Below are 60,948 nucleotides of genomic sequence, written 5' to 3' on the forward strand. Positions count from 1 at the left end.
TAGGAGTCTTGGTACTTTACATGGGTTACAGTGTACTGACTTAGCTTTAGCATCCATCTCCCAGTGCTATTCACCTAGTAGGCATTCAAGTCCAAGAAACAGATCAGTGAGCCACTCCTTATCACATCAGATGCCTTTTTCCCCAGGTCACTATAGAGTCTTTCTTCTACATTTGCTAGGACAGCCATTTCCTCATGCACGGTTTGGGGATTCTGCATCCTTTTTACTACTTATAGGTCAAACATGCATAGTCTATGGAGGCCCCTTGTGTCAGCAAGAGTGACCACAGCTGATGGTGGCACAGTAGGCATAACGTAATGAAGTGAAGCAATCTGGCCCAATTCTTTGAATTCACAAATAACTTGGGAAGCTCTGGGAACAGTGCTAGGGCCAGGGTGTGCACCCCTTTGTGAGTCAATAAAGGGCTTGAGAGCACAGTGGTGGTGGTGCGGGGGGGGGGGGGGTTGTCCATCTTGGAGACACAGCTGAAGAACATGAAACACCGCTTTCGAATAGAGTGGGTGACTGAAGGACGGGCCGATTTTGTACAAAGTCAAACCACTTTCCACTCAAGATTTGGCGAGAGCACTGTATATGGAATGCCTCTAGCTGCGTCAAGGCTGCCTGGAAGAGGGTCCAGGTTTCTGAACTGTAGAGCAATACAAGTAGCATTCAGGATCTATCAGACCTATGCTTTGTCTCAGTGCAGAGATGTTTCTGTCCATAAGCGAGATGTGGACTTCATGCAGGAGGTGGCAAGACCTATTTGTCAGAGAACATCCAGTTTGCTGCAGCCACTTGAACTCTGCAGCCTAGGTAGATGAATTCATCAACACTCTTCATGGTCCTTCCACCCCACCTGCACCAGGTCCCTACTACTAGGAATAATGTCTGTTTTAGCTTATGTACAGTTCACTGTGCATGGGATCCAAGAGCTTCATATAAAAGCTATAATGAATTCTCATCTCTAGATATTTACTGAATGAGGAGGTTACACAGTCCATCTAGCACAGGATTTCCTCATAATGGTGCTTGTCAGTGCCCTTGTTCAGAATGATCTACCACTACTTTCCTGTGGTTTATTCTGTTCCTCTATGTACAATATGCAACATTAACTCAGCCATTTGCATCTTATTTTGTCAAGCACTATGAACAGCAACACTGATTTCTCTTATTTTATACAGACTTCCAATGCAGGACAGTTTGCCATTCCTAGCATAACAGTGGCATAGGAGAGTTTGCTTTTGTACGTAGTGCTCGCTTTCTTGTTCTTCTCTCCCTGCCATTCTAAGCCTTGGCAACAGGAGTAATTTAGCATTAGCACCAGTGCAGCTCTGCTAGTGGCACTGCTAATGCAGACCAGTCACTAGCCCTCCCACCAGTTAAAGTTTAGCTCACGCCAAGAAGCTGAGACACTGAACTAGTATGAAGAAAAGGAGGACTTGTGGCACCTTAGAGACTAACCCATTTATTTGAGCATAAGTTTTCGTGAGCTACAGCTCACTTCATCGGATGCATGCCGTGGAAAATACAGAAGATGTTTTTATACACACAAACCATGAAAAAATGGGTGTTTATCACTACAAAAGGTTTTCTCTCCTGAACTAGTATGGCTACTGTTACCAGTGGAACTTACACTAGCATTTTTATTCATCTCCTACCTGTTAAACAGCTATATTCTACTTTGAATCTGACTGGCCAGCATTTACTTTTTCCTGCAGCTACTCTGCCTTTTCCCATGTTTCAAGGAAGGGGAAGGGTCTGTTTTGGACACTCCGACAGCTCAGGTTGGCACATACATCTCCAGAGCTCAGCCCTAGAGAATAGAGTGTCAGTTTATCAGTTGAATTTGCAGTGGCATAATTCTTGCTTTTTGACATCCCAGTATATGGGCTTTAAACATCCTTGGGTTATTGTAGTAGAGATAGTAGGTAGCTGGACAGGTTTCGTAAGTGGTCTGTGTGATAGCCCATTTCAGCAGTGCTAAATACAGAAGCAGTATTTCCTCATCTAACAAAGGAATTCTTACCTCAGCGCCTCTTCCACTTTAGTTGGATCTTCATTATTTCATGAAAAAGGTTCGCAGCCAGATCTCACTTGGAGAGAGATTAAAGATTGAAGTGGGACTGCAGTGTTCACACTGCAATAAAACACCTAGGGCTGGCCAGTGTTAGCTGACTTGGGCTTGTGGGTCTTGGGCTGCAGGGCTAAGAAACTGCTGTGTAAACATCTGGGCTGGGGCTGGAGCTAGGGCTCTGGGATCCCATGAGAGGGGAGGGTCCCAGATTCCAGGATCCAGTCTGAGCCCAAATCTCTACATGGCAATTTTATAGCCCTGTAGCCTGAGCCCTGTGAGTTTGAATCATCGGACATAGGCCAGATACAGGTGTTTAAGGGTAGGTCTACACTGAAATAAGAGTCCGGGCTCTTTGCCTTCTCTAAATCTTCAATAGTATCTTAAACACACTGAGGTGTACTCAGTTCCTCTGGCACCTTGTTTCAGCATAAGGGTTAAGTAAACAACTTTAAGCACACTGAGCTTTGCTGGCAGCTGCATTATCCCATTTGGTGGTACACCCCACATTGAGCTTAATGCACTTTTCATCTTACTAGCTACAATCACAAGCTCCTTTCATATGTAGTATTGTAGAGCTGTGGCTTGTTGGTAGTACCATGGAGGTCCAGGTTCAGAGACAGGGGAGCAAATATAAGAAGCCAAGCATAAGACTATCTAACCAATAGACTTTTTAGATATGGCATATTAAAGCCCACATTACAACTGTACTCCCATTTCTAAGCAAAAAGGCTTAGATGCTGTTTCTCCACTGGTATTTTTTCCTTTATACTGGTATTTCTAAGACTTTAATAATAGGCCTGATCCTACTGAAGTCATGTATTCTAAATAATGAAAGCTATTCATAGCTGAGACCCAGAAATGAAACTGAATTCAAAAAATTAGTTCTTCATTGACAGAAGATTGTTTATTTGTTTCAACAGATTCACCAAATCAATTAGGTCCTCTCTATATGATTAGCACAAGCGACTCTGCCATGCAGCCATGGACTAGAAGTTGCTGAAGTACTATAAGAAAAATCCATCCATAAAAATTTTAAAACTTTTCTTCAGGGCTTTTTCTAGCAGGATCCAGACGTTCTGTTCTGGTGTCCCTTCAGAAAAGAACACTGCCTGCCCCTCTCCCCGAGAAAGATTCCTTTCTCATCAGGGTTCAGCTAACCCCTTCAGGTCCTCCCTTGCTGTAAAGGAGATGAATAACCTGTCCTACCAGCACACGCTGCCTGATATATTTCTATTTCATAGTGAGAGAGAAAGCTCACCTAGTCTGGTTAAGAAGGAGAGAAACAAGTCACATCTGAAGGTCCTTTCTATATTAGTTCCAGGCCTGGCAGAAAGGACCTCCAGATTCTTCTGCAAACCTTCAGATTTAGAGTTTTGGTTCAGGCCCCTGTCAAGACTAAATCTGAACATATTTGAAGGTTGGGTCTGAATCAGACTTTTCCCCCCAATCTTTGTGGCTCATCCTCTCTCTCTAACTGACCCAGAGTGTTAAAAGTTTGACTCTTGACCTAAACTTTGTGGTTTGAACCACTGTAAAGGTATTTTTGTAGTATGAATAACTTTTCCACTAGGATAGCATTGGACCAAGACTCTGAACTCATTTCACAAACATTCATTTCACTCCCATTAGCAACTGGAAGTAAAGAAAGTTAAACAAAATAAGAGTTCTTACTGACCAAAGACATTTTGAAGTCCAAGATGTAGCAGCAAATGATCACTAAGATTCTCAGCCTTCTCTTGTCAGATACTTCTCAGGGAATCCATGCTAAAAAAGTGTTCTAAACAAATGCCTTGTTGATTCTGAAGCCCTGATCCTGCAGTGAGCACCACGTGGGCGGACACCTCTATCAACATGCAGTCTCACTGGAATCAACAGGGCTCTGCCCAGTCAGTGTGCTGTAGCATCAGAACCTTTGTTCTTTCCATGGTTACCAGCATACTAGATATTAATTAATTGATCTTGCTAAAGCTTTTCCTTACTGATGTATTTCCTAAATAGTTTTGGATTAAGGTTATGTAGAGTTTCTTATGGTGATGTGAAATTCTTCCAGCTAATTTACTTAATTGTAAAACTTCTAGTATTCCATCTTCTTGCTTTGACCTCCCATTATGGGCACTGTGACTAATTAAAGGCAAACTGTATTTTAATATTTAGAATTCTAGTTTGATGGGGGAGTGCATCATGCATATCAATCAGATAATATTCTATCTTCTGACCACATCAGAAATCAGTGAAAAAGTTATTAGTTTCCATTCCTTGAGACTACTAGGAATATTAGAAGTTTGGAAAGGTCTACAGTCTTCTCTGAAAGGACAGAGTTCTGCCCTGAAAAACAAGATCTTGGGCTACTTAGAATTGTTAACATCTTGAGACAGCCTCATCAGTGTTGGCTCAGTGAATCTTAATGATGCTTGGAAGCAAAACAGCAGCTGCAAGATGTCTGCAGAAGCTTGTGAAGTTGCAGAACATTTTAATAGCAAGATAGCTCCCTTGAACAGGCTGATGCAGAAGCTGGTAGACATTCTTTGGGCAGTGTAAGAGTCACAGGTCCATGCCTCAGTTTATCCTCTTCCTGCTGGCATTCTGCTTCCAATAGATGGGTGATTAGATCCAGCCCCTCCAAAAAACCTCAGCCCTGAAAGGAGAAGGATTTTAATTGGAGTTTCCCCAAAAGGAAGCTGGTTAAAAGACCTACACCTAGAGACTGAAGCGGCTTTTGTTACTCAACTATACTGAACCCAGCCTCACTAGGTGAAACAGTTCTTTACCTTTATGATGCAGATTTGAAGGAGTGGGGAAGCTACCTGCTTCCCTTCTTCACTGGAAGCTCCACTACCAGGCCTCCAATCCACTAGTGCCATACCACCCCAGGCCACTTTATTCTCATCCCCCCAGCCCAAGTACTTCTACGTCTAAACCTCCTTGCAGGCCTTTTCACACACCTCCTTCCTTGCACTGCATATTTATTTTCTCCAGGCTGACCTCCTGCTTCTTGAGCACACTCTCTCAGGACTTACTGCTTGTAGCTATGTACAGATCCAGAGCCTCCTCCACTGCCATTTCTACTAAGCCAAAAAATACTTGTTTATCTAGTCCTGACAATCACATGGTTCCTACTACACTTGCCATCAGTCCCTGTTGGGAAAGTACATCTCCCAGCATTCCCTTCCCTTCCCTTAAAGGGCCAAGGGCAAGTAAAAGGCAGCCTGGCAGTACCTGCTCTTGAAGGGGCTGGCATGCTCTGTTACAGGCAGCATGAGAGTCCTTCATGTCCCTTTCAGAGCCTTGAGGCTCTTCTTCAGCTATTTGCCCTCCTGGACTAACTCTGTTGCTCCCATCCTCCTTTCATATGCTAGTGCATTCAAAGCAGAACTCTTCACCTCCCAGCATATGTCCCTGACCACAGGCACTCCGGCCTGTCAGAACTGGCCCTGTTGCTCCATTCATCTTCTTTCCCCCTTCATGCCTTCTTTTCAGAGGACTCTTCCATTAATCCTCCTCTTAAAAAAAAATTCCCTTGTTGACTCCAAGGTTTGGTCCCTTTGCCATGATCTCTGTGAAGGCAGACACTGCACCTGCCCTACTGAAGGGTAGATATGATCTGAACAATCTTTCACTTTTCCCATTTAGCACTGTTTTCACCTCTAAACCTTCCTTCAAACCCATTTTATCCCCCCATGAATCCTTCTCCTACGCTTATCTGCTTATTAGTGATCACTCTATACCCTTCCTTACCAAAGCGTTTCATGTTTGTCTTGCCTCCTTACCTGGCACTGTAAGGCACACTAAGTGTTCTGCAATAACAAAGTGAAAATTGATCAAAGGAGTATTGCCCTATACTTATATGCTATATTTTAAAATTATATATATACATATATATCTCGGATCTGTTCTCACAGCCACTTCTGGCAGGTGAGTTGCATACTGGATTTTATTTGTCAGTGAAAGGAATAGCGGATTCTCAATGCAGAAATGAAATTGAGGTACCAAATAATTCATAATGAGAAAAATCACTAAAGATGTGAAAGGTAACAGAACCATGAGTAACAAGCAACCAATCAAACCAAAATTTGTTTCTTTTAAGTCCCCCCCCCCAAAAGCAATCACAATGAGTGAGTAGGGGAATGCATTAGATATGCAAATATAATATATTTGGAGTGTAGGAAAGCATTTGATGCACTAATGAAATCTTCACTAATAAATTAATGAAAGTTGGCCTCTGTAGGAATATTCATGTGGCTAAAACACCAAAAATAAATGAAATGGCAATATACTAGACTGGAGAGAATTGTCTAATAGAATAGTGCAGGGACAGGTGTTAGGACTCATTTTATTCAATATCTTCATTAATGATCTGGCACAGGAAGTAAACAGGGTAATGAAATCTGAGATTTGGGAAGAGTTGCAACACCACTAAACTGAAAAATACAAAGGACTCTAGAGAGATTAGAAATATGGCCAAATAAATACACACAGTGAGAGAAAGGAAGAAGCAGTAGCACTGAGAGAAACCTATGGGTGATAACGTACAGCAAATTACACAATGGTTGCAACAAAGCCCAAAGCAATTTGGGGCTGCATCATAAGGCAGAGAGGTAAGTCTCTCCCTACACGAGTTTTATGCTATTCATCCTGGGATATTGTGTTCAGTTCTGGGCAATTCACTGCCAGAAATATAGTACCAGATTGGAAAGAGTTCAGAAAGCAGTTATAAAAGTGATTGTGAGTGGTCAGGATGGATTGATCCTTGAAAAAAGATTAAATGCACTAAATAGCTTGACAATTTCAGCTTGGAGAAGCAACAATTAAAGGGAAAGGGAAAAGAGGAGCATGGTAGTTTGCATTTAAGGATTCATGAAAACAATGTTGCCAACTCTTGCAATCATAGGTCATGTAATATTTGGTTTTTCATAAAGCCTCTGCTCCTGGAGTCACGTTAGTACCTCAGAATCTCATCTTTCATTTTAACAGTAGCTTACTAGCCCTCATGGTTTCAGAGAAACGCTTGCAAGACATGAAACCTAAAGGTTTAAAATCCAGAAGACAGATTTAAAATATCAAATTGATTTTAAAAATCTAAATTTTTAATCCAATATCTTTTTTTAGAAGTGTCTGCGGGGGGGGGGGGGCGGGGAGAGGTCGGACTCATGATTTTTGAAAGGTTTGGCATTGGCAGCATTGCCAGAAAGAAAGAAAGAAAAGGAGACTATAGGTTGAACACTAGGAAGAACTGATCATGAAATCTGTTGTGCGGAAGAAAGTTTTCCAGGGGAAGTGGTAGAAGCTCAGTTACCTGAGACTTTTGAAATTAAACTGGACAGAACACTAGAAAATTTGCAGATGGGCAGACGGCTGCCTTTAATGAAAGGAAATAGATTGACTATTCTAATAGGTCTTTACTATTTCTGACACATAATGGAGCTCAAAATGCATAAGCCATAATCTACCTGGCTAAGTAAGGAAAATGCAATATAGTTTTCTCTGAATTACTCTAATTGAAATATCATTGGGACGTGATAAATCATGAGCCTTAAATTATAGATAGAGATAAGAGGACAATGACCATGCAATAAGATACAATAGTTCATGTCTAAGTAATTATGGGTTGCATGATAAAGGCCGACGGTCAAGTAACTTTAATCATCTGAGAAGTGCAATAACCGCCCTCAGATGCCCTGCCAGGAATGTCTTATTTTTATTAATGAATCCCATTTAATAGTAGCAGTTAAGGCAAACAAATCAAGCCAGTTACTGACTGAGCATCATTGACACTGATTCAGCATAGCTGCCAGACAGCGTTGAATCACCATTTGTGGCCAGAGCACCAAAGCCCATCTGCAAGTTCCTAATTCTAGCTAGTATTGACAAGACTCCTTTTCTGGCACGCTCTCCACATTCTAAAGAACCTGGCCTGTTGCTGTGTGACGTCCATTTCTGGGAAGTGTTTAATGAGCAGATTTTCAAATCATACTGCGCAATACTCACTAGCTGGACTGGCAACAGCAGGGGGTTGCTTTGAAAAGATTATATGGAATCTTGAAGAGAGACTACACATCTATCGTGTTAGATAAAATTGCTATTACATGGATATGGTTCCTGGGCTTCCCCACCTCTGCATATTATAGTAAAGACAAGACTGCTGTAGTAACATCATATTCTTCAAAGCAGTGTAACATGACACATCAGTTTTCACAGGTACAGTGATAGTGTAGACAAGCAATGGGGTTACTTACATAGTAATTTGTTATATGCAGCATAAGGAAGGGGACTAGAACTGGGGCCCAAGGCTTTGTAGTGAACAGGTCAAATCCTGGTTTCATTTAAGTCAATGGCAAAACTCCCATGGACTTCAAAAGGAGCAGGATTTGGGTCTATCAGCTTTACAAAATCTCCTCCCCTGGTGCAGAACATTAGATTTTTCTGGGTGAGTTCAGTGGTTTCCTCCTGATATCAGAGCTCCATATAGGAGTGGCCTACGTTGGTACACCTCATGGACCAGATTCTGTTTTTACTTTCCCTCAGGCTGACGTAGCTGAGATAGATTTGTAGAGTACTGGGCTTGATGCTGCTGAATTAGTGCTCCTGAACTCTGAAAAGGCTCCACGAGTTGTAGAATCCTGCAAAGCTCTCTTTTCAGACCCATATGGAGGGAAAATGTCTGATAATCTTTGTCAAGGCTGATTCCCCATTCTGGCACTTTGAGTGCAGAAGGTGGGGGCCTGCAAGGATTCTAAAAATTAATACGGGCCACTCCAGGCTTGTATTAACTCCCAAGGTTACAGTTTCTCTCTGACCTTGGATGGCTAGATGCTGCCACCACCTAAATGCAAAAAAACCCCTTTGAAACCAGAAAGGTGCACTTGGGAATTCCTTTCTGTGGGGTACCCTCAAGCCCTTTCACCCCCTGCCCCTTTGGGGAAGAGCTGAGAAAGAAAAACAAAGGAAATCAGCGGTTGCCACCGGCTAATTTAACAACATATGCACAAACCTCTTAGGACACCAACAATCCAATCCTGTTCTTTAAAAAGGTAAATTATTAAAAACAAAAAAGAAAATACATCTGGAACTTAGGCTTTTGCTAGATTTAAAAAACCCTCTTACAAAATTTAAACCTCAAGAATAACCTTCTTGAGGTCCAGGTTAAAGGTTACAAGCAAAACAGAAAGCCATTTGGGGTTAGCCCAGAAGAGTTCACAAGCTAATAAGAAATAAACAGAAATAAACCGAATGGTGTCTTTCTAGACATTCCCTAGTTTACTTACGTATTTGGGGTTTCAGATAAGCAATCTCTAGGTATGATTTGATGGTTTTTCATATGGTGTGAGAAGCTTAAGCCAGATAAACTGCTCTCTATTCCCCTCTTCCCTGGAGGACCACAACACACAGGCAAAGGGAAGTTTTTTCCACAATTTTAAGAAATTCTAGCCCTCCCATTGGCTCTTTTGGTCAGGTGCCCATTCTTTTCCTTTTACCTGTGGGCTTGTTAACCCTTTACAGGTAAAGCAAGTAGAGAACCACCACCAAGAGGGATTCCATAGCCAACTGGCTGGGTGGGTGTCCACAAAAGGGAGCTATCCCCCCTCTCATTTATCACACTCTTCTTTTCTCATGTTCTCAGCCATCTCTCTGAATCGGGGCTAAACTTGGCCCTTTGTGTCTGAGCCTGGCTGAGACTGAAAATGCTGGGCTGAGTACCTGGAAAAAAGCTGAACAACAGTCCGAAAGAGTGACTAGAGCGCTCCCTAGAAACTGGTACCAGGGGCTGCTTGTGAGAATTCCTTGTTTTCCTTTCTGCACTAAGCAAAGGAAAACCATTTCGTTCAGAAAATTCAAGGCAGTAATTATGATTCTTTGGCAAAATAGCAAATCCTTCACATGCAGAGGAAATGCTGCTACAGGGGGATCAGGACGGTACCAAATGGGATGCTGTAATCACCAGCATGGACTTCACTCAGAAACAAAGCACTGCTGCTGGGAAATGGAATAGATTGGGTATGAACTGTGCACACAGCTAATCTATGCTAAGGCATCCTATTATTTTGTCACCTCTGCCCTTCTCCTTACCTCCCTGTCCCTTTACTTCTGTTTATTAGGTCTTGTGTTTTACATTGTGTGCTATTTGGGACAGGGACCGTAACACTCTGTGTTTATACAATACCTAGCACAATGTGGCCTCAACCTTGCTGAGGCCGCTAGTTAGAATAAATTGTTAAATGCCACTGCAGATCCACATATGCACTTAGGCTGCTGGGTATCTTCTAAACCTAAATTAGAGATACAATTGGGGGCTGGGGGGGAGAAATCCATTCAATCTACTTCATGATAGACATATCCCATACCTATTAAGAAGAATCCAGACTTGGATAGGAGTCTTAAAGTATTATACAGCAGATGGTGCACAAAGCAACAGAACAAGACTCAGCTCCCACAGTTAAAGAATGTGGAAAATTATATAACGGCTGTCGTGCTTGAAGCAATGTTAGGTGTATACAGAAGCACTGTCTTCCTTTTCTTTGGGTCACCATCAGCTGCCAAGGAGTAGCACTTACAGAAGAAACCCTTTGCACATGAGTCAGCTGTTGAATGATACCAGTCAATTTATTTCTGCAGCTGGCTCCCCACGTACAAGACTGCTGGGCTTGAGTGGGACACAGAGTGTTGGTTCAGCTCCATTCACACATCAAGTGCAATACAGGGGAACTGGGAAATCTGACCCAGAGATTCTAGACAGGTGGCAAAATTTTACAGTGCTTGAGTCCCACAGTTCTCCAGATCCGCTTATGCGGGAATATATTATTTTCCTGATTTAAAAAAAAATGAAGTTAATTTGATTAGTTTGGGTTTCCCCCCACTCCCAAATGACAGAGAGAAACTAAGGTCAAGCCTACACTAGGAGCTTTTGCTGGTATAGTAATGTTGGTTAGGGGTGTGACTTTTGTAAATGACATTTAAATACCAGCAAAAGCGGTAGTATAGACGGGTATACTAGCAAGAGAACATTTTATTTTGTTCAGAGAACGGTTATAAGCTATACTAGCAAAAGCTCTTTTGTTAGTGTGAGCAGCATCTACATTAGCTATCCTGGGAAATCCATTACAGTGCAAGGCCTAAACTGGTGTGTCTTTAGGGGGCAGCGTAGGGAAGTCAACTGACAGGAAAGGAGTTTTCAGTTCCCCTTTTTGCAGGTACATGCAGGTGAATGAGGGGCATTCTGCAACTGTGGGGCCTATTTCCAGTTCCTCATCTGATTATGTCTCTGGGCAGAGTTCCTCTGGGCAGCATCCACTTACTCCTTAGATATCTTTGAGGACTGGTAGGTGCTGTCCAGGTTTCTCTGTTCAGTGCCCCCTCATTTTTAACATTTGAGCTCACTCCTATTCCTGTTCTCTCCTTAGTTGTCCCACATACTCAGTTGTGGTCTGGGCTTAGTAGTTCCTTCCCCTTAGTGAGGGGATGGGCCTTTAGTTTTGGGCAGACCTAATCCTGCCTTTCTCAGTCCTACAAATAGTACATGCAAGTGGAGAATTGGGGACTGAATGGTATTCTAGCTGTCAGGTAGTATAATTTGTGAACGCTGTGATTTTGTCTACACTAGGTCTTCAAACTGCTAGATGATTCTAGCTTTCACTGTATTTGGAAACTGAATAATGTTGCTCAATTTCCCCATGTGTTTCTATAATGCAGATGAACTCTAAAAAACCCACCTTCCTTTATTCATTTTCTGTGGATTCAGTAGTCAGAAGATTTCTTAACGAAGCAAACAGGTCGCTCTTAAAATGTAAGTGGCTAAATATGCTGCTAACTTTTTCTTGATTCAGTTCTTTTGAATGGGTTGAAAGACCATAGTGCTAATATATAAAAAAGTAATTATGGCTGGTGGATCAACTCCATTGGTGATGTAGAAGAGAGTATGCTGACCACCATCAAGCGACAACAGAATCCAGCTAGCAACCTCTTTTGCATGCAAGGTACAATGCAGCAAATTAAATATTTTCTTCTACAACTGATCGTCACTCCCATCCACACAAAGAAGCTCATTGTATGACTGGACAATGAAGCAGAAGCAGGCAGATAGGATACATTGGCCACTTGAGTTTCAGCTCTTGAATTAATTAGAATGCTTGTACCCATGTTAGCTTTTAAAGAAAAGGTGAATAATCCCTTTGTCATGCACTGCAACCTGTAGCAGGCATATTTGGTTCCAGAAGCCTATGTAATGGGCTGGCATTTTTAAAGGAGCCTGGAAGTTAGATGCCCATATGCTATTGTAAGCCAAATGGGAGCTGGGCACCAAGCATCTTCAGGCTTCTTGAAAATCCCAGACTGTGCTAAATAGTAGTTAGTAATTATACTGTAGAAGCTTTAGATGAGTTTTGAACTCTGTCTCTGATGCCCCACTGCTGAGTTCACACAACTGCCATTGACTTCACTGGGAGTCCAGAGTGCTCAACTTCTCTGAAAATCAGGACACTTTAATTCATATGCCTAAATATGGACATAGGTGCCAGATCCTCACTTGGTGTTAAGTGGCATCATTGAAGTCAATGGAAGTGATTTGTCCTGGTCACAGTTGCAAGACCTCAGCCATATGTAGCATAACCCAACAGGGGTTTATGTAGCTATTACCCTGTCAGACAAGGCATCACCTGCCAGTCTTACCTCACAGGCAGAAGCAAGGCACTGGTAGCAAATAGTGGTCTCACATCAGGGCTACCTTCCCTCAGGGAGGCTCTGGCAAGCAACAGCCTCTGATGCAAGTTTCTGGTAGCAAGTCACACCAGTAGTCTCACAGCAGGCCTACCTTTCCTCAGGGAGACTTGGGCAGGCAGCAGCCTTTCAAGGACATCAAGGGGAGGCCCACATTCCCGCAGGGAGGATCTAACAGGCAGCAGAATCTCAAGCTCTCACCTGAGCATTGCTCTCCCCTTTTAAGCCCCCCCGCCTCCAAGCCTGACACCTACTGCAGGTGCAGCAGGGTGGGCAGACTGAGACCATAGCACCTCATTAACCCATTCCTGGCCAGTGTGAGGTTTGTATACCCCATCACAGGATGTATGCTGAGTTGCACCAACTGAGGATCTGGCCTAAGGTGCTGAACTTGGACACCCCAGTTGGAAAACGCTGGCCTTTGTCTTTGAGGTTTTAGGGGTAAGGATGTTGGCAGGAATCGGAGACACCAGAGAACAAGCAAGCACATGATTTTAAAACAAAAATTACAACTGATCACAAAATTTTTTCGCTGCTCATCGCTGATGGTACTGTCCTGAATATCCCTGAGATTATAAGGGAAACTTGAAAACAAGACAATGTAACAATAGCAAGTTATTGGTAAAGGAAAAGAAAGAAAAAGGCAGAAAACATTCTCTCTGGTCTATGCCTTCTTCTCTGCAGTTTGCCATCTTACTCTTTTGCAATTCTCTCTGCCTGTAATATGATGTCTGAGTGTTAGATTCACCACTCAGTTACACATGTGGAATAAGTTCACCGAAGACAGTGGAGTTACTCTGTGCTTACTTACCGCAATGCAAATTCTGAATTTGTCCCTGAAACTGTATGCTCTTTAGGGCAAGGGTCTTAGGTATTTGTAAAGCACTGTACAGTAAGATTACATGAATTATAATAATGCCTCAAGATCTGCTGCTGAAGGCTGTACTCTATGGCCAACTTAAGAACCACCTGCAATGCAGAGGAAGGCCAAAGTTCTGGTACACCAACATGGTCAAGCAAGACCTCAAGAAATTCAGCATTCCCACTGACAACCAGGAAAATCCTGTCTACAATCGCTCAGTTTGGAGAAGCCAGGTTAAGGCTGGTGCAGTCACTGCAGAGAGCCTTCAGAGAGCCCAGGCTGAGGCTCACAGGCGAGCCAGGAAGCAGAGTGTGCTTCAACCTCCATCTGGCAAGTGGACCTGTAGCCACAGCGGGAAGGTTTGCCACTCGCTCATCAGGCTCTTTTTCCATACCATGGCTAAGCACCACTGGTGGATCAACTTTGTTGCATCTTGTTTCATCTCTCAAGATGCTGGACAGGCAATAATAATATTTTAGATGATACTGTTTTATCATCTTATGCCAAAAGGATAAAATTCTCTTACCATCAGAAGGTTTGTCACAGATATACCAAGAGACTCTAAGACAGTCAGATGGCTGGTAAAATAAAAATTAAGTTGTGTAGACAGTAGGATGTCTGGAGTTGCTGTTAGAGAATTATTATTAAACTAACTGCTAAAGAAAAAGAAGGAATGAGATTCACTCATTTGAAATCCAATACATTGGAATGTAAGCATTCTATGAAATTCAGTGGCCCAGTGTATGAAATCTAAGCATGACTCTTGATATAGAATTGCAGATGGACATTCAGGATAACTAAAACAAACATTTAAATTCACTTGCCCTTATTCTGTGCAGAAGGGCCATAATTCAACAGTCCATTCCGACTCAGCAAAGCACATTCCTAATCTCAGGCACATATTTAAGTGGGACTTAAGCCGGAGTTTAGAGACATGCTAAGGTGTTTTGCTTCAGAAGGTTGGACTGAAACATGTACTTAAATGGTTGGCTGAGTGGGGCCCATTGTAGGCAACAAGAATTTCACCTGAAGATAGTGTGTGTATGGTCCTCTGTTAGCGAATGTTCCGCATACCACTAGGATGACACCTCCTCCTGGTCATTCTGCAGAATATCTCACACAGTCAACACTCCTTCACAGGATTCCACACCATCTCTTTGCCTCTGTCAGTCTGCAACCCCCACCCCTTGCTCCACAAGCTGCTGCCTCTTCATGACTCAGCCCTCCAGCCAGGTCACTGTACATATTTTCCCCTTCCAGGGTATTAAAGGTTTCCTTCTGCAATCCTAAACAGTCTTCCCATTCACTGACACATAGTGCTTCTCCTTCAGTGGCTGACAGGGGAACCCAGCCTCACCCTCCACTCTGGGTTGTGGCTCAGGGACCCTCTAGCCAGCAGAAGGTCTGTTCCCCCTCTACCTTACTGCTTTTCCCCAAGCCTTTTCCTTACTATCTAGCACTCCCTGCCCCCACCCCAGGTTCACCAGCTTCATGACTCCCTCCTCCCAGGAGGGAACTGCAATCTACTGATCTCTGCAGCCTCTAAAATCTTCTTCCTTTTCCTAGGGAGTGACTGCAGTCTATTTCCTAACTACCCCAACTCTGCTACCAGTTTCCTGTCCTTATAGTCCCAGCCCAGTTCGTTCCCCCTCAGCTGGGCTCCCTCAGTCAGTCAGGGGATTACTTAGCCACCTAATTCCCCTCAACTGTGGCTTGTTGGGTTTATTAAACCATTTCTCACTCTGCATTAACCCCTTCTAGGCAACTGGGGTGTAAACACCCCATCACACCCTCTGAGAGTGCAGCCTTTGACCCAGTTACTATACGTAGGCCAAATTTTTTAAGAATTAGCCACTGATTTGGAGTGTCTCCATTCTGGGGTGCATGCTCAACCGGATACAGCTTGAGCCTGATTTTCAGAGATGCTAAACACCAATAGTTCCCATTGACTTCAGCTGGAGTTATGGATGCTCAGCCTCACTGCAAATCAGACCCCAGGTGTCTGAAATTGGGCTCCCAAAACTTGAACAATCCAAAATCAGTGGATACTTTGGAAAAATTTTCACTGTAGTGTCTTCATGAAAGATCCAAGATCAAGCATTTACTGTACCTAACGAAATACATAGCTCTTGTCACTCAAATATTTCTTTTAAAAACAATTTAACTCTCTCCGTCCTAAAGGCTCCCAAACAGTTGACTACTAATTTTGAAATATCAATAGTTTGTTATGAATAAGGGTCAATTTTCTACCAGGGCAGATATATAGCAGTATGTAAATCAGCTATTTATCACATTAACAGTTCAAAAAAACCCAAAAAGCCCAAGTGTCCACAGATTGTTACTATTAAGGCCTGACACAAGATCAAGAAAAGCAAGGAAACAAAATGCAGCTTAGAAATCAGCCTTTATCACACTGTTGCTCCTTCTGTATGATCCTCTGCCATTCCTGTTCTTTCTAAATAATGCCATGCTCTGCCATCAGTGTGAATGATCTTTAAGATCATATAATTATGTATTTAAGCTTGCTTCTAATGGCATCTTCTTTATGACTGATCAACTGCAATTGCCTGAGAGGAGCTGATGGAAGTTAATGGTTAAATATTGTCACAGGGTGACTGGCCCCTTTAATAGGAGTCAGGGCCCACTCTGCCCATGACAAACACATTTTTAACTGAGAGTCTTTTTTTTACATCTTTAAGTATTTTTGAAAAACATCTTTCAGGCATGCCGTATCAGTCTAAAAGCCAAATAACTAAAATACTATTAAATAATAGAGATAAATTAATAGCTACAGCTTTTTAAAAATCTGTTTTTAATGTTTTTGTTTATAACTATGAGCCACAGGATATTTGACTGAGCTATTGATTGGCCATGCCCTTTGCTTCCTGGATGTTTGCAGTGCCATGCACTGTGGCCTACTTGGTCTTAAAATGTAGGACTACTGCACTAATTCACTACATTTAATGGAGTTGACATATGGCTTGATTTTTAGTCTAACCTTTATTGTTTTATTTCACAGGGGCACTTTGCAAATCACCATAAGCAAAACTGCAGGCCTTTAGTTCTAAGTGCATCTCCTTATCAGAACACATGGCACGGCATTATATTGCATACTAATGAGTTGGAGCACTGACTGATAACATACATGCATAGTTAAATAAAATGTTACAACATGAAATAACAGCAAATCCATTTATTCTTGGTAAAGAATGTCACAACAGGAAAAAGATTTACTCTCTGCTACATGCGGTCATAGAGATCTAAATAGCTGGAATAGTATAACCATTAAGAGCTATTTTCCTGATAACTATCTATTCCTTTATACACCATCTTTCTATTTTCCTCTGTTATATTAATGAAACTTGACAGTGCTTGGCTTACATTTTTACATTTGGTATTCGTTGAGTTTGAAGCAAAACTTCCATCCTTTATTGTTTCACATTTTCTCATAAATTGTGACAATACAACAAAATGATATTTTTAATAAGTGCCTGTCATTAGGCTCGCAAAGTGTTTGCTTAAATAATTTATATTTATGCCTAATGGGATGGAAGCTTGAGTCTTTTCAATCTGTGAACTGAACCATTAATGGTTGAGTTGATTCAAGGGAAAATATACATTCTCCATGGTTGGAGCTCTCCAGAATGCCATTTATTTGAATGAGTAGCTGGTGAGTTCTCATTTCATGAGGCTGGATATATCCACAGGTCTCAGGATAAAATGGGCATTATAAAAGGACACATCTGATTGTCTAGCAAGGTTTTAACTATGCAAGTATGTTGTAGGTAAGGTAAGGTATGGTAAGGTAAGGACTTAGTTGATTTAGACTCCCCCAATCATAATAATGCTTCTGAAATGATTGGAAAAGGTTTTCCTAAAATGTTTTCATTTAAATTTATTTTCAAAGCTGAACACTGCAGACTTTAGGAGCCTACTGGTTAGGAGCCTATTGCTTCCTAAAGTCTGTAATGTTAGAAAAATGGCACTGGGAGATTTTAGTTTGCTGTTCCAACAGAAATCTATGAGTTGTAATGATTCACCAGCTGCCTCCTTCTATTCCTAGTCACACAGAAACGAACACTCGAATATCATTTCTGTAAGCCTACCAGCTGTATATAAGGCAACACATAGTAGAACTTTAAGCCTTTCCACCTAGCTTAAATTTAGAACGCTAACATTTAAAGGCTCAATTTTCCCCTGTGCACGAGAACTACTGGTGCAGTAGTGAGTGGATGGGGGACACTTTATGGAGCCAGTTACATCTTCCTGACCCTGAGCTGGTTTGGTGCTAACATAAGAACAGCCTACGGTGTGCTCTAAATTGAATAACTAGTCAATGGTTCCTAATGAGCTGTATGTCAGTGGAGGATTGATATAGCAGAATTGCCCTCCACCGTGTCCCTGTCCAGCCCCTGGTTCCCCTGCCCTGCCCTTCCTTGCCATGACCCTAAATCTCCATCAGACTTACACCAGCCAAGAGTTCCCCTTTTCAAAGAAAATTATCCATGGACAATTTACTGTGAGACTGTATAAGGGCCTGATGCTCCCTTGCCTGGTACCTGGGGTTGTTCTTTACCACCTTTGCAAAACAGATGTTAAATGTTGCTATTCTGATGCAAGGGAGTGGAAAAATCAAGATCTCTATGCTCGTGTGTCACTTCATTATAAAGCTGGTACATGTGACACACAAGCTTCTGTTAGTGATCACAGGCAGACAGAATGCTTTTATATTTCAGACCCACAGGGACTGATCTGCTGTCACTGAAGTCAATGGCAAAACTCTCTTTCCCTTGAATGGTGAAAGATCAGGCCCACAATATCATCTTGTGCATTGCCAGAGAAATCCTTTGTAAACTCTCTGTATATAACAAAATATATATTATCTTCTCTCTCCTGCTGCCCCTCTCTCAGGGATGAGGCCACTCATCCTTTGTAACTCTAATTACATTTCATATTTCCCAACCAAACGAATCCATAACCTGCCTTTGTCTTTTCTTCAAAAATGTTAAGACCACACACTCTGGGCTCTGCTAACATACTGTATTATGCTATTATTAGACAAATGTAATTTTAACATCACATCACATACATGTTGCAGCTGTAATTGGAACATGCCTTTTAAAAATACTTTATTGGATGAAATTGTCTCTTTCTCAAGAAAAATCTGGTGCTTTAATATATTTTATTATGCCTTTTAAAATTCTGTCTGTTTGATAAAAGCTTTGATATATTATAAATACCTGTAAAGAAAATATAATTTAAAATTCTGAGAGAAAACATTTTAGTCTTTTTTTTTTCCTTTTACATTTTCACAAAACCTACACAGGCACCAAGAAAAGACTAACAAAAATAATTTACGTCTGTACAATATACTCTGGGTTGGAAAGATTCAAGAGACAGATTTTCAGCAGGTTAGTTTTAAAGCTGGTCTCTGATGAAACTTTGGCTACAGCATGAGGACTGGACTTAAACAAAGGAAGAGTCATGTCTATTCCACATGGTTAACACGAGCACTGCATTCACGGACTGGCCATTGTTGCTGCTGCTGCTACCAAAGGTAAGCAGTAATCATTTTCACTGACAGCGAGGACTAGTGGTTACTGATGTTCATTGAAGAAAGCAGCCTCTAAAAATCTTGACACAATAATAGAACTGGACTGATACAACAAGAGCTAGGTGAAATTTTGCACCTGAAATTTTGTCTGGCAAAAAATGCAGATTTGGTGACACCAAAACATTTAGCAAATTTGTGTCCATTTTATCTTAACTGTTCATATATAAAAAAAGAAAATGTCTGAAAATGTCATTTGGACATTTTTTAAATGAAACATTTTGATTTTCGATTTGAAGCGCCTTTTTGATTTGAAATTTCCTTCACTTTTTTTTAAAAAACAAAACTACTTGAAATTGAAATGAAACATTTCCTTTTGAGTCAAACAAAATGTCTGACCCAAAACCATTTTTTCACTTTTGGATTTAATGAATTTTTGAAAGATTTTGGTTTGAGGCCAACCGGAAAATAAAATTAAAACATTTTTGGAATTGCCAGTGCATCAGAAAATCAGTTATTCATTCAGCTGTACACACATCCTAACAGTGTTGTGTTCTTGACAGGGTAGCTCCCAGTTCTGAAAATTAAAATGTGAGTGGAAATTGTCCTGCACTTCCTCCTGCCCAGTGCTACCTCTCAAATTAGTCAAGGCCAGTCGTCTCTGAACTGCCTGTCTCTCTAAATGCTAGTAGAATTAAGGAACATCATGAGAATGCTTTTTGGTTTGGACCATTTCAATATTTTGACTGCTTTCCATGCTAAAGAAAATGTTACAAATTAGCACAGAGAGAAGAGGAGATTTAGTAACAAGAGACAAATCAAACAGGAAGTCACAACCTTGAGAAGTGGGTAGAATATGATTCTCCTTTCACTCATGCTGGTGTAAATCAGGAGAAATTCCTTACATCAATTGAGTTGCATTAGTGTAAAGCTGGCTTCATGCAGAATTAGGCCCTAGAAATGTATACTACTACTGGAATGAATGAGAAATCAGAGATTTTCAAAGTTGTTATAAAAGAAATCCTGCTATTTTTTATTGGTTAATTTAACAGTCGTTACTATGAGAGTAACCAGGTTTTGTTTTAAATAACAGAATTTCACAACAGCTTTGAAAGTCTGTGTCCAATTTGATGAAGTATTAGCAAAATGTTAAGCTCCTAGTTTGAGAGATACCAGCATCATTTATGAAATGGAGATACTGAAACAGTGACAAGTATTTCTAAAAGCTGTTTGGAAACTATAGATAGATAGATAGATAGATGATGTAAAATCTAGTCAATATCTATTCAGGTATCTTTGGCATTGTAGAGAAACACTGCATTTTCCATTTCATTTAGAGACTTTGTATTCCCCTGCCCAGGGTTCCCTCAATTTTTTAGCAGGATATTCAGCTGTGTGCTATTTTTTGACCCTATGAGTAACAAATCATATACCCATCCGGGACACTGGAACAATTTGTATAGTGGGGGTGCTGAAAGCCACTGAACAAAACTGTAAACTCTGTATATGATGGAAGCCACTCCATACCCCTAGCTCCAGCACCCCTGTACCCATTTTGATTTCAATTAAAATAAATGTATAAAACATTGCTACTCTGACATCCACCATCCCTCAGCCATTTTGTCCCAGATTATGTCTTCCTACATTAGATAAGGTGATCTGACCACTCCACTCAGCCAGTCCTCCCAGTTTGAATCAGATCTTCTGGACGCAGCACTTTATTTGACAAGAGCTGCTGGAACCATTCTGAGGGACTTCCCTCCATCTCTCTCTCCCTCCTCTCTTTTCTTTTCTGACTTCTGACCTTTCATTTTTCTCTTCCTTGTCTTTGACTGCTGCCTCCTCTTTACTCACATTCCATTTCATCCTTTTTTCCCCTCTTACCTATTCTTTCCTTCCTTTTTCAGGCCCATACGATTTCTTCCTATCTTGTTTTCCTCTCTCTCTCCATTTGCCCCTCACCTCTCTGAAAGATTTAAGAAATGTTGCAATCAGCCATTGGCATGCCCACATCCAGTCTTGCCGTGTTCTCTGTGGATAGAAGTCCTTTCCCTAGGCCACAGTGAGATTAGGGAGAAGACAAGCTGGTCACAGGCTTTTGTGCAATATTTCCAACACTGTAGTTACTGATGCCAAGCTCTTTTACACCAGTGTGAGTCTGGATTAGTGTAAATCAGGAGTAACTCCCTGGTGTGTCATAAGAATCAAGTCCAATACTTTCTTCCAGCCATGGATCATAAGGAATAGTTAAACTCCTGAATTCTCTTGATTTATAACTATCTGCAAAGCTCAAACCCATTGCAAGCTTCCTCTCTGCTCTAGAATTTGCACTGAGACAGAATTTGCAGCCAGCATTAAGTCTTATGAGAATACCAGGTATAAGAAGAACTGATATGCTCACTACAAGGGAAGATGATATTCCCCCATTCCTTGGCAGTTCACGTAGCACTGGCAGTCCTATTCAAAACCACGGCCTGCTAAAGGAATCAAGTGGAAAACAACAGGGAAAGGAAAAAGGGTTTGAAGTGGAGCTGTAGTGTTTTCAGAGGAATATAGTTGCATTTCATGCCAGAAGGAAGAAACTACCTCTTTTGGTGATAATGAAGACAAGATTTGAATAGAGCAGTGGTTCTCAAACTGTGGGTCGGGACCCCATTTTAATGGGGTCACCAGGCCTGGCGTTAGACTTGCTGGAACCAGGGGCTGAAGTCGAAGCCTGAGGGCTTCAGCCCTGGGTGGTGGGGCTTAGATTATAGGCTACCTGCCTGGGGCTGAAGTCCTTGGGCTTTGCCCGTGCCCCCCATCTGGGGCAGTGGGGCTCGGGCTTTGGCTTTCCCCACCGCCCACCCGCCCGGGGCAGTGGGGCTCGGATGGGCTAAGGCTTTGGTCCCCCCTCTTGGGGTCATGTAGTGATTTTTGTTGTTAGAAGGGGGTTGTGGTGCAGTGAAGTTTGAGAACCCCTGTAATAGAGCGATCACTTATACCCTTCAGCTTAGTGCCTCGCCACGAACAAATTACACTTCCTATCTGTTTCCCACCCTGCTTCACATCCTGGTTAAGTATGAAGCAATCAAAGTAGTAATCACATGAGTAAAGTGTAGAATATACTTCAGAAAAGGGCAGTGGGGGTGGGGAGCATGAATATTTCCAACTCAGTGCCATACCCTACATTTTAGTTGTCTTCATTCAGAATATCAACCAAGGCTTGCAGCAGTCTATCATCTCTATGTTTGTATGGTTTGGCATTGTAAAAAAGGTCAATGTAGTCACTGTACAGAGTGTCCTCAGAGTCTTTTAACTGGGAGGGTTTGTTTAATTTTTCAAGGGCTTGATAGAAATGTTCATATGGAATATTTAACTTTTCATTTGGAGTCTTCTTTGGTGCTCGATTCTGGGCCATGTGCCGGCTAAAAGCACTTTGCAATAGACGAAGCATTGCCTCTGACAGGATTTTGTCTCCCATTTTATCAGTGCTGCTGCTGGTACCTTCGGTGACCTTGGGTTTTGCACTCAGGTTCTCTTGTGTGGTAGGATCCTAAAATACAGAACAGTATCAAAAGTATTAGGTATCAATGAAACGCTGACTGAAGTAGGTCTTGTTATTAATAGGGATTTGTGTGTTTGAATAAATGCTATATTGATCATTTAGGAACCATTGGCACCAGGAAAAGGATTGCAAATATCTCGTGCAAAATGTTTAATATCCCAAATAAGTAACAGATCACAAAAGTGTTAATTTGTTAATCACAAAAGTGTTAACACAAAAGTGTTAATACCCATTCTGTGTATCTAGCTACCATCCTACATTATATAGTGATCCCTGCAGATCTTAAAAGGTAAATATAATTGGATTGGGTACGAACTTGGAAAGAACACCTCTCAGGAGGTGGTGCATGAAGTGGTGACTTAGTAGGTGGCATTTTCACCTCTCAAACAGGACTATACCAATACGCCAAAATAATGAATACATTTCTGCTGGGGGCGCTGTTTCAGATGAGACATGAAAATGATGTCCAGATACATTCTGCCCACCATTCCCCCTGCAGTGTCAGCTGACTACAGTTTTACTTCTCTTCCTGTTATACACTGTTGTGGACTGTTGCTGTGCACACAACTACTTCAGTGGCTGATGAATTGATATCTAAATATATCCTAATGATATACCTACCTACTTATTAGGGCTGATGTGAGACTATGTAGTTAATGCCTGTGAATGCTATGAAAAACTTTCAGATAAGCAGGTATTGTAAAAGTGCAAAGCAGTATAATCATACTATCTGGCACCAACTCCCAGACACAGAGGCTTGAAACATTATTTTTCAAAAATAATTAGCAGTTCACCTCCAAGCAAAGAAAGAGGAGAAAAAGGAACCAAAGGCAACAGCTCTAGTTACCAGAAAAACATTCGGGATCAGAGGTTCCCTAAACTATATAGAACCATTTGTAGTGTGCTTCATTCCAAAACTCACAGCAGGTATCAGAGCTGGCATGCTCTTTTAGGGCCTGATCCTACTCCCACTGGAATCATTATAAGTGATTAGACCCTAAAACGCAGCTTGATTGTTCCCCCCCCCCCCCGCCACTATTCACCTTCTTTACAGACTGAGTGGATAGTTCATTTTGAGAACTGATAACATAAAATGATCACGAGGTCTCTCATATCATGTCATATCAAACCACAAGATAAATTAAACAGTCCATTGTTGGTACATATCACATCACAATACTCAGCTCACAAAAGAACAAGGGCTGGGTGAAATGAATAGAGAGATAGGCACATTCATAAAAGCAAACCACCATTTTTCTAAATTGTTTTAAGAATTAAAAGTAAAATATGTAGGAAACACCACAAAGTGACTGATACCTCTACAAAGTCTGCCATCTTCTCCACTCCTCTTCTGTCATTTTGCACTGCATTGTAGGATGTGTATACACGAGGCTGCTTCATGTGTTCAGGTTGAGTAGAAGTGCCATGCAAAATCAATTTCCAATTCACAATTCTCCCTTCATTCTGCATTCTCCTAGACTAAAGGACAAGCATGAGTATTGTATTAGCATAGACTCAGGGAATGAGAGAGAAGAAGAGAGAGGACAGCAGATGTCAACAAAGACAGGAGTCACACAAATGGTTTATAGTACTTTTTAAATGTAAATTTAGATGCTGATTTACAAGCAGTGAAAGATACCGTCAATATGATACATAATGTATGATGCATAGTGGAAGGTAAGAATGAGTCCAGTGATTCTAAACTATCCCAAATATGCCAAAAGTACACGTATGTTTTTAATATGTATCATTATCATTAGTTTAGTCATTACAGGTGGAAATATAGTACAGAATGTCAAAAATTACTAAACCAAATATTTCATAATGTTAGTACTTGTTCTGAGTCACTGGACAGTGATTTCTGCACTGTGATTTTCAATAATGTTGTACAGTAGTAACACTGCTCACTACTGCAAGCAATAGGTTTTGGGACCGGGACTATGTAATACAGTAATTTTAAAATCTGATAAGGGAAAAGTCAAGTATGGAATTCTCTGGAAAATGTTTTCAACAAACATCATCTTTGGAGTTCTTGCTCAACTGTCTACCTGAACTAAGACAGCTGCTGAAGATCCATCCATTCTAATAAAACCCTACCTTACTAGCCTTGAGATTTAAAGGCAACGAACACTATTTAAAATTAGCAGTAAATCTAAGTGAGGATCTCATTGGGTAGCTATAATTACAAGTATGCTTCAGTAGTGTGAGAAACTGTTTCTGGAATAACAAAGAGTGCCAGAAGCTGAAGAAATGTTTTTCAGGGAGGGGAAAGCGGGGTTTGTATGAGAGTTCAGGTACCTCGTATTTGAAGATGGAACATGACTATCCATCTAACTAAAAACAAAATGCTCTTCTTATATACATTCCAAGAAATGTTACGCCTTGTTACAATGAGCTATTGAAAAGGGCACCTCTAATCATGGGATTATCTGACAATCCTACAAGTCCTACACGTAGTATTAACACTACTCCCGGTGTAGAATAATGTTTGTTTCTGCTGCCTTCTTCACCTGCTATGTGCTTGGCATTACCCTGCTACTTACAAGTTCCTCTCATTCCACAATACACCATTTATTTCCCTACATGGTGATCCTCCAATTAAAGATGTCCCACGGAGAAAAACAGAATCAGTGTTCCTTTTCCAGGACTAAGGTGTAAAGGATAGATCCTGAAAGGTGCTGAGCACCTTCAATTCCCACTGATTTCTATAGAGACCATAGAGACCAAAGTGGTTGGATACTCATATGTCTCATAGGAGGCACTCAGCACCTGATAGGATCTGCCCTTAGTGACAAGCTTATTACCAAACTACTTCAGTGCAATTCTCGATAGATGAGTGAGCTTGGATTGATTGCTCTCCCTTTGAAGAGAATGATTTCTCAGTCATCTACCAAGCAGCTTTCTCCTCAAACCTCTCACTGTTGTAATCTATATTCCCATATGGTTTAGTAAACATGTATTATATATCTCTAGATTTCTTAGCTATAATCCTTGTGGATCATTCATTACTTTGAGAATCAATATAGGGGAAGATATACATTAGAATTGTTCTCTGAGGTCAACAGGAATTAATAGACTCACAAGCTTTTGAGTCTATAAAAATTATGCACATGTACCAAGAAGAGACTAGACCTCTCTTTGTGCTTTACTCCCCAGGAAACAAATTTGCAAATAAGCCACTACACATTCCACTCCAAAATCACATAAAAATTGCATTAAATGTTTATTCTTCAGCCATATGAGGAGTATATACAGCATGATAAATTATTAAAATCTAAATTCTGCTGATAGTTGCACTTCCATGAAGAAAAGGAGTACTTGTGGCACCTTAGAGACTAACACATTTATTTGAACATAAGCTTTCGTGAGCTACAGCTCACTTCATCGGATGCATTCAGTGGAAAATACAGTGGGGAGATTTATATACACTGAGAACATGAAACAGTGGGTGTTACCATACACACTGTAACGAGAGTGATCACTTAAGGTGAGCTATTACCATCAGGAGAGCGGGGGGGAAAAAACCTTTTGTAGTGATAATCAAGGTGGGCCATTTCCAGCAGTTGACAAGAACGTCTGAGAAACAGTGGGGGATGGGGAATGGAATAAACATGGGGAAATAGTTTTACTTTGTGTAATGACCCATCCACTCCCAGTCTCTATTCAAGCCTAAGATAATTGTATCCAGTTTGCAAATTAATTCCAATTCAACAGTCTCTCGTTCGAGTCTGGTTTTGAAGTTTTTTTGTTGGAGGATGGCAATTTTCATGTCTGTAATCGCGTGACCAAAGAGATTGAAGTGTTCTCCGACTGGTTTTTGAATGTTATAATTCTTGACGTCTGATTTGTGTCCATTTATTCTTTTACGTAGAGACTCTCCGGTTTCACCAATGTACATGGCAGAGGGGCATTGCTGGCACATGATGGCATATATCACTTTGGTAGATGTGCAGGTGAACGAGCCTCTGATAGTACGGCTGATGTGATTAGGCCCTATGATGGTGTCCCCTGAATAGATATGTGGACACAGTTGTCAACGGGCTTTGTTGCAAGGATAGGTTCCTGGGTTAGTGGTTCTGTTGTGTGGTGTGTGGTTGCTGGTGAGTATTTGCTACAGGTTGGGGGGCTGTCTGTAAGCAAGGACTGGCCTGTCTCCCAAGATCTGTGAGAGTGATGGGTCGTCCTTCAGGATAGGTTGTAGATCCTTGATGATGCGTTGGAGAGGTTTTAGTTGGGGGCTGATCCCACTGAGGGTTACCAAAAGAAACTACACCATTTGCTCAAGAAACTCCCTGAAAAAGCACAAGAACAAATCCGCACAAACACACCCCTGGAATCCCGACCTGGGGTATTCTATCTGCTACCAAGATCCATAAACCTGGAAATCCTGGACGCCCCATCATCTCAGGCATTGGCACCCTGACAGCAGGATTGTCTGGCTATGTAGACTCCCTCCTCAGGCCCTACACTACCAGCACTCCCAGCTTTCTTCGAGACACCACTGACTTCCTGAGGAAACTACAATCCATCGGTGATCTTCCTGATAACACCATCCTGGCCACTATGGATGTTGAAGCCCTCTACACCAACATTCCACACAAAGATGGACTACAAGCTGTCAGGAACAGTATCCCGGATAATGTCACGGCAAACCTGGTGGCTAAACTTTGTGACTTTGTCCTCACCCATAACTATTTCACATTTGGGAACAATGTATACCTTCAAATCAGCGGCACTGCTATGGGTACCCGCATTGCCCCACAGTATGCCAACATTTTTATGGCTGATTTAGAACAACGCTTCCTCAGCTCTCGTCCCCAAATACCCCTACTCTACTTGCGCTACATTGATGACATCTTCATCATCTGGACCCATTGAAAAGAAGCCCTTGAGGAATTCCACCATGATTTCAACAATTTCCATCCCACCATCAACCTCAGCCTGGTCCAGTCCACACAAGAGATCCACTTCCTGGACACTACGGTGCTAATAAGCGATGGTCACATAAACACCACCCTATACCGGAAACCTACTGACCGCTATTCCTACCTACATGCCTCCAGCTTTCATCCAGACCACACCACACGATCCATTGTCTACTGCCAAGCTCTGTGATACAACCGCATTTGCTCCAACCCCTCAGACAGAGACAAACACCTGCAAGATCTCTATCAAGCATTCTTACAACTACAATACCCACCTGCTGAAGTGAAGAAACAGATTGACAGAGCCAGAAGAGTACCCAGAAGTCACCTACTACAGGACAGGCCCAACAAAGAAAATAACAGAATGCCACTAGCCATCACCTTCAGCCCCCAACTAAAACCTCACCACCGCATCATCAAGGATCTACAACCTATCCTGAAGGACGACCCATCACTCTCACAGATCTTGGGAGACAGGCCAGTCCTTGCTTACAGACAGCCCCCCAACCTGAAGCAAATACTCACCAGCAACCACACACCACACAACAGAACCACTAACCCAGGAACCTATCCTTGCAACAAAGCCCGTTGACAACTGTGTCCACATATCTATTCAGGGGACACCATCATAGGGCCTAATCACATCAGCCGTACTATCAGAGGCTCGTTCACCTGCACATCTACCAAAGTGATATATGCCATCATGTGCCAGCAATGCCCCTCTGCCATGTACATTGGTGAAACCGGAGAGTCTCTACGTAAAAGAATAAATGGACACAAATCAGACGTCAAGAATTATAACATTCAAAAACCAGTTGGAGAACACTTCAATCTCTTTGGTCACTCGATTACAGACCTAAAAGTTGCCATCCTCGAACAAAAAAACTTCAAAAACAGACTCCAATGAGAGACTGTTGAATTGGAATTAATTTGCAAACTGGATACTATTAACTTAGGCTTGAATAGAGACTGGGAGTGGATGGGTCATTACACAAAGTAAAACTATTTCCCCATGTTTATTCCATTCCCCATCCCCCACTGTTTCTCAGACGTTCTTGTCAACTGCTGGAAATGGCCCACCTTGATTATCACTACAAAAGGTTTTTTCCCCCCCGCTCTCCTGATGGTAATAGCTCACCTTAAGTGATCACTCTCGTTACAGTGTGTATGGTAACACCCACTGTTTCATGTTCTCAGTGTATATAAATCTCCCCACTGTATTTTCCACTGAATGCATCCGATGAAGTGAGCTGTAGCTCATGAAAGCTTATGCTCAAATAAATGTGTTAGTCTCTAAGGTGCCACAAGTACTCCTTTTCTTTTTGTGAATACACACTAACACGGCTGCTACTCTGAAACTTCCATGAAGTTATCCTGGTTTTACACAGCTGAATTTGGCCCAATCTTTTGAGTTTCTACCTGTTTAGCCTGTCCTTTTCCACTTTTATCCAAGTGCATGTTTTGTTTTGTTTTTAAATAAATTAGCTTTTCACTGAACTAACTCCAGCTGTTCTCCGTACTGGATGATGTTAGTGATCCACTGGTCTATGTCCCCAACTCATATACTTGGCTAATTAGCACGCACGCATACTTACCACATCAGTAATTCTCAAAGTCCAAGTGCCTTTTGGATTCTCTCCCCATGTGTGAACAGACATGAAGTCCCAGTTTTTAAAACCATTGGGAGACTTATCTCTCTCTCTTTCAGCCAGTAAGACAGTGTTGGTTCCTGTGTTAGTGCAACAAAGAAACATTAATGGAGTTAGTGAGGATCCATTGACTTTGTTGAACTACAGCTCCTGTAAATCCTCCCCTCGTATCTCCTCTCCATTCATCACCTTGTAGAGATTTTTGCCTATCATCAAGAACTGCCCACCTCGTTAAATAATACCCATGCTTGCTTTAAGACTGACTAGACCATTTGACTATTGATCCAAGGCTCTCTTATCTTTCATACTATCAAACTGCCAATTGCACTCTACTATCACCTGGAGCAGTTACACTTGCTTTTGGTTTGATTATGGGATGGGACAATGTTACTTCTGGACATTAGCTGTTAAACCCCTTTCAAAGTAGTATTTACTACAGAGGGTTGCAGTTAATCCAGGAGATATAATGAAGTATCAGAATCACACCAGCAAGGATCTCACAGCCTAACAGACAGGAACATACACCCACAAGGGAAGAGCTTGTAGGAATTAGGAAGGGCATGTCATGCTTTCCTACCTTATGATGCAAAAAGAAAAGGAGTACTTGTGGCACCTTAGAGACTAACCAATTTATTTGAGCATGAGCTTTCGTGAGCTACAGCTCACTTCATCGGATGCATGAAGTGAGCTGTAGCTCACAAAAGCTCATGCTCAAATAAATTGGTTAGTCTCTAAGGTGCCACAAGTACTCCTTTTCTTTTTGCGAATACAGACAAACACGGCTGTTACTCTGAAACCTACCTTATGATGTCATTCAGTAATAAAAAACAGAACTGGGGAAAGCTTTCCCCACTTTAACCTCTGTGGGTCAAATTCTGCTCACAAAGTTTGCATGGGCATAAATGAGAGCAAAATTTATCACTGTGTTTTCAGTGAGTGTGGGGCGTCTCTTAGGCCATGTCTACACTAATGGCACGACAGCAGTACAGCTGTGGTACTGCAGCCATACTTCTGTAGTGCTGAAGTGCAGGCACCTCCTACAAAAACAGAAGGGGGTTTTCATCACTGTAGTTAGTCCACCTTTCCAAATGGCAGCAGCTAGGTTGACAGAATAATTCTTTTGTTGCCCTAGCCATGTCTAGCCCAGGAGTTACGTTGGCGGTATGAATTTTTCACAATCCTGAGCACTGTAGCTCTGCTGACCCAACTTTTAAGTGTAGACCAGCCTCATACTCAGGCCAAGTCTACAGTATGGGGACGTTAGTGGCATGGCTATGTTGCCGTAGCGATGCTGGTGTAACCCATAGCGCAGGCAGAGTCTACAGTGATGGAAGGGGTTTTTCTATTGCTGTAGGAACACCACTTCCCTGATCGATGGTAGCTAGGTTGAACGGAAGCACTCTTCCATCAACCTAGCTGAATCTGCACCGGGGTTAGGTTAGTGTAGACTGTAGCTATGCCATACAGGAGGTGGTTTTTTTCATATCCTTGAGCAAAGTAGCTATGTGGACCTAAATTTTATGTATAGGTCAGGCCCGGGTTACATTGTAACACCATGGTGACGAGCTGTAACAGGGGGAAAGGCATTTTCACTATAGTATTGGCCTGAGTAAAAGCTACTACTTGCGTCTTGCTTCTAACACTCCTGCTAATACATCCCAGAATGATGTTTGCTTTTTTTGCAACAGTGTTACACTGTTGACTCATATTTAGCTTGTGATCCAGTATGACCCCGAGATCTCTTTCTGCAGTACTCCTTCCTAGGCAGTCATTTCCCATTTTGTATGTGTGCAACTGATTGTTCCTTCCTAAGTGGAGTATTTTGCATTTGTCCTTACTGAATTTCACCCTATTTATTTCAGACCATTTCTCCAGTTTGTCCAGATCATTTTGGATTTTAATCCCATCCTCCAAAGTACTTGCAACCCTGCCCAGCTTGGTATCTTCTAAAAACTTCATAAGTGTACTCTCTATGCCATTTATCTAAATCATTGATGAAGATATAGAACAAAACCAGACCCAGAACAGATTCCCACAGGACCCCACTTGATATGCCCTTCCAGGTTGACTATGAAACACTGATAACTATTCTCTGGGAACGTTTTTTCAACTTGTTATGCATCCACCTTATAGTAGCTCCATGTAGGTTGTATTTCCCTAGTTTCTATCTATCTATTCCCAGACAAAAACTGAACTAAGATGGAGTCAATGCTGAGAGTATGGCTCAGTAATTTAGAGTAAAATATGTTTCAGGGATGTTGCAATAAAAACAGACATTGTAAACCCAGGAAATTCAGAGTTAAGGTTATACTTGAAAGAAATCCAAACGAGTTAAGGGTGCAAATGCACAACCCAAAGAACCCTAACTCTGCCTTCCAGTGATATTGTGCCATAAGTATATGATTAGGATTAATGCAGTTTAGTGTTTGTGGTCTCAGATTAGATAACACTGATCTCAAAGACCATATTAAATTGCTACCCCCAACCCTGTGTCATTTCAGGGCGAAGTTAAGATTACTTGTTTTATATATATTTTAATGCAACCATCACTGTAATATCTAGGTGCCTGATACAAACATAATGCCTCCATTCAGGTGATGCAGTTGCTCACCTCCATCCCAGAGCTCCATTGACTCACTGAGTCATTGTCTGGCCCCTGCAAAGCATAAACTACAAGCTGATGGCCTACAGAAACCCCCAAAATGGGCTACACACCCTCAGCACTGGAACACTGTACCCGGAAGTCTTGTCTCTGGAATAAGGGACATCAGAAAATGATGCCTCAAAACTAACCAATCACTGTTTCCAACCCTGCAATATCATTTTCATTTATGGTTGCTACCTCTGAGGTACAAAAAATGGGACTCTGGAGTGATTCTGAGGCTGTAAAAGTGGAGAGCTGGCAGTGTCTACTGAGCATGCTTACAGAATTCTCAGGACAGCTACCTCACAAAAGGAACAATCCTCAGAAAACCTGGATGGGTGGCAAACCTACTTTCAGTTATCATTTTCAGTTACCATTTTGAGGTCTTTGCTTTCAAGAATAACTTAAAAGACACGGAGGTAGATAGTGGGGCACAGGCAGCCAAATTCCTGCCTTCACCACATGCTTCCTCCAGGAGTGGCAATGAGGATCTGGGCCTCTAAGGCTGAGCTTCCCAGACAGAGTCTGGGCAAGGTGCTTTGAAGTGCCTGCCGTTGTGCACAGCCAGTTGGAACTGGACATAGAAGAAAGCAGAGATTTTGCAAGCACCTGAAGCACTGAGAGATCCCTGAGCACCACACCCAGCATGCACCTTTTTGGAAGTAATTACTTTTCCTATAATGTATTCAGCTGTTTCTAACACAGGGAGATTAAGTGATTTTTATATAAAGATTAATAAAATCAATGTCTTATACTGCAACAGCAGAAACTAATCATTTCTTTGAACACATTTGTTTGCCTCTTGTACCTGATGGGGAAGTGAGGGTGACATGAAGATCACCTCTGCGGGAATATTCAATTGTTGCTTCAAACTGCACATGCTCCAGAGATGTGACAGAATTTTCTTGCCCTTCACAAGCTTTTGTGGGAATTTCAATGGTTACTTCTCCGTTTGCTCTTAATAACCTAGCAAAGATACAGGGATTATTTGGTTACCTACTAGCTTATTACACAAAGTCCAATGGATGCATTTTACACCTGTATCATGAACGATCAGACTGGGGGGAAGATGTACTGCACTCCTTGCTCATCCCAAACTGCCAGTGGAACCCCCGGGAGCTCTGAGTGCACACAAAATACAGAAATCAGCCAAACTGTTCAAACCGACTGGGCATGATTTCTTCCACACACTACGGAAGCAAGCAAGCGGGATAATCAATATGTTCTTTCAAGTCTTAATGTCTACATTGCTCTCCAAGAGACTCCTAAAAGACATTCTCTTAAAAAACCAGCATCACACGAGTGTATCAGATGTACATGTTGTTTGCCTCAGTAAAATCACCGGCAGGAATATTATTGTATAGTTACAATGGCTGGAAAAAGCTGCAGCGACTGTAGCCCTCTGAATCATTCCTAGAATAGAGCCTACACCTTCCCGACATTTTCAAAGCATTGTGCGTGGCTTTCTCTGTACAATTCTCATTAACTTTAATGAGAATCTGGTGCTTGAATCCCTCCCTACACAATGCATTAAAAATGTAGGAGCTAGCGAGCTTTGTTTTTGTAATGCAACATAAAAGGATTGCAGTAATGATACCTAACTAATAAGTTTCATGCACATCAGCTCTCTGTATTAAATTCAAAACACGAAGGAAAACAGAACAGATTGGGGAAAAAAGGCAAGAGAGTTTAAAAAAGCACTATAATAAAAACAACATAAATAAACAGGTTACTAAGAAGTAAAACACCACATAGCTGTAATATACTTTTACTTGGTGCACTTAGATGATGTGATTTAAAAATTTGTTATAACTATCTTTATTTCAGACAGCAAAGCCATAAATTAACCTGTGAAAACCAAAAATAAGAGAGTCTAAAGATCCTTATTGATTAAACAAGTTAATTAATGAGAGCGTCATTATGGCTTGCCTCTATTAATATTGAGTCTATGTGCTATATATAGGAAATATTTTCAGGTATGATATATGAGGTTTTATCAGAGTGCATTTGGGATGGTTGTGTACATAGGTACAGCAGGATGACTGTGAGTTATGCAGTTATCACGAGTGCTGCTGATACAACCTTTATATCACACTGTCATGTTTGGGATATATGTCACATATGTTACAGAAAAAAATATTTTAGGAACAATTAAGAAAAAACAAATTAAACTATATCAGGGTTATTTCTTGTATTTCTTCATCTTAACTGGTTGGATTTAGCATAACAGTGCTAATAGTCCTGCAGTGTCATCCATCCAGATGCTGGTTACACCTGCGGACAGAATCTTCATTCATTGAATCATGGATCTTAGTATTTTGCAGCAGTTTTACACTGAACTACATAAAACAAATAGATGGGGCATTACTCACCCACTCCCTGGATTCCAGAGAAACAGAGCAAGGCAAAACCAAAGAAACGGAAATAAAATATCTCACTCTCATTTATACCTATTGGACAAATTTGTGCAAGATACTACCTTCTTGCCTTAGATTAGAGACAGATAAATTGATATGAGGTATTAATTGCAATGCAAATTCTTACCTAGGTTCAAAGTTGTTGTCCTTTACTATACACTCTTTCTTTTCAGGTGCTCCTTTCCAGATTTTAGGATCAGCTAAATCCACCAGTGCCTTGGCATTAAGCAATCCAAATCCAAATCTGCTATTCACCATCAACCCTGCTCCATTCTTCTTCCATCCAGGATTGTTGGCCAGTGGGTCATATTCTGAAGTCCAGACTACCAAATGCTGCATATCCCTCCAGGTTAGATTAGGACTGTTTTAAAAAGTCTGGTTAATTCCTACAAAACTGTCAGTCAGCTTTCTCTAATGGTATAATTTTACTCTACACACACAAAGATGTTGAAAAAGCAAAATCTTTTTCTGTTAGGTGCTTATATGCACCCATGCCCCATTACTGTAGTATCTGAGAGCCTCACACACAATGTATTTATCCCAACAAAACTCCAAGATATGGAAGTACTTTTATGGCTGTTATACAGATGGGGAAATGAAGCAAAGAGAGACTAAGGGACCGATTTTTAAATGTATTTAGGTACCTGAGTACTTTTAAAAATCTGGCCCTACATGACTTGCCTAAAATAAGTCTCTGGTGAAGCAGGGAATTAAACCCAGGACTTCCAAGTGCCCTAAACACTGGACCATCCCTTCCTCCCTCACAGTGCATTTCTTCTCTGAAAAGGGATTTTGTGAAAATGCTGTTGTGAAGTTCCATGATTTTTCGAAGACATTTTTTCTCACTACCAGACTTGCAAACTCAGCATTGTTCTCTGAGCCCCGATCTACACTACAAAATTACTTTGGTACAACTACATCACTCAAGGGTGTGAATAATTCACACCCCCTGTACAACGTAGTTATGCCACCCTATGCACTGTTGTAGACAGCACTATGTCAGCGGGAGAGCTTTTCCCACCAACATAGCTACCACCTCTTGTGGAGGTGGACTTATTAAGACGACAGGAGAGCTCTCTCCCATCGGCTTAGAGCATCTTCACTGGAAGCGTTGCAGCAAATTGTACAAATTTGTTGTGTACACTTGCCTAGAGAATCAGGCTTGGGTGCTTTCTATTTCATGCATCATCACTAGCACTAAGGGTTCTGCAGTCTGAATTAGCACCTCATTTAAACCTCTGCAACCCTATTGTCTTCAGAGTAGGTGCTCACTGACACATGTGCAACCCCATTGCCTTCATAGGTAACTGACTGGAACTTAAGCATTGTCTACACTGCCCTGAAGTTCAGACTAAGGGGGTGTGAATGGCAGCATGTACCAAAGTTCTCCACTGTAACTCCCTGTGATGGGGGGCTGCTCCTTGCTGGCAGAAAAGGGATTAAAAGCAGCCCTAAGGAGGCTGCACCAGAGGCAGTCAATCAGAGAAGGGCTGAAAGGAGCAGCCAATCAGGGCCGAGCTGCAAAAAGGGAGCTGCAGGGCACAGGAGGGCAGTTCTCTGCTGGGAGCCCAGGGAGGAAGGACTGTGTCTCTGGAGAGCTGAGAGAACTGCCAGCACCCTGGACAGAGCAGTGCTGCTAGCAGGAACCAGGAGAGTGAGAGACAGCTCCTGGCTGGCTGCTGGGGTTTGCAGGCAGAGGCCCTGAGGCAAAGGCAAAGAGGATGCTGGGGCCACGAGAAAGTGACCAGACAATTTGCTGCAGTATCAACTAGGGGAAGTGGCTGAACAGCAGACTGCAGGTCCCCCAGAAGGGGGGAGCACAGTGTGTGGCATGGCTGGAGGGCTGTGTCACTGAAGAGGGTGTCGTGGTCCTTGGAGAGACGTGGACCCTAGAGCAGGAGTGATGGTGGCAAGGCACACCCAAAGAGGGCTAACACACAGAGCTAATTCCCAAGACAGCCAGCAGGATGTGCTAGTTTGGTAAGCGCACCCTGTTACACTCCCACTATGTGATGCCATGGTCATATACTAAAGGATTCTTAGTTCTCACTAATGTACTCCTGTTTGAAGAAGGTGATGGCAATGCGAACTAGGAACCTTTTAGTTTGTGCCTTCAGCTTCCACATGGGGGAGTTATCACACAGCACTTTAGTGCGCAAGGCTATTCACACCTCCACAATCCAAACTGCAGGGCAGTGTAGATAAGCCCTCAGTAAACAAACTGTTGCTGATGTCCAGAATGAAACAGAATCCCCAGGCTCACCCTATCTTATCTATGTTGATCTGCCTGGCTAGCAGGGGTTAAAAGAACTACTAACTTATTTTTATCACTAAAGTTAGTAGACCTAACTGACAGGAAGCAGACCTGTTGAGTGAGATGGTGCCATTTTTGTACAGTCACAGTATGAGAGGACTACATAAGTAGAGAGTTTAGGAAGTCTTACTTTGCATCAAGAGCTAGAGCAAAAATCCCTGCTGCCAATGGAGCAGATGCAGAGGTCCCAGTGTGAGTCTCAGTACATTCGTTGTGAAGATCAGCACTTGTCTGGAAGAAAACATGACTAATATTAACATGAAAAAAGCTGAATAAGCATTACTGTATCCACACATATAAACATAGTTATGCATCCTTTATTCAGTGCACCTTAATTCACCGTAGAAAAACTTTCCAGCAGTGAACAAAATAATGGACGCTTAAATCTGAGGATAATTCAGTCTATTCCTCCTACTATATCTATTTCAACTATAATTTTTGTATCAAAATCCCTTGTATTGGAACAAAGTACTCCCACATTGAATATCTTGCCTTATTCTGAGATTTGAGAGATATAAAAATAAGTGATTCAGACTCATTTGTGAATCATAAAAACCCATCATTGTGTTTGGTCTAGAACATTTAAAATTACTGCTTGCTTAAAAATTACTCACAGGATTAGTAGTAGCGTTCTGCTTTCTCTTCAGCAGAAGCACTATAATTTGTAAATGAAACATGCATTTTATTTGAAAATGAAGTACCTAATTCCTCTGCCCATGTGCGTGCAATATATGAAAGTGATATGCTGAGAGCTTTACATCTCAGCTGCAGAGAAGCCACTTTGGAAGGACATTCTTTTGACCTACTGAAATGAAAAGTTAATTTAACCTCCCCCTATGCAGTACATGGTAAGATTATCATCAACCAGATCAGAGCTGGTGTTATAGTTATTTAAATGCTACTTTAGCACACATAATCTCTTTATGGCAGGGACTATTATATATATTTTGCAAGATATCATACATATACACACACACAAACACACACACAGACACAGTGTTAGGTGCTGCACATTATATATATAATGTGCAGCACCTAACACAATGGGATCCTGAGCCTTGACTGTGGCTTCTATGTGTTACCACAATAAAAAAAAAATAATGAAAGAGACATAGAGCCCAATTCTGCCTCCTGCTGAGCGTCATTTGCAAGGTGCTGATCAGTTCCCTCCTTCTGTAGTCAGTGGGAGTGGAGAGTGCCCAGAGCCGCACCAGAAGGGTTGAACATCTAGCACAATCAGCCTCAGAGTTTGGAAAATTAGAGATGGTTGGAAAACCACATTTCCCCCCCCGCCCCAAGAAATTTTGAACAAAATCTTTTTTCTTTTACTGAACAAAGTTTCAAACGGCTTCAAAGTGATCATTTTTGTTCCAAATTGACATCCTGACTTCAAAACAAAAACCTGAAATTCATTTACTTACATTTCAATAATAATTAAAAAGGAGACCCGATGCTCTAGGTACTCTAACTCATCATTAAATATCAGCAGCATTAAGATAATAATTTCAACCTAACCAACCAGACACCTATAAAACTCCTTTCCATCCCTTTCATTGTGCTAGGAAACAAACCCTCAGGCCTCTTAGAAACCCCTCACCAACAGATGTCTTTTTCAACGTCTCTTGAAGGTCACTAAATTCAGGCTATTTCAGACAAAGGACGAGGTGGGGAGCAAGTTCCAGAGACCTGGAGTCCTCACAGAGAATGCCCTGCCAGCTGCCTCCTATCTTGGATAATGAGGGGATACAGCTGAGGCATTCCTGCTGACTCAACTGTGCCATGAAATGACATTTTAAGTTGGAGGGAAATGAACATTTTCATTTCATTTTGAAGTGTCAAAGAAGTAAAAATTTTCATTTTGAAATTCTTCCAGGAAAACCAAAATTTCCCATCAGAATTGACATTTTTCCACTGGAAATTTTGATTTTGACTAAGCTATATTTTGGGGTAGAGAATTTTTCAGCTCAAAAAATTTCAACCATTCTAGTGCTGATGATATGCACTTAGGTCAGCTGACTGTTAATCACAGGCAGTGGAAATTCTTAGAGATTTCCTAACACCTGGAGATTTCATCTCATGAGAGGAAGATGCAAAAAAAAAATAATAATAATAAAAAATAATCGTTGAATCTAGGGCTAGATTTAAATCCTGTTCTGGTCTCAAAGGTCACATACCTGAAAATACAATGATCCTCTTACTAGCAGGGAATGCAATATTCTGAAGCACATTTATGTTTGTGTTAAAAGTTCAAGGTCCCAACTAGAAATGGACTTGAGTTACGATCAACAGATCTGAACCTGAATTTCCCCAGATTTTCAGGCCTTCAGGTCTAGTGTAGGGGTTTGGATCTGTCTATATTCCTAACAGGTAATTACCCCTCATGTCACACGTTTGAATTCTGAAGAGCATACATTCTTCCAGCTAAGTTCAGCATGAATTTACACTTGTGAATTTTCCTTCTGTTTTCTGACGATATGAACCCTCCATAGTTTTGTATTTTTATGATTCACCAGCTTTGGGTCAGACCCCACCCACTTGTTGAGACTCTTCCAACACAAAGATAGATGAGATGTGGTTCTGAATATCTTCCCTTTTGCAGGATATCATATCAAACCTCTATCACATTTAAATAGCGTATAATTTCAGAGATCAACTGTAATGAAATGATGGTACTATGTAGTTATTGCTTTAAAATTAAGCGACGTTAAAGGGTTGCAACCATTTTTTCAATGTGCTAATTCTCCAGGGTTCCATCATGACAGTATTAGGCATATAAAGCATAAGTAAATGAAGCACTTAAAAACCGGGCCTTTAAAAGCTGTTTCTGCTTTGTTGTTTTCATATGTAAAACAATTCTACATGTGTTCCTCAAGCATGTTTATAAATCTGGTAAAAACAACCTACAATTCTCTGGTCAGTATAATCCCCACTGCTGTAGGCTGTGGCCAGTGTCGAGGAGCACTTCTCTGCATACCAGGGAGAAAGACCTTGTTGAGAAGCACTGCTGATGGATATAGTGTAGATACTATCTGTGTAACCATCACAGTCACAATTATCACCCTGACGACCACCATTCCCAGAAGCCCATACAAAAATTGAACCTTTTCCATTTCGGCCCTAAGGAAAAGAAAGGGATGATTATCATGAGGAAGAAAGTCTACAGTCTCTTTAATACATTCCCACCAAAAATCCACATAATTAAATGATCGCCGGTGATAAAGAATAATTGTTCATATAAATCACACAAGTTAGAGATAGAAAAGACCTATTATATGTCCCAGTCTATCTCCCTGCCAGTGAAGGATTGCTCTCTATAGTACATCATCTTGTGATTGGTCCAGTCTAGTTTTAAATGTCACAATTAATAGGGCATCTACCATGTCTACTGGAAATACAGTTTGGATGCAAATCAGGAGACTGTGATCAGTAGCTGTGGGGTTTTTCCCTGTGAATACATTTAGCACTGAATGCGTTTACAAAAAGCAGTGATACTTTTTTCAACGAATGGAACTTCATTATGAGTTAATTTCATTTGCATTTGTTGTGATCACAGTAATATTGGTAAGCGATATGTCTGATGTGCGAGATGACATTTCCACCCAACTCCCTTTGTAATTATGCCCTTTACAGTTTGGTATTTACTTGATGAAAAACTGCAAAACCATAAGCTCATTTTATTGGAGAGTCTACTCATCACTCCCAAGTCTGTGGGCTTCCAATCATCAGTCTCAGGGCACAATTGCTCCCACTTCCTATTCCAGTTTCCAATGTATAATAAATTAGTAGCAGCTATAAAGATGCTGATAGCTAGGGATGTGGAGAGCTGGAGCAGCATGAAAAACGCCACGCTTTTCCTAGTTTAAACAAGTATTTGCCATTACATCTTAAACTCTTGTAGACTTTCAGTGGAGAGTATCTGCTAATGTGCAGAGCAGAAGCTGACATTTCTAATTCAGTATTAATTTATGTACATTCATTGTAGAGAGCAACTAGAAAAGCAGGTCATCAATTAATCCCCTCTAATCAACGTTGACATTGCTGATTCAAGGGCCAAGTGGCAATTGTAGCAATCTCAAAATAAAAAATAAAAATAGAAAAACAAGCAACACTCTTCCTATTAGAGTTGTCAGGGTGGCTCCATTGGAAATCACAATAATGAAATAATAACTTGTTTTAGTAACTATGGCTCCAATCCAGCAACACACTTAAACACATGAGACACTCCATTGACTTCAGCAGGAATACTCATGGGGCTACTCACGTACTTACGGTTAAACATGTGCGTAAGTGCTTTGCTGGATCCAGATCTAGGGGGCCAGTCCTGAAGCTAGCTGAATACTGTCATCTCTGACTGACTTGAATGGGAGTTAAGGGCACTCAGTTGAGGGCACCCTTGCAGGATGGGTCCCTAATGGGTTAGTTTGGTACAAAATAAACCTTGAAAAAATGCTGTCCTCTTCACCAAGCAAATTTCCTGATTTCCCAGGTCCAGGCTCAGGCCCTTGATTTCAGGGGCATTGGTTCCTTACTCTTTCCAATGCCCTTTCTGTCCATCTTCCCTTCCCACTCCCCTGGGACTCAATTTTCCTTTCTCCCTTTTCAGACCTCCATTCCTCTCCCTCCCTATCTCTATCTCTCCTTTACCAACACCTTTCTCATTGGTTAGAATTTCCCACAGTTGTCAGGCTCCCCCTTCTCCTGTCCCTCTTTCTGCTGTTCTTGGCCTTTCCTTTTTCTCCAGACTCCTCTCCTTCTCTTCTACAACTCCACAGGCTCTGCTTCAGGCTCTCTTTCTCTTCTCCATTTATCTCTCTGCTGCATGCTCCTGTCAACACTATCTCTAGACCACCTTTAGATGTCTGGATACCTCCTCCTGGCTTACAGGTGGGGACAGTGTTTATGTGTCTGCGTTTTTGTGTGTGTACCCAGCACTCTCATTCAACACACCACTTGTCTTCTAACCAGATCTACAGGGATAACATAAAAGAGAATTTAAAAGCCGCTGCTTTCAGTATTCTCCAGCATGCATTCCTACCATCTTCATTTTAATTGGATCAGGTTATGCATAATGCAATTAACATAGTGTAAGCAGCAGAATAACACAACCCATCCACACAGTGCTAAAACACATCACCATTTTATAAAATGAAATATTCGTGAAGTGAACACTTCGTATTAAATTTTTATAGGAGCCTCTGTGCAGAAATCCAATTACTATTCAGAGCAAAACAAGCAGAGAGAGAGGAGGTGGGGGAAGGGAGGCACAAAAGCAGCAAAAGGAAGGATGAAGAAGGAAAGCTAGTCTGCAGAGAATAACCCCTTGAAAGCAGAATACTATAAGAAAGCTTTCAAAAGTCAGGTCCCAGCTGGGAAATTTTGCTGAACCTTTATATTAATATCCTTCTAAAGAATGATTCAGTTTCTCAAATCTGTTTGAATGAGCAGAACGCTTTAGCAAGAAATAGACAAAGAACCATTGCCATTTTCTCACCCCAAGCACCATTTTAAACTATGATCTTTACCTGCAAGTTGGGCTGTATTTCAACTTAACTACCTATTAGACAGCTTACCTGTTTGATCCCATGTTCAAAAGCCTTCTGTGCTAGCCTGCCAGGTCCCTCTACAGTTTTACCATCATCATTAGGGCCCCAGCTTGCACTGTAAATATCCACATGTTCTGGATTAAAACCAATTGAACTGGCTTCAATTGCATCAGTGACTATTCCATCCAGCATTCTTATACCTTAAAATAAAAAAAAACAGGTAGAATGAATCTATTTCATGTTTCCTTTACATTATCATTGTTAACTATTTGTACAGCACCTAACACAATGGGATCCTGGTCCAAGATTATAATATCATTGTAAAACATTTCATGTATGTATCATCCTTCCTTTGAAGAATTCAGGGCATTTTACAAATATTAAAAGTGACCCTATAAAAATTGGACTGTGCCCCACTATTTCTCCCCGTTTTTTCATTTTAAAGTCTACAGAGAAGAAATGTGAGAGTCCCCCCTCTCCCAGTTTGTTTTTTACCTTTGAAATATAAAAAAGAACAAATCTGGTCTACAGTGTGTTTTTCTGGAGGACCTCCTGAATGTCTCATAGCAGATGTATTGGATCCTCTTATTTTAAGTTCTCTCTCTCCCTCTGTCTCTCTCATCTTTTAACAAAGATTTCTTGTCTTCAAAAGTTAAATAGGTGTTATCAAAAATAGAGTTTTTAAAAGTCTTTTGTCTTTAAAAGTTTTGAGTTTAAAAGTTTTGTTTAAAATGAAGAATTTTAAACACTCAGACTAAAGAATCCCTTCCCCCTCTCAGTTACTAAGCTTGTCTTTTATGGTGTTATTGTTTCACTAGCTATCCAATCCTGAATACACAAAGGAATATTGCAGAACTTTCCCAGCATTGTTAATACTAGTTCATTTCTACCATTGTGAACAATATGGGAAGCCCCAGTGACAGCCAGCCATTAACATTTTCATCAGAATCGTGTCATCTAATCTTGCTCAGAGCAGGATCTCCAGAATGCCCCAAATTCCAATGGCAGCCAGTGGCTCATCTGCACTAGAACTCCCAATATTGCTAACACTGTTCACTATGTTAGAAATGGTGGGGAACTTTTACACAATTCCAGCAGTTGTACAGCAATGGTAGCAACAGTACAACTGCTAAGGTAATGAGGATTCAGAACAGGTTTTCATGGCACAATAATAAAAATGCTTGGGCTCTGTCTATGCTAGCGATTTAGTACCGGAGAAGCTGTACCATTGCTGGCAGTTGCTGAACTATGGATTATAATTCTTCTAGTGCAGAAATTCACATACATTTTTCCAAAGAAGGACAGACAAGATCTGAATTTCTAATGGGAGGGGGGGAAAAACCCACCAAACCTCAGGCTTTGATTCCTTCTTTTGCATTGTTAAGAAACAAAAAAAGGAAACTGACTGCAGGATTAGGGCCTGAGACTGTAATATGCAATGAAACAATTAGAACACAGGAGCTAGTATAGACACTGTGAGAGCACCAATAGACATAAAGGCAGCTGTACAGACCTGTAATATAATACAAGAACAAACAATTATATCTTCAGCGCACTAGTGAAAAACAATTAAAGCAAAACTGCTGTTTCGGTTCTATTCTCTCTGAAAACTCCGTTTGTTTTTAAAATAAACTCAGGGATATGATTATTGCAATGGTTTTTCATTAAATTAGTTTTCACCAGTAAGCAGTGTCATAGTATTTGTCCATACATTTGTCTTTCCCTTTTCTTCTACATGCTTGTTTCCCATCATCAGCCTCATGAATTCAAAAGCAGGCAAAAGCAAAAGGAATTTCAGACAGATACATGTATCTGCCTGACAGACGGCTATTTTTAGCATCACATTCACTGTGTTGGAACTCTCAGCCCAGTCCTTCATAAAATACAACTTCTTAATCATTTGATTTCCATGCAGCATCAGAGAAACAGTGCTGTGGTGATGTATGTGTAAATAAATAAATTCCATTTACTAAATGGCATATGGGATAAACCACATTTCTTTTTTCTACAGAAAATAAAGGAGGGGAAGTGCATGTATATAATAAATGAAATTGAAATGTGACATTTAAAACTGGTACAAGGAAATATTTTTCAAATAATGCACAATAAGCCTGTGAAACTCATTGTTACATTATTTCAATGAGAGCAAGAATGTAACAGAATTCAGAACAGGATTGGACATTTATATGGATAATGAGAACATCCAGAGTTATGATGTTAAATATTTGAAAAATAAACAAGAGCATTCCTTCCTGGAGAAGTGTACCAGTAAAAACCTGTCTCTCCATTTGCAAATCACATAATAACACATGGAAACAGGTGTGAAGTAACCTGCTTTGTATATGCAAGTGCTTGGAAATGTGGGTACAGTGGGTGTTCAACATTTTTTGCAGTTTCATCCCTTTGCCCTACTTTGAATATTTGATCCTTGATGTCTTCTTCTGAGAGAGATATTTTACTTAAACAGTGTGTGAAAGCATAAAGCAGAATGGCAAAGGCGGACAGGAAAATGACATCTCTGACAGCTCTAACTCCTCTGAGAAAACAGGACTCAAACGGTGAGAACAGTAATCACAGTTGTCAGCTCCAGCTCAGCTGTCCCATTTGAGTCAAGGAAAAAAAAATGTTAAATTGAAAAACTACAAATTTACAAGTCTATTTTCTTTTGTGCTAAATAACCACAAGCAACTGATATTTTGATCACGTCTATTTCACAGATCTGTAATAAACTAGACTTTCAGACACCATTCTAAAAAAAGGGCAGTGTTGACTAACAGATAAACAAGACTTTACCTTTTTTCAAAATTAACATGTTATTGAAGTGGAGAAACAAGCAATTGAAATGGAAACCACAGCAATATGAATACCTTGACTGACATGACCTTTCTATATAACTGTGTAGACAGGAACAAAACACTCTAAATAAAGGAAACTGGATTTTCTCTCTCTCTCCGCAGGTTCTATTTATTTTTGTTCAAAATTAAATACCAACCCACCAGTCCTTTATTTAAAAATATAGCCCTCTGTTTAGTTGCAACCAATAATTATATTATGGATCAAACCCTGAGAAACTGATGACTGCTCTGGATTTGGGACAATATACATGTAGCAACTTAAACTATTTCTGGTATGAAACCAAATACCGGAAGGTCCTGAATGCCTCTTGAGACAGGCTGAGCACACTCAGCTCAAGGTGATGGTAGCTCAGAGTGCTCAGCACTTCCAACTGAGCGATCAGCACCTTGCAGGACCAGTTCCTTACTTAACTTTGTTTCTATTCACATCAGAAAAAGTAAAGTTTAAATCAAATTATTGTTTGGTTTCTTACCTCCAACTCTGGAATTGTATGCCACACCAACACCACATTTCTTGTTATTGGCCTGCATGGCAATTTCTCCTGCACATCGTGTTCCATGTCTGGATAAAGTAAATGACCATTTAAATCATACTATAACTTAGTGCATTTATTTAACCTACAGAGAGACTTGTCACGGTTCTTCTAGAATTGGTGCATTCTTTCATCATTGAGATGTGAATTCTTTGAATATTAAATAGGTTTGGAAATATGTCCATTTGGAAAAGAAGGCACTTTTTGTACTTAGGCTTTGGCAATCATAATTTCGAACCATCCCATGATCAATGGATAATCAGGATGAGGCACTAAGAACCTGATCCAGACCCCGCTGAAGTCAATAGAAAGATCATGTTGTTACAATGTCTACCATGAGCTGTACCATACCTGCTATAACAGACTGCAATAGTAAGGCAAATTTGGAATGCTAAATCCCTTAAAAGTAATCATGAAAAAAGCCACTTTTAAGCAAAAATTTAGATGTTTAATTTATTTTGGGATACAACTGTGTAGTATTTAAAATAAACAAATATCTTCATCTTTGTGAAATGATTCCTCTAACAAGATATTTTGTATGAAAAATCTTTTGCCATGAAGGATTCCTACCCTTCAAACTTAACAAGACAGCATAACTATACAGAGTTACTTTATCTAGTACTACAGCTTGGTTGCAATGAAATGCTTCAATGCTTCTAGGTGGAATTCCATTTACATATTAATAAAGATTAGAGGTAATGCAGGTAGATTTAAAAGATAATGTCATTGGAATAAGAGGATAATGGCCTCCTACTGATACATAAATGCTGTAGCAAAACAGAGACATTCATTTCCAAAATCATAGAACATTTATTCTCTGATAACTTCCCATTCTGGTGACTTTATTTCTATTATACCAATGAATTCATGATGTGGATGCTACCATTGTGCCTAATTAGGGTGACCACACAGCAAGTGTGAAAAATTGGGATGGGGGTGGAGGGTAATAGGAGCCTATATAAGAAAAAGCCCCAAATATCGGGACTGTCTCTATAAAGTTGGAACATCTGGTCACCCTATGCCTGACGGACAGTGGGGAACCAGAGTGTCAGTTCCTCATTGTATCATTATTAAATAGTGACATCCTAACTGGCTTACAGAATTAACTTGTTCTGTGCTACAGCTTGTAAAGAGGTCTGTTCTCTTCTCTGTGGACCAGCTCTCTCCCTAGACTATCATGGAAGGACCTAGGTGCAGCAGAACTACTATGGTGTTTCACTATGCAGAGGAGAGGTGGGTTGTAGGGAGGTCATGCGGAAAGATTCTTCATTCCTTCCCTGCCACAAAATGCTATAAAATTCCAATAAAATAAGTGGCCAGGTGTGTAGGAGGGAGCCTGCTGCACCTTCACAAGGGATGGTGTGGTGGGTATGTTTCCCTAGTGCCTAAGACACAGTTCCTCCCAGAGGCCCTCCGATGGGCAGATATAGTTCCTCATCGTTCCCCTGTGCAAGGCCATGCATTATAGGCATAACTGAGTAAAAAGTCTGCTTAGTCAGATTGGTATGCCCTATAATTCATTAGCACTAACACCAAAAGATTGTTCCCTTGAGATTACAAATATGTTATCCGTGCTTTATACATAGAACCATATGAAGAAGAGAGCTTCAAAATATAATGTGGAAATTAAATTGAAAAAACTCATCTTGATCTGGAAACTTATTCAATGTCCATATACAATATGCACAAAAATACCATAATGTTTTTTCCCTTTTACATGTAATAGTCCTTCTGAGTACAAATATTTCTCAGGTCAATGGTGAAGAGCTGTGCATTTGCCTGTTCTAAGGCACAGCATAATACTTCATTAGTTTGTTTCTTTTCACAAAATGAGAGGCTACTCACTTGTTTTCATTTGTTGGATCATATCTGGGAAAGGGATCGTGATCATTGTCATTGAAATCATAACTTGCCTCGGGATCCTAAATTAAAAAATAGACTTTATAGTTACAATGAGAAAATATCCTCTAAAACAAGTTTTAAAGTTTCTGAAGTCTATACTAGGTGATGGCATAATTAGATAGATAGATGTGACATGAACTTTAATGTATACTTTCTCCTCAGCGTTAGTCATCATTCTCGATGTTTAGGTGAACAATTTGCTTTCATAAAATAAAGGTACATAACCTTTAAATTAATCTTCTAGAACAGGTATTGACTAGCATGCACGGGGGGGAAGGTTTCTTGCTATTAAAGCTTTGGATGTTGGAAGGCTAGTGTGGGGAGGCCTGCAAAGAAAGGTATTGGGATATCTGGAAGAAGGGCACTGGATGGTTTATTTATCATTAAATAACTTTACAAACATTTAATTAAGGAATACTCACAGTCAGAGCTGTTTTGAACGACAAGTTTTTGTTAAATGAAAAGTGGCTTTTTTCAAAACCAATTTTTTCATGAAAAATTGGTGAAAGTTTTTTGTTTACTATCTGTTTTCAGTAAAAAAAATAACCATTTCCATAACATCTTCAAAAATATTTTTTTAATTGTCCATTTTTTTTGGCAAAATTAAACATGGATCTTTTAAGAAATCTTTGAAATGACAACAATTTTGAACAGTCTAATTTTTGTGTAGTTAAATTCTGGAACTGGCTTCCAAAGGAGGTTGTGGAATCCCCATCAGGTTTTAAGAACAGATTGTACAAACACCAGTAAGGGATGGTCTAGGTTTACTTGGTCCTGCTTCAGCACAGGGGGCTGGACTTGATGAGCGCTCAAGATCCCTTCCAGCCCTACATTTCTATGATGCTGTGATTATAAAATCCACAAAGGACCACTAGAATTTTAATAATTCAGCATTAAACCATGATGTCTAAACATGCCCAGGGACTAAACCACCCTGAAGAACCCACTATCCTGGTGAGCTTATTACTTAATTCCTAGTGATACAGGCCAGGGTCCAAATTATGCTTGGGATGAGTATTTCAGTTTCTCTGTCATGTGGGAGCTGTCTTACTGAACAGAGAAAAAGCCAAAGAAAAATGTTTGTATATAAACATCTGCAATTGGTTGATTTATTCTACAGCATTCTTAAAGCACAAACTTACATAGTTATTATATATGTCAGTGTGATTCCACTCCAAGCCATCATCGAGCACTGTTATAACAACGCTTTTGCCTGTAATCCCTTTTTGCCATACAGGAATAACATGGAGATCCAGTTTTGGCAGAGATGGAGTCACCCTTGTATCTTGCTGGGAGGAAAAATGATAGTAAGCATTTTAACATTTATACATTCATATGACACCTGTTCAAAGCTGTGTTTGAGCCATATTACAAATGTGCTTTAAATCAACCTTGGTTTGAGTGTGACCAGAATTTGTAAATTCCACCCAAGTTTTACAAAAAATCAACAAAGATTGGCCTGTTCAAATAGCTGGGATACTGACAAACCTCCCTGTCCTTACCCAGCTTCCCTCATTCCGTTCACCTTATGACTTATGATGCTCCCAAAAGATATCTTAGGTAAGAAAAGGGCATCCTGTGTCTGATAACAGGAGTAAGGGAGATTGAGGAGCAGGATATGCTGGATGATCCTTGGATATTTGAGTTATTAGTCAAATCTACAAAGGTTGGTTCTTTTTCACCCACTGAGAACCAAACTGAAGCCACCCAGAATATGAGGAGCTGTGTTTTCTCTAAATTGTCTCTCCTTTGATGTCCAGGTTAGCTAGTGGAAAACAATTAGGAAATGGAAGGAATTAAAATGATGGGTTGATTATGAAGGACTGTGCTGGATCACAATTTCCTATTTACTACCTCAGTGGAAAATCTCTTGGAAACATGACTCACCTATGCTGGCTTTCCTTTTAAGGAAGTGTCTTTAAAGATTAACTCTTTAACGGATATTTTTTGTAATGTTAACCATAACCATATATATATTTCAATATATGACAGCTTTACTTAATACCTCTATAAAAACACAGGCACAGATTCAATCACTAATGTTTTCTTTGTGTTTCTCAGCACATAAATACATTATTAAATAGGAATTTTTTAAATGTTTGTACATCTTTGTTTCCAGAAGAATGCTGAACCAAGCGTGAGATCCAGATAATGAAATGCACTGCGGGAACAACATTTCTTGCATTACAATGCCCTGTTTTCTAGCAGCTGCAGTTCAGGGAAATATTCTAGGTCATAGGGTTGTTCTGTAGGATCTATCATTTAATTGCTTTTCTGATGAATGTGTGAGGATAACCTGGGGCAGGGAGTTCTATTTTGTCATCAGAGGAGCCAATGAGCAATGTATTTATTACATGAACAGGGAAGCACCTTAAAAAAATACTTAACCCTTAAATAGCACTTTTTATTTGAGGATTTCAAAAACATTTTGTAAAGGAGGGTAAGTATCATGATCCCCATATGAGCAAACTGAGATGCAAAGAGGAGAAATGACTGGGCCAGAGCCACACAGTGAGTTAGTGGCAGTGACAGGAAGAGAAACTAGGTCTCCTAGATTCCAGTCCATTTCCTTTTCCACAAGACCACACTGCCTTTCTCTATATTTGCATTCTCTCCATTGAAAATGAGCTGGAAAGAGAACACAGGGGAAAGGCCTCCCGGAAATATAAGATTCTGAATAGTCTCCATTGCAAAAAAACAAAAACAAAACAAAAAACTCACATCTGACCAAACAGCACTGGGGTAAGAGAAAAGCTGGTCAATCAAAGCAGAGCAAATAAAAAATCCACAGGGGCACAGCAGTGAAGCTAGTGCCCAGGGCAAGTGCCCGTCCCTAGAACCAGCACTGCCTGGGGCCTCCGACAGTACCTTACCCTCATTCCCTCTTTTGGAGCCAATGAAGTCTGAAGGTACAGGCATAAGTAGATGCACAGTGTGATCATATGTGGTGAACAGGCTTAAGTTTAGTTATGATATGTCCAGCAGATTTTCAGAAAAGCAATGTAAAACTCAGCTGTTCAGCTGTATTTAGCTGGGTTGTCACAGGAGGTCAAAAAACATGTTTAGGGCAGGAAACCTCATCCTCTGCCACCTCTTCATTAATGATTGATCCTATGAGGAGCACCTTCAGCTCCAGCCAAAGTCAACAGAAGTTGGGGTGCTCAGCACCTGGCAGGTTTGAAGCGTTATTCTCTGTTGACCTATGCAGTGTGCATTATTAGCTCCAACACAGAAAATATGCTACCAACTAAAGAGATAAAACTAGAGATGCTGGTATTATCTGGTAAGGCTAAAATTCATGTTATTGTAAACATGGCTCTTAACTGTTTAACAGCTTTTTAAGGTATCACATAATTCCAGTGATCAGAAACTTGAACTGGAAACTGGATGACATAGCCTTTGCGTAGCTTAAAGAAAAAGAATGTTGCTTGGTGATATCAAATGCTGAGACCTATCATTTCCATGGGCTACACCAAAGAAAGTGGCTACAGTCTGCTCCCTTCTGTGCACCCTCTTTGACATCAATAAAATAGCACAAGTGATTAGTAGAAATAAGGTTCATTGCCTGCTAATACCATATAAAAATAAACTCTTACCAGGTACCACTGCTGATTCCACATAGGATCATTGAAAAGGTTTTCTGCTGAGTCTCTCAAGGCTGAACGCTTAGTTCGCTTTTTTTCATATTGTTGCTCTGCCCATGACACCTACAAGTATTTTTATCAACAATAACAACATATAAACTCACAGAGATTAACTGGTTTTGAGAGTGTTTCATTGTAAAACAGAACCTTGGAATCTAAGGGGGAAAGTGGAGGGTTTGTTGCTGCAAAGTGCATTTCTGCATTAAAGTGTATCTTAAGCAGAAGGAAGATTCAGTGAAACCACGGTACTATAAAATCATTTAAAGTACAGCTAGAGTGAAAATCTTTTCTCTGCAAATGCCCTATAATGTACCTTTTATTTGTTAAAAGTATATAGCTGTTAGAAGATTGCCTAATCTGTGGTAGTGACTCAAACAAGCAAAAACACCATTTGTTTCACTCTTCAGCCTACAATTTAATCTCTCTCTGTGTGAACTAGAAAGAACAGGAACCGTGAATTTTTAGAGAGGGAAAAAGAGCCATTCTTGCTACAGTCACAGCGATGTTGCTACTCATAGTCCATCTGTCCCTCAAAGCCTCTTTCCAAATGGCACTTATGATCACATTCCACTTCAAAGTGTGAACAATTAGAAAGCAGCGAATAGTACACCAAATTCAACACTGGTGTGACTCTATTAAAGTCAGTGGGGTTACACCAAAATGAATACGTTCAAGTGTGTTTGTGAATGTCTCTATGCATGTAATTGCATGCCAGTTATAGATATACGTGACTATGTCTAATTTACTTGATGGTATTTTCAAAAGGTTTCTCATTTTGTCTTTTGGAATGAATTACTCCTTTGTCTATTTACCCAGAAAAATTCAGTTCAATTTTAACAGAGACAGATTCTGATACCCTTACTTATGCTGAGTGTAACTTTATTCTGCAAATAATGCTATTTATTCAGTTGGGGAACTATTCATTGAAGTAAGATGCTATTCAACAGGAGTAAGGGTATCAGAATCTGGCCCATAGCTGGTGTCTAATATAGACTTGCTTTTTGCTCCATTTTCCAGCTTGGTAAAGTGAAAACAAGCTAGGTGACTTGCCAAGATCCTACAACAAGTCCTCAGCCCAAGATGTTCCTGGTTCCCTAACCCTTTGCTCTAAACATTAGATTAGGTTTTTTTATTAGGACTCATCTCTCTAGGCTGTGCTCTCATACCTTTTTGCTTTACACATCTGTCACAGGATATGTCACAATTGTGAGTATGAAAAACCTAATTTAATGAATTGTAATACTGATATGATTTAAATGTATTTCACATAAGGGAAAGTTAATGAAAAGCTCCAAATAAGAGAATATAGCTAAAAAAAACTGAGGCCGCTGCACATATGTAATTTGAGAGTACACTGCATAATATAGATTTTCCTACTTTGTGTACATTTAGTGCTAAAAATGTGTGCTGAGTGACAGCCCTGGAGACTGTAGTCCTCTCCTTATCCACTTAACCGGAATAGCATGGATTGTATTAGTGCAAGAAATATTCTACTACTGCCCCATCAATGTGCAGGAGGACCACTTCTACATAAGTAAGGACAGTAATCCTTCACTCTCCTCTATGTCCATTCAGTGCTTGGCCTCTTTGTCAGTTAATGCTTGTTAACAATTAGTGTCAGCTGTGCTCATCATTTTTGTGATGAGGACAACTGCCCTCTGGGACATGAGTCGAGATCACCAAACTCATATATCTGTGAAAAACATAGTCTAACAAGCCAAATTTTTGTCACTATGTAGTTTGGCTTGATTCAAACTGTCAATCTAATAGAGAGAAACAAGGCTCTGTACTAACCCATTGGGAGCCATTGATATACAGAATAGTTAAAATTATCCCTTGAATTTGATGTAATGTTGTTGATAGAAAATGGATTTCTTAAACTAGTCTGAATATTGGAAGAAGTTAGGGACCAGAAAATTACACATTTTTAAAACAGTTAAAAGCATTACATATTTTACTTTAAACACTGGGCAGATTATAAAGAGGCATAGCTCCAGGATCTTACTTACTGCATTTCGATAAAACAAATTAATATTCTCAATACTATAGGCCAAAAGTTTCCTTAATTTACACCCACACAGCCCTACTAAAGTAAATGAAATGCTACAAACATAGCTAAAGGCAGGATTCTATTAACTGTCTTTTAAAAATGTATTTAATTCTTTTAAGATGGGCTGCTCTTGAACAGGTATAGATCTTTAGAGAAGATGTCTATGTATAACTGTATAGCATTACAGCATTGCTTTTGGTTTTCTGTATATACTTACATAATTAGGTCTCACTCTTTCAAATAGCTTATCTGAATACTAGATGGTAAATAAAAAGCAAATTGGAGATGATTTTGCAAATGTCACCTGCAATATTTCAAAGCCCTCTATTCTTTACTTCAATAGATAAATATGCAATAATGATTGTCATCAAAGTCAGTCACGCAATTGCCCCCACTCTCTGTGTTATAGCAGAGAAATATACTATAAACAAAATTGGTGGTATTTCCCCCAGTAATGGATAAATTAAATGTAACTGGATCAAATGGAGAGAACTGAACCTAAACTCTGTATCAGATCAACCTGGTATTATCGGGGTGTTGAAAATGTGAAGCCAGATCTGGATGTGAATTTGGAAATGCAACCCTTATTTACAATCAGCCAAACCCAAATCCTGTATATAAACATCTCCAAATTTAGAATGTTCACATTTTTCAGCTTGAACCTATCTCCACTATCAAAGGAAATGCTAGCAGTAAGACACAAGGGGAAGTGTGACTTTGAAACAGAGCAAGCAGAACAAAGTATATCCTAACCCATTTTTTCTCATCTCTGACTAGCTTCTCATATTGAATGTTGCCTCCTAACAAAAGCTCACAGTCTAATTTTTTTCTTTGAGTAACTGATCACTTAAATATTTTTGTTCTTAAATGATTAAATGTTTTTTCACAACTGGATCTCTAAATATTATAAGAAGTTTAGATTTAGATTTTTGCTGTTCCACTAGATAGTAGTTTTAAAATTTATTAAATTTCCTAACTTTTAAGCTAGGCTTTTAGTTACTGAAAAACTAACCAGTTACCTGGTGTGTTTAAAAAGCAGCCACCACCTTTACCATCCACAAAATTAGATAAATGGAGGATCTGTTTCACCGGTGTAACTAAGACCCTACAAAGTCAAAACTCCTCTTGACGGTTTCAATCAGATGGCCAGCCTTGTCTGATTTCCATAAGAGTTTTGAGTGCTCAAATACTGAAAGACTGGGCCCCGTAACAGGCCCTTTTTAAATGTTAATTGGACAGCTAGTTATTGAAACAGAGTATTGCAGCAAAATCTCAGCACTTTTTTCTAATTTTTTCTAATATATAAGCACAATGAACTAGACCTAGATTTCCTAGAAATAGCACAGAATGAGCTTTCCGTCAGGTCCTCTGAAGTCAATGGAAAGACTGCCATTTACTTCAACAGACTTTCGATCAAGCCCTGAAGTTCTTTGTATGTATTTTCACCAACCACACATAGGCATTTCAATCCAGAATTACTGCAGGTCTGGAATTATAAAAGAGCAATTTGCAGAAAAATACACAGCAGCTTAGGACCAGATTTTGCCAGTCTTACAGACCTTGACTAGTGCCTTACTCCTTGAAGTCAATGGGCCTGTTCATGGAATAATGTACTACTCCACACGAGTATGGATGGAAGAATATATTTGACTTGCAAAATGTGTCTGTGACCACATTACAAGTCAAGCAATAAGCTGACAACATGGATGCTAGATATCAGAAAGGGTAAATGCTACACTTACACGATGATCATCGGAGAGTCTCTTAGTGATATGAATGGCACTTCTTCGAGATCTTCTTGGATGGCTTCTGTGTCTGAATAGATAGTGATTTTCGAGTGATCCAATCTATAAAACAAAGGAATATTTTCCATACTGCCAGATACTTCTCCTATTGCAAACAAATATCAACATTCATAACTTGTCAGAATTAGAGTCCATCTTCAGATGAGTGAAAACTAGAATAAATGTACAGTTTATAATATTTGTATTCTAAAATAAAATTATCTCCAAGCTAAGGTGTTGATCACTAACAAAAGCTGTGTGTTATTTGGCATAATGATGGGAAAACAAGAGGCACACTCCAAACTGAAGCTAAAGTAGTTACTTTTGATTTACACTGGTATAAATTAAAGTAAAACTTGGTCCCTATTTTGACATATCTTAATTAAATTACATTTTAAGGACAAGGTTTTATTTCTGACCATGGCACATGCTACTGCTGACAGCATCTCTTTAGGATGTTGATGGGATTGAATAAGGGAACGTATATTTTCTTGGAGTATTCAAATGTGTAGCCAGTGACTATACAAATATGAGCTCCTTGTGCATGCAAACTAGACTGATGGGGTTCTCTATCCCAGTTTATTGTTTACAGCTATGAAATCTATATTTCCATATGACATATTGGGAGTAATACACATATCCATCCATATCCTACTAAAGTCAGTGGCAGTTATGCCATTGTCTTCAGGGGGACCAGGTCCAGGCCATAATCATGGACCTACTATTATACATACTGCAGTTTGTTTTAGGAAAGGATAAACCTCTTTGATGGAGAGGGCCTGTCTTCCCCCTGACAATCAGCGGGGCAAGACACTGTTTGGGAAAACTGTGTGGCGCTAGCCAATGGGGGACTGGAAGAGGAGAGATGGATTTTAGACTAGGGTCCCCAGGCTCTCTATCTTCAGCATCCTCTCTCCTACTTGGGTTACTTAGATGAAGTGAGCTGTAGCTCACCAAAGCTTATGCTCAAATAAATTGGTTAGTCGCTAAGGTGCCACAAGTCCTCCTTTTCTTTTTGCGAATACAGACTAACACGGCTGCTACTCTGAAACCTTAGATACAGGCTTTTTTTACCCTTGCACGGTGGTTTGGTTCCTAACGCCGCCCATCTCATTGGCTGGAGCAGCAGGACCCAGGGGGCTGGAGCTCCAGAAGAAGCGGAGCAGCAAGGATGCTGTTACGTCAAGGCAGTTACTCATCCCTGACAACGCTGACATCACGGCATCCCGAGCGCTGGAGGAGCGAGCCAGCGCCGCCAGACACCCCCCGCCCCGACCGCCGGGCCAGAAGTTTGCCTAAGCAGAGAGCCCGGGGCGGCGGGGGCGGAAGCCCCTGGCTTTGCACGAGGCAGGGGAGGGCTCGCTGTCCGCTGGCTAGGTACGGGCTACGGCATCTCCCTCCGTAACGCGCACAGGCGGGGGAGGGAAGAACCAGCTCCCGGGGAAAGCAAAGTTAGCAAGGCTCCGTTCCCTGCCGGGGGAGCTGGCGGGCCGCGGGCATCTGTCTGCCGGCTCGCCCGCTGCCGCTGCAAGTCCCGCGCCCCGCGCCGAGGGCTGGCAGCCGCCGGCCACTCACACCAGACACCCGGGGAACGCGGTGCTGCCATATTGGACCCACCTCCCTGGCGCGGGCGGGGCCGGGCGCGAGAGGACTCGGAGCTGCAAACACTCCCCTGGGGGCGCGAGTTTCAAGGCAGCCCCGAGGCCGGCACTCCTCGCCCCCGGGCACCGGGGCCCTGCCGCCTTGCGCGTCTGCGCGCAGCCCCCCGAGCGAACCCGGGCCCGCCGCAGCGAACTGGATCGGCGCCCGCCATCGCCTTCCCCGCCCCAGCGAGCCCAGGGCTGGGACCTGGGCTGGGACCGTGTGTGTGTGTGGGGGGGAGGCGCTCCAGGCTACATGGGGCCGGTCCGTGCCCGGGGAGAGGCGTCCGAAAGTTACCTGCCGGCTGCCCCTTACCTGGCCCAGCAGCTCGTACTCCAGCTCCTCCGCTATGGCCTGGGCTGCCGCCGGACCGCCCGGGATCTCCGCCGCCCATTCATTGACGAACTGCTTCTCCGCGCCGGCCAGGCTGGCAGCCGCGCACCAGGCGCAGAGGAGAGCCAGAGCCACCCGGCGCCTCCTGTCCATGGCCCGGCGAGGGACGCGGGAAATCAAAGAAACGCGGGGAGGGGGGGACCAGGCGGCGGATCGATCGCCCCTGCTGCAGCCCTTTCGCTCCTGGTTGCTATGCGGACACCCGGCAGGCTGGAGGGCGCAGCGTCTCCCAGCCAAGCGCGCCACGGCTCTGGCTCGGGGCTGAACGGCGCCCAAACCCTCTCCCGCGCCGGGCTGGAACCGAGTGTTTACACGTCAAAACTACGAACGCCAGCCTGACGTCAAATGTAGCTGGCCCCCGAGCGAGCGGGTTATTCCCAAGCGGGGAGGGGGAAGGGGGGGTTGCTAAAATAAGCCGGAGGGACAGACGCACATTCAAATAAGAGGAGGAAAAATAAAACCCAGCCAACCCTCTGCTAGGAGCTGAACCCCTCTACCCCTGCCCACACACATCCTCCACCATTAATAGCTTCCCTAAGCGCTGCCAGAGATAAGCTCTCTGTCAAGTGCATGGCACTAGCAAACAGTATTGTGCCTTTTCTTATCAGGGGGCTTTAGGCTCCTCTTCCAGGAGGTGGCTGCTCTAACCTGCAGAAGGCACGAGTTAATGCCCGACACAGCTCACAGACTGGCTCTAACCGCCCTGGAAAATGCTTGCACTGCCCCGGCAGATGACTTGTAAAGGGGTTCTGTCCAAGAGATAAACAGCTAGCACTAACCTCGTCCGAAGCAGCTCCAGCTCCCATTGCAGCAAAGGGACGTGCAGTTTTCTAATGAGCCAACTTTAGTTTACCTCCTTACTCCCGGAGGATTTTAAAACTAGGGGTTTGAAAAATCACGGCAGTGGGAACAGGCGTGACAGTGGAAATTACAGTGTGTGCTGCGCGCAGAATAACATTGCCTAGCACATGCTCGCAGATGGAGATAAAGGATACACATCCGAAACCGGTTCGCTTTCTTGCTCTGTTTAAACGGGAAGAGCTGTTTTCTGGGGAAAGGGTCGACGGGACAATGAGTTAGAGGCACATCCTAAATATTTGATGTTACCCCTCGGAAAAAGTATTTCAAAGTCAAATTTTAATCACGAAAATAAATGGGAAGTAGTGCCTATTTAATTACACGTCTTCCCAATAATGATATTTAGCACAGTACAAAGCGTTCAGAATCGTAAGGGGTTTATTTTTATTTCCCCTCTCTAGTAGTACAATCTTTTTCAGTACGTCAGGATGAAGAACGATTATCCTAGGTGCTTAGAAGTAAGCATGCAATTAAAACAGCTTGAGACAGGGAAGGCGCAGAGTACTATAGATTCCTTCTGTGTCTAAGTGCAGGTTTGCTCAAATGCAGTCCAAAGTATGGCACATTTCAGCATGGCTGGGATGGACAGCGACTAGCGGCTGCATCTGAGTGAGCTGTGCATCTAGATAGTCTCATGCCCTCTCGGCCGCGAATCTCCGCTCCGCTTGACACTGGCTTTAGATCCAACTTCTTTTTTAATAAGGCAGTAATTGAACTGTGAGGCAAGTGCGTTGGCAGACTCCTGGCAGTACCTCAAGATGAACATACGGTTGCTGTTTTTCCCCACAAACTCTAAGATTCATCCTGTACTAAAACTGGAAATGAGTAAAGATTTTATCATCTGATTAAAAACAAAACCTTTACAGTGTGGGGTTTTTTTTTTTTTTAGCTGCTAGCCATCCTTGGGAAGAGCTGTGGTCAAGACAGAGAAGCAATAAAAGGGAAGAGCTGGGAGAACAAAACGTTTCTCAATTAAGCTAATAAGACAAAACCTACTATGCAGTAATGCTTGATTAATGCACAATGTCCCCTGATACTTCCATCGCACCACAGGTATGCATTAATTTGCACCGCTCCCCAGTCTATGTGCTAGGGATCTTTAAAATAAAGTATCATTGTTAATTTTTAAAGAATTAAAATATTATATTGCCATATCATGGCATGGCTCTGTTCTCCAGTAATGCTGACATTTGTTAAGAACAGAATATTATATAAATATATATCATTTTATCTGTTCATAATTTCCCCCTTTATATTTTATTTAGCTATTCAGCTGCCATTTCATTCTCTTCCCTCTCCCCACAGCTCAGAAACCCTCCTGAAGACTAGTCACTATGCTTGCTTTGCCTGACATTAACCATCTGTCCTAAACAGTTGGTCAGTTTGGTTTTGTAGTTGAACAACTACATGTGGGTTGCTTAATGCTCCCAGTTTATTTTTACAAAGAATAGACAATTCACCTGAATACTCTTTCCAGGGATGTAGCTGAACATGGCATTTGTACATACATTTGCCATGCTGTTGCCCACCACCCAAACTCAACCGCACTGTTCCCATGATGTTCCAAATTTGGCCTGTCATTACATATAGTGCATACAAATATAAAGTTAAGAAAAAGGTATGAGAAAAGAAAAAGTGCAATCACGCTATAAGAAATGTTAACATTGTATGCTATAGCTTACATGGCCTACTTAATCCTCTCAGAGACATTATGGTGTAAAGATCAAATTTGGCCCTCATTCAATTGCAGGGCTCCCACTGATGTCAAGTCAGTCAATGATATGCAGCACACGGAAATCAAAAAGTTGTTTTTAAATGTCAAAATCATGGCACAGATGCAGTTTTCCTGGCACTATTCCTCAGCCTGACCAGCATGTCTATTCTGTTTCATAGGGGCCACCTAAAATGTAAGAGCAGTTAACAGCTTCTCCCTTTGGGCAAAATCCTCCTCTCAGATCCAAAGGTAGTCTCTAGTCTGATATACTGTTCTTCCAAAATGTAATGAAATCAGATACCAAGGTGCTCATATTCTATGGTGATGAGCTCAGAATAAATATCTAGATAAAAATTGATTAGACAGACACTCTAGAATCAAGTGGAGATCTGCCATGCAGCTCCAAGAGTGGAATTGTATTCTTAGTTTCCTAATACAAAATAAATCTGACAAAGGTAGTTGAAGCATCAGTGGGGGTGAGGTCTGGTAGAAGAGAAAAGTAATGCTGAACAAACCTGCAATCACCAGAACACTTTACGAAGAAAAAGCAAGCTGCTTTTAAACTTCAGAGAAGTGCCATGGGAGCGTAGTTTTGTATTCTGCTTTATTCAGGTTCTTAAACCATGCCCATTACTATGGTGTCTGAATGCCTTATGATACCTGTAGTCAATCATTTGGCAGAGCTGGGCTCCTCAGCTGAAGTGCCAAACAAATGAGGCAGGAAGTCAAAAGACACAGAAGATGGTAGAGGTGGTGAGAGGACAAAAGATTCTGGCAAGAAAGACTAATCACATTTACAGGAGACAGAAGTAGTAAGATTATAGAAGCAAGAGGTTTAGAGAGGCCAAGGGAAGAAGAAGGATGATGTAAGTAATAGACGAGACCAGTGGTTCTCAACCAGGGGTATCTGTACTCCTGGAGGTACACAGAGGTCTTCCAGAGGGTACATCAACTCATCTAGATAATTGCCTAGTTTTATAACAGGCTACATAAAAAACACTAGTGCAGTCAGTGCAAACTAAAATTTCATACAGACAACAATGTGTTTGTACTGCTCTATACACTAAAATGCAAGTACAATATTTATATTCCAATTGATATATTTTATAATTATATAATAAATATGAGAAAGTAAGCAAATTTCCAGTAATAGTGTACTGTGACACTTTTGTATTTTTATGTCTGGTTCTGTACGCAAGTAGTTTTTAAGTGAAGTGTAATTTGGGGGTACACAAGACAAATCAGACTCCTGAAAGGGGCACAGTAGTCTGGAAAGGTTGAGAGCCACTGGACTAGACAGGCTAAAATAGAACAGCAATTAACATAATGGTACTCATA

The 60,948-nt window shown here is 41.1% G+C and overlaps 1 protein-coding gene across 1 annotated transcript; it reads right to left on the reverse strand.

Moving 5' to 3' along the window:
* Positions 1–20,351: 20,351 nt before the first annotated feature.
* Positions 20,352–57,311, reverse strand: PCSK1 (proprotein convertase subtilisin/kexin type 1). The gene is made up of 14 exons (XM_084629436.1): positions 56,961–57,311; positions 54,963–55,067; positions 51,123–51,233; positions 48,669–48,815; positions 47,470–47,546; positions 45,565–45,653; positions 42,264–42,436; positions 39,598–39,810; positions 36,824–36,924; positions 34,507–34,740; positions 32,771–32,928; positions 29,265–29,398; positions 24,062–24,223; positions 20,352–22,732 (listed from the first exon to the last, which is right to left on the reverse strand). The coding sequence occupies exons 1-14, from the start codon at positions 57,129–57,131 to the stop codon at positions 22,370–22,372; spliced, it is 2,238 nt and encodes a 745-aa protein (XP_084485562.1). The 5' UTR covers positions 57,132–57,311; the 3' UTR covers positions 20,352–22,369.
* Between the last annotated feature and the right edge of the window lie 3,637 nt (positions 57,312–60,948).

This window comes from Lepidochelys olivacea (assembly GCF_965140295.1).
Source record: "Lepidochelys olivacea isolate rLepOli2 genome assembly, chromosome: 5".
NCBI classification, from domain to species: Eukaryota; Metazoa; Chordata; order Testudines; family Cheloniidae; genus Lepidochelys; species Lepidochelys olivacea.

Excerpts from the sequence above, each read along its gene's own strand:
- PCSK1 (XM_084629436.1), bottom strand. The coding sequence starts at position 57,131 with ATGGACAGGAGGCGCCGGGTGGCTCTGGCTCTCCTCTGCGCCTGGTGC. Across the intron at positions 51,234-54,962 it reads GACTCTCCGATGATCATCGT|GTGTCATGGGCAGAGCAACA; the intron begins GTAAGTGTAGCA and ends AAATACTTGTAG. Across the intron at positions 34,741-36,823 it reads GCTCTAGCTCTTGATGCAAA|TCCTAATCTAACCTGGAGGG; the intron begins GTAAGACTTCCT and ends TTTTTAAAACAG.